This window comes from Gossypium hirsutum, chromosome D07 (genome assembly GCF_007990345.1).
Source record: "Gossypium hirsutum isolate 1008001.06 chromosome D07, Gossypium_hirsutum_v2.1, whole genome shotgun sequence".
NCBI classification, from domain to species: Eukaryota; Viridiplantae; Streptophyta; class Magnoliopsida; order Malvales; family Malvaceae; genus Gossypium; species Gossypium hirsutum.
The window spans coordinates 20,704,358-20,774,254 of record NC_053443.1 but is presented as its reverse complement, the minus strand read 5'-3'; the positions used below and the strand labels follow the sequence as shown (position 1 = coordinate 20,774,254).

Here is a 69,897-nt window from a genome sequence, read left to right as displayed (position 1 = left end):
GCACGGGCCACAAAGAAATATTACTACAAGAGAAAAATACTTGTATTTGAATTTTGAACCTAATATAACATGATTTTCAACATCTCAATTTTATCATTTTAATTAAAGTCTCATTTATTTTTAATATTAGTATTTTATAAATATATTTGTCACATCTTTTCTTTTACCAATGTTGTGAGTGTGTCATAATCTAATACTATATTGAAGTGTTTGATTCAGTTGATGTCACGAATTAATTTAACAAAGTAATAAGTATCACAACGTTTTTTTTTATATGAAAGCAACGAAAAAAGGTCAATTTAACCCATAATTAAAAAGAAAAAGAAAAACACGTTTAATGGGATTTAAATAAGTTTATATCTTACCATTTTAACTAAAGCGATCTTTTATAAATATTAATATTTAAAATCACGTGTTAAATATTATATTACTTATTGAATTTTTAATTCATATAATAAATGAAAATTAACATATTGCAAAATAATAAATACATTTAAAACATATAAATTATTTAATAATTTAAATATTGAAATAAAAAAATTCAAATCATAAGTACAATATTAAAAAAATTTAATGTACTCTTCTTCACTCTTTGCTTTTTATTTTTTTTCATAATACTTAATAATTAATGTAAATCTTAAGAATGGTTGTATATATATGATATATCATATAGGATTTTTATTTTAAAAAGTTTATAATATTTTTTTCCTTTTTTATTTAAGGGTGATTATTTTGTTTACTATCAATATGATATCAAGGTCCTTTCTAATCATTTAATTATTATTTTATTACACCAAAACATCCTAAGCTGATTTGTGGAATTCTTTTTACTCCACTAATTGTATATAGGATTATAATCATATAAATAACTTAAAATTATAGTCTTTTAACAAAATTTAGATTTCTTATTTACAAGTGTGATAAACTTTATTATCACAATAAATTTATTTTACCAAAATCTTACAATACAATAAAAATATTTAAAATCAAAGAAAATAGTAATATAAACCATCAATATATCTAATTTACTTAGTTCAAAACTTTCTCCTGAATTCAATATTTATACTTTCCATTTTTTTTCTTATTTTCATAAGAATTCATAAATAATATTCTAAAAAAATTCATAAATAATATAAAATTACTATATTTTAAGAATTTCTGTATGTCTTCCAAAAAATTATTGTTAGGATTATATAAGATATTTATTTTTAAAAAAAGTTTACATATTAAATATTTTCTTTTTATTTAATACTTAAAACTTAAAAGCCATTCAGTGGAAGTTTTAAACAAAATTAGATTTCTTATTTATAAATTTATTTAACCAAAATCTTTTAATGAAATACAAATATTTAAAATGGAAAAATTAGTAATGTAAAAAATGATATCAGATAATTTAGTTAATTCAAAAGTTTATTTCAGGCTTATGGTTTTATATATACTAGTTTTTAGAGCCACGTTTGTGATATGTATTTAAATTTTATAATTTATTAAACTCTACATTTATATTTTATTTAATTAAAGCAAGGTAAGCATAATTTGTTTTATCAAAACTAATAAGCATAATTAAAATGTATCAATTAGGGGCGTCTTCAAATTTTTTAAAAGAATATATAAATTTTTATAACTTTTGAATTTTTTATATTATAAGGTTTTAAATTTTAAATTTTTAAAAATAATATTAAATTGACGAATGTTAAAATATTGAGGGTGAAATTTATTTATATTTATTATATTAGGTCACGTCAGTATACACATTTTCACGGTAGAGTAATTAAAATGTGAAATTGAATTAACGAAAATGATTAAACTAATAAAAAATTGATGAGTAAAATAAGAACATGCTAAAATTTGGGTGAGTAGCTTAATTTTTTTTAATTGATTACATAACCGTTAAAATCCAAGGAGGCAATAGGCGAATGACACATTAACCAGACAACAGACGATAAGGTAAAATGTGGGGCCACATCCACGTAGTTGACTGTCTAATCCAAAGCCACCAACCACCAATACATCCCACAATTTTGGTCAATACAACAAGGTGGCTGCATTTGTGGTGCAATACGTACATCATATAATTAACCAATCACCATCTTACAAATACATAAACAATAAATAAATATTATTGAAAAAACAAATATACATGATGTGTAGTAACTATTTTACTAGTAAAAATATTTAAAAATTAATTAAGTATTTAATCGAAACAACAAATTTTTTGAATTATGAATTGTCGTCGATGAAATCTTTAAAATTATTTTTCTCTCTTGATAAGCCGTTAAATATTGATGAGGCAATTGACGTGAAAAAATCAAGACATAGAAAATGATTATGTGGAGGGTTTAATTGATTTTTTAATTATTTTGTTAGGGATTCTTTCAATATTTAAACATATATTTTAAAATTATTGTTTTTTTATAAAATTATAAATTATTAAATAGGGTAAACAACCAAAATAGTCACTTTTGTTTATCTCGGGTTACATTTTAGTCACTTATGTTTGAAATGTTACATTTTAGTCACTTACATTATCATGTTGTAACATTTTAGTCATTGAGCCATTAATTGCCATTAACGGTGTAATGGTAAGTTGACGTGGCACGTTAAATCATTATTTCAAACAAAAAATTTAGGTTAATTTATCGGTCCCTATATTTTTTCGTTTTGAGCAATTTAATTTTTTTTATGTTTTTTCTAACTTTCCTTTTTACTTTTTTATTTTCCATTATCTTCTGCTTCTCCCTCTATTTTCCTCCCTTATCCATTTCTTTTAACATAGTTTTTCTATATTTTCCATTTATTAAAACTAGTCCCTATACTTTTTTTTGAACAATTTAATTTTTTCGAGTGAGGTGAGTTTGTGGACTAGTATTAACAAATAGAAAGCATAGAAAAACTATGTTAAAAGAAATGAAGAAGGAAGGGAAACAAAGGGAGAAGCTGAAGAGAACGGAAAATAAATGAAAAAGAAAAAAGAAAGTTAAAAGAACATAAAAGAAAAAAATAAATTGCTCAAAATGAAAAAATATAGGGACCAATTGTAGAATTTAACCTAAAATTTTCATTTGAAATAATGATTTAACATGCCACGTCAGCTTACCGTTACATCGTTAATGATAATTAACGGTTTAGTGACTAAAATGTTATAATACGACAATTTAAGTGACTAAAACGTAACCTTTCAAACATAAGTGACTAAAATGTAACCCGAGATAACAAAAGTGACTATTTTGATAGTTTACCCTATTAAATATTATGAAAGTTTTAGAAAAAAATAAAACAACATACTCAATTTTAGAATAATGATTAAAATAATTAAAAATATTATAAAAAAAATTATAAAATTACTCTTCTTATTTTTTCTAACACATTGTCTGTATCATATATTAGCTCATCCTTATCAAAGTTCACTCGCATCATTCTTTGTTAACTACTATTAATCACTTTAAGTCACTCAAACTCCTTACTTAGTTCCACACAAGTTCGATCACAATCACACTTCAATCTCTCCATTTTCTTTTTACCAAAACCAAATACTCCAGACCTACAAAATAACAAAAATATCTATAATTTTTATAATTTTATAACTTTTAAATATTTTTCATGATTTTTATTATTATCATTTTTTAATACCATTTTTATATAATTTTTGTAACTTCTTAATAATTTATTTTAATATTCTCATTATTTTATATATTTTACAATATTTCAATATTTTTTAAAAATTAGGCCTAAATGTTAAAATAACTCTTTACAAAATTATTAAAAATCAATTAAGCCCTCCATGTCATCCTTTTTTTTCAAGCCGGCTTGCCATGTTATCATTTCTTACATCAACTATCACGTCAAGTTGTTATTTTAACATTTAACGGTTTGTCAAAGATTTTGATCAAAAAATGAATTCAATGGGTTCAATTGAGAACATTTCATAATTCAAAAGACTCAACTAGTGTTGTTTCGATAAAAAAAAATAGTTATTTTTAAATTATTTTATGAGTACTTATTCAACATTTTAGCTTAATTTTTAAAAGTAAGAGGTTATAAGCCAATTAAATATTATTTCAGTTGACATGGTTGCTAATCTGGCAATTTTGAGGTTCAAAAACACTTAACCACGGTTTCAAAGGATGATGAGTACGTAATTTATAAATTGCATAAAAAATAAAAACATGTAAACAAATTTAATCTTATTCTATAATTGACATTTAAAAAAAGAAATTATCAACCAAGATATTTAGTGTGTATATATATATATTTGTACATTTTAAAGAAATTTAGCCAATAGTTTACAATTATAATAAAAGAATCTATTTACAATTCAAGCAAAGTTAAATAGATAGGATTTTAGGTGAATATGTATAGATGGAGTAATTATGAATTTTGAATATACACTGTAAAATAGATAAATTCAATCGTGTGTAAAAATTACAATGCTATTGTAATATCCTAATTTTATAAATTTTAAAAATCTCTCTGTGATGAGTTAATAATAGATAAAATATAACCCGACTTGTAATTTATTAGTCAAGTGTTCAACTTTCTTAAGAATAGTTTGAGTTTAGATCATAGTTGTACAAGTATTTTAAAAACGTAATAATTTAAGACAAGTATAGTTTAATTAGAAATTATAATAACATTTTTACTCTTAATTTTTTAAATATATAATATAAAATTATAATGATGTTGTTGTCTTTATTTATTTTTTATAATTTTAAACTTTTATCAATTAAATTAGTGTCACTTAACTCGTAGCACAAAATTCGGTTAGGTGGATTATAACAAATAAATCGCTGTAGTCGACATTAGTAGTACCAACCAGTATGTGCCCTTTCAATTTTAAATCAATACCAAGTGGTTTAAACATTCTCATGGTTAAAGTTTCATTGTGTTTTTGACGTTTTGATCAATATTAATGATGAGTTAGTGCAGAATTTTGATTTTAAACTAATTTTTTATCTAAGTTATTTTTTATTTTTATAATTATATTTAAAAATATAATATAATAATTTAATTAAGTTATCGAACTTAATTAATATTTTTTTAAAAATAGATAATTAAAGTATATTTACATATATATAATATAAATAATACACTAATATGCATCCATACCAATATATATTAATACCAAAACAAAAATATTAGTTACAATTATATTAATACTAAATTAAAAATATTAAATTCACATACCAATATATATATATAGACCAACAAGCGTTGAATGTAATGATAAAGCATATTGCTCTCAAAGTTAAGATAAGAGGGATAGATCACTATTTTTAGAATCAAATTAGACCCGTTGGGGTATTGGTCCGAAATAAGAGATTGAATTGACTAACGCACGAACCAATTGGATCGGTTGAATTGGAAACTAGTGATTTGATTGGTTTGATCACTAGTTTGATTCTAAAAATTTTAGAGTAGACATAAATTTCAAAAAGATTAGTTTTCATCAACCATAAAATGAGCATGGAAGAGAATTAACAAAAAGACCCCTCCAATCTCTCTCAGTTTTGATACTGAACAAATTGGTCCCTCTCAAGAAATCGAATCAATTTAATTATTGTCAATTTTGAAAGTAAGCAACTAAGAATAATTAGTTACAACGTTAATGGTTTTCATCAATTTTACATAATTTTGATTGGATAATAACAAATTTAGCTCTCATAATTTACCCATTTTATCAATTTGGTCATAAGTTAACAAATTTAGCTCACAATATATTTGTAAATGTGTAAATGTTAAGGCTAAATTTGTTTTTTTTTTAATCAAGACCAATTTAACAAAATATGTAAATATCAAGGGATAAATTTATTATTATACCAATCAAAATTATTCACAAACATTAAACTCAAATTGCTTCAATTTTGAGAGGGACTAATTTGCTCAATTTGGAAACTGAGAGGGAGTGGAGAGATTTTTTTACCAAGAAAATTTATCCATTAGAAAAACAAGTATATTTAAAAGGGGGAAAATAGAAGGAAATTGGAAATTGGAATGATAAATTTGACGGAACAACTTTCTTTATAATTTTGTTACAATAAAAGGTGAAGTGCGAATTTGATTCGTAAGTCGGCTAATGAATGTGGACCGAAGCGAGCTTGTAAACCAAGCAACAACAACTCAGACACTTGCTCCCTTAACGAAATTTCCTGCTCAACGACCATGCTTCGACTCAGCCTGCTAACCTTGTTGGTACTATTGGGATCCGGGCTAACCCGACGAGTCACCTCGCACGAGGAATCTGGAGAGTGGAGTTGCGAGTCAAACTCGGAGATCCAAGTCCTGGCGGACTTCGCCCCTGGAGTCATCACCCTCGATGGTCACGCCGATGACTGGAAAGACATTGATGGGTTCGACTTCTCTCTCCTCCCTGCTCTTGACCCACACGAGGATCATGAGTACAAAGATGGGAAAATGACGGTCAAGGTATTGCTATTGCTTGGATTTCAAAACAAATGAACAACATTTGACCATGAGTTTTGATGCAAACGCTTTTGTGGGGATTGTCTTAGGCTGTACACGATGGAAATGATGTCTTCTTCTTGTTGCAAGTCGATGGGGACTATGCATACACCAAAGGGTAAGCTTCTTTATTATTAGAACTAGATTTAGTTTCTTTTTGGACGGGTTAGCCATTATGATTCGAACCCCTGAATATGTTGGTCTTTTAATACTGTTTAAGATGTCCAATAAAGTTGGATATCTGGTGCCTCACGCGAATAATTAGAAAAGGAAGCTTATTAAATTATCATCTTTGCTTTATGCATCAAGATATGTGGTATTAGTTTTAATTTTATTTCCTCTCTGTTGTGTCAATTGAATAGCGAGCATTTTTAGCTGAATCTGTAGCCACGCGCTGACTTTTCTATGTTAAATCCTTATGGCTAACCAGTTTTTCACTCTTCAATGCAGGGATAACGCGAAATGTCCATCTGTAGCTCTCATGTTTCAAATCGGTGACGATGCTACGTATCATGATGTAAGTTTTTAAATCTTGTGCTATTTTTATCTTTATTATTCTTTGTTAGTTTCTCCTTTGTTGCAAGGATGAAAGTTGAGAAAGTTTACTGTGGTTCAAGATGGGTGGCTGTAAAGAACCAAGGGACTCTTGTACTAACAAGACTTGCAAAGGTCATGAAGTTGACATTATGCACTTTTCTATTGGAAATGCTATACCTGGAAGGCTTTACGGTGGCAACCCCATAGATAACAGAGATGGAAATGGAGGTGACAGGTAATGTAGTACAACATAGTTTGGAGTAGTACAATGAATCCTTAGCCGTCACAATAGTAAAGTGAAACAATGTACATTTCTGGCAAAATGTTCTGGAACTTAGTATTTGATGATAACACTTTTAATTGCCGACAGGTTTGGTCATTTGGTTGATGTGTATGCTTGGAACCCGCACTGTAGATACCTTGATGGAATGGGACCTTCTGGTAAATTATAAGATCCTCTAATCTTATTGGCCAGCTTTTGAGTATTATATTTGATTTTTTGAGATGAAAATGATGGGACTTCCTTTGAGCACGGCAAAATAAAGTGGGATGAGGCACTAAAGAAAGTGACTACAAGGGTCATCAAGTTGTCATAGAATGAGAACAACTCCCAAAAGTCAAAAAATTATCTTTTATGAGACATTAGATTGCTTTCTTAATGGATATGGCACTCACTAGAAGGAACTTTTTGAAGATCTTGAAGCATTAATAACTTATTTAATGACATTAAATCATCAAGAAGGCAATTAATAACTTATTTAATGACATTAAATCATCAAGACGGCAATCAACAATTATTTTTAATCTGATTGACTATGCTTGTCTGTCATCTTAATGCATTCTGATAGCAATCATCTTGCCCTTATACTGCTTTAAGTGTTGAAATACCTTTTTATCGCTCTCTGTACTTTTCTTTGTTGCCTTCAACTTCTCCTTTAAGTGCCTTCAACTAGGATCAAGTTACTCATTCCAATTGTTGCTTGTTTTTCCTATCTTGTGTTATTTTGAGAAGGAAAAGAATTATGGGGATAGGATAATCTAGTTGTTTTATCATTGTTTTAAGTTTCTTCCAATTTCCAACTCATAACTTCGTAGGACAAATTATGCCCCTTTTTATCTTACCTAAGATATTATTTTAATCTTATTTCGTATCACCGTCTCCACGCATTTCTGGCTTATCAGATTCTCAATTCAATGACTTTTGGTAGTAGACTGAAAATTCCTACTGTTAGATTATATTTCTTTTTCGAACCATTGCATACGAATATAAGAGTTCTTTTCTCTTCTTTATACATGAATCTCATGATCCACTCTAGCTAGAAGGAGATGGTTTGTCTTGACTTTGAAACTTGTGAATCCCTTACGCAAACTATGCTGGTTTACGAGTCTAAATGCTGCATTTCTAAGCCTGCAATAGTTCCCTGCTTCCTGCCGAACTCTATATTAGTTTTCTATTCTAGGGGTATGCTTTACAAGAAAGCTAGTGGATTCTTATTGGTGCTTTTAATTATTGATTGACTTTGAGATAGGTACTAGATAAAATGAAAAATTAGTAACTTTTATTTCTCTTGTGGCTTTATTTAGTATCTTTAACTGATGATGGCTTCCTTCTCTGTTTGTCCTTTCTTCACCCCTGCCCCCTTTAAAAGCTATTGGTTTTTAATATAGTTTTTATTTCCTCATTTTTTTAAATTAATAAGATTTATCCTTCTTCACTGTTAGGAAATGATTCTAGTGCACAAAATGACTGGAAAGGGGCATGGTGGCACAGTAGCTTCACAGTTCATTCAGGTAACTTAAGTATTGTGATTATATACTAATGGAGTTGAAGATCTTGGTTTTACATCTCTGATATCATAAGTTCAAAACTCAGTTCAGATGCATTGCTTACTTTTGCTGGGTGATATTTATTAGAAAGTTAGCATATCCGGTACAAAAATGGAATGGTTAGGTAGGCTGATATGCATTTCTACAAGCCAGTGGTCCATATGCATGTTTCAATGTCCTCAAACCTTCTGGGTTGTGATTGCTCCTTTTGCATGTTTTTAGGCATTAGATAGGAAAATTTCCATGCATCAAGGTGAGCATTATATTCTGCAACAAAATAACAAATGAACTTGGTTTATTGTATTTTCTAAATGTAGAGGATGATTTTATTCTCAACTGTGTTTTTGTTAGCATAGTCACTATTGGTCAATTAGTTTCCTTTTTTTTGGTTCTGTGTATGCTTAATCAATATTGTGCTCTAGTGTCTTAGGGAGTCGGTGTGAATACATTTTTCTAATTCTCAATGGTAAACTTACTTTTAACAGGTTTTGTGGAGGATGACAGCCCTTTTTCCACGGGAGGTCAGAAGGGAACGTATTATTTCGAATTTTCTAGGCCTTTAAGAACCATGGATCGTCTTCAACAGGTTTGACAATAATCTTCTGCCTTTAGGCTTTTAACTACTTGCATTAAATGTTAACAAATGTAAGCCCCATTTTTTGTGTTTATGGCTAAATTATTTTAATCATGTACATTATGATGTATTTGTGTTGTTTCTGTTGCTTGTCAAACAAACTTGATCATGGATTCAAAATTGTTTGTCCGTACTATAGGTTGATTTAACATGAATTATTGGAGCCCCTTCTCCCATTGACCTTGCCAGAGAATCTAAGATCCACTTTTATTGAAAAATGTTTCCATATTTTCTAATTTTCTTTTTGGGCATATACTGGAATGGACCTTGGGCTGCTTAAGGGTTAGCTTTCTCCCATCTCATAATCCACCTCTCTCCCCCCCCCCCCAAACTAAATGGCTTATTGATAAGTTTTTATGGTTTAGGATTTAAGATCTTCTTCTAAGTAGAATTCACTCAGATCATATTAGTGTAATTGCTTCTAGTTAATTTTTTATATGTGAATTTAAGACTATTTTTTGCTTCATTTAAGAGGTAAAGCAAATAAACATGTAAACCCACTGCAAGGAAACCTCGGCTCTCTCATTTAATCACATAATACTGTAAGCTCCTTGTATAAGATGACCTCATGACCCCCCATGTACCCAACGTGGACTTTTGCTTTCAGTTGAGTTTATTGTTTTATCTCAAAAAAGAAAGCAGCATGCTCACTTTACTCCTATTCTATGCTACCTTCCTTAGCAGAAGGCCGGTGTTTAAAATGAAAATAAAATATATTAGAATTCTGATGTCAAAACATAAATGGTAATGCTTCGGTTCATTTCTGTTAAAGCTATTTACCTTATCATAACAGCCAGACATGAGTAACTTCTATATTGCATTGCAGGATGTTCAGTTCACAATAGGTGGATCAAGCAAGATGTCGGTTGCACTCTGGTATCCGGTTGACGGGAATCCATGGAGTGGATCTGGACACTATACTATTAACTGCGATTGGGTGTCATTTGATATTGCTTCAGGTGGTTCTAAACTAACCAAGTCTGCGAAATCAAGCAGCTCCTGGGATGCTGCCTCTGCCTTTTCTCTTTTATTCTCAGTAGCAGCTCTTTGTGTGGCTATATTTGTGGCGTATCAGGTTTCAAGACCAAAGAATATCCCATTCACACCAATGGAAAATCTTTAGATTACAGATGTTCAAGTCTGCCATTGTACAATTAATCGAGTTCGAGTTTAAGCTTGAGCTTCTCATACATGTTAGAGATTGTACTATTATTGCCTGTGTTTGTACTGCCTTAGCTTGAGTTTGTACTTTGAATGAATTCCTTCCCACTTTATTACTATTCTTTTAATTAAAAAATTTTTAGTTTTAGTTTATGTTTCTGCTTTTGATGAAGCTTGTCTCTTAGTTGATGAGTGGTCTCCTCCATGTCCTAGAGCACATCACATGTTTGACGGCTTTCTGTAAATATTATAAGGAGTAGCAGAGCATTAACTACCAATATTCTTATGGAAAGTCCTAACTTTTAACTTTCTTAGGTAAAATCCCCTAAATTTAATGGTCCTTGAAAATTACATTGTTGCTAATAACTGATTGAAGAAGGAAGTTTTAATATAATGTGTTGTAAAAACATTATTAACGTTTCAATGGAGTTCAGGCTGCAACATTAATATGCATAAGAAAGTATTAGTTAAAATTCGAGAAAGTATTTTTATACATTTGTTTGGGTAAACGCTTTACTAAAATTATGGTATATCCTGAAAACAATTATGTTAACATTCAAATTAAATATGTAATAACTAAGTTGAGAGTGAATATTATAAAGTCTTCTGTTCAAATCCACTCATATAGATATATTTTTCTAGATTTTATATGAAAAAAATAAAAATATGTTCGAATGATCTTTTAGTAATTTAACGACCGAATGAAGGCTTGATTGAATGGTGACAACAATTCAATCAAACTCTTTATAAATAATATAAATAAACACTTCATTAAAAACGCGGTAGTACGTTCCAAAATTTTTCCCATCGAATAAAACACAAATTTAAAAATAATATATTTATTCTCAAAATTAATCTCGAATAAATTTTTTAAAAAATTAAACATTTAATATACATTTTAATTCTAATATAAATTAAAATTAATTCAATAGTATTTAAAATAAATTCAAAATTATATATTTTTAATTACTTCATGTGTCCAAAAAGAACTTAGTATAGAATTAAAAAATTCCAGTTCTTTAGAAAAAAATTTACTTAATTGAAAATTTAATTTTAGCCTTTTAAAGTTCATATAATTTTAAGTTGGTAAGTAGTAAAATTATACTTTTGACTCTAAATTTGATTTAATCTTTTTAAAATTTGAAAAGATATAAACTATTAAAATGATGAAATAACATTTTAGCTTTTACAAAAATATGCAACTTAATTTCGACTCCCAGATAAATTTTATGCTTTCACCCCTAAATTAATGCGTCAATGACAAAAAAAAAATCAATTAGGTCCATCTGTTATCAGAAATTGTCATTGACCAGTTTAACTGTTAACAGACATTGATAAACTAACAAAAGCATTGAGAAGCTGACACATGACATGCCATGTAGACAAGTGTGTTGACCTAGCATGCCACACTAGCATGTATTTTAAAAAGTAAAAAAAAAAATCCTAAAAAAATAATAAAAAGTTACTATAAATGCATGTCTAGAATGAACCTAAATAAATGGATATCCAAAATCATCTAATTGTGAACATTAATTTGTTCAAGTTCATTTCAAATGTAGTTCAAAATATTATAAATTTATTAGTAATTATTAAAATTTTATAAAAAAATTTTAAAAAAATCTTATAAAAATTCTAAAAAAATTCAAATTAATCTATTACATCAAAATATCACACGGTATTGAAAATAAAACAAAATTTGACACAAATACATGTTTCTTTATATATATATATATTCAAATTTGTGTTGAAATTTTGTGCCACAGTTTTTCTTAAAAACACCTATTATATTTTTGATATACATATATGTCATATATTCAAAAACCCAAAATATTAACACTAATATGAGTACATAAATCTACACTATTAATATAAAAGGTAGGTCATAAGTACTTCTTTCTTTGACACTTGGCTTGCGTTTTATTATTATTATTATTATTATTATTATTATTATTATTACCATAATATTTCATTTTCAAATTTAGTTCTTCTATAAATGAAACTATATAATTCAGAAAAGAAAAAAAACAAATACTCATCCTAGATGGTGAAGGACAAGCTCCACCAACACAATAAAGACTTTAGCCTCAATATCAATAGAACATTATGACATGTTGACAATTGGTTTTGTCACAACTCAAGCACGACATATCTGGAGCGATTGCAAACACTTAATACAATAAGAAAATTAACCTCGGATGGCCCAAAGCAGCGAGTAAAAATTGACAAAAGAATCGAGTATTCACCAAACTGGAGAGGATAATAACAAAATCATCCCTAAAATTACTCGTAAAACTAAGATTACATGCATAAGCAAGACTAAAAAACATGCTACAAGAGCAGACAAAAACTTCTAACACTGAAGACTTATTAAACAATGAAAAAAAAATAACTTAAGACAACACGGATCTAAATTGACATGTGAAATAATTTATTATTCTGAAATACTCTCGAAACAAAAACAAATTAAGAAGTTGACAAAAAGCCATCCATTTTCCAAGAAAAACTACTGGTGACCAGTGGAGTTTTAGCGGAAGACAGACATCGTCATTTATCCATCACAACTTGTGAAACAACATAGATATTACAAAATAGATCTGCAAACTGAAAAGAGAGGAAGCATGTGTAATGAATGAGAAGAATAAAGAAATAAAATGTTGATGAGAGAGGAAAAAGGCGGGCAATAGCTATCTCGGAGACTGGCACCGCCGCTAAGTAAAACAAAAGATAAGAAGTAAACAGTTTGGAGAAAAAAAGAGAAAAGTTTTCAGGGTTTTTCTCAACACATCACAATGCTTTAACTAGTTCTTCAACTTTTTAATTATATAAAAATAATTAAAATTTAATTTCAGTCTCTATATTTTATTAAAATTTGAGATTTAATCTTTACACTTGAATTTTTTATACAATTGAATACATTCAACATTTATAATATCATTATTTATTATCAACAAATAAAATTGATTAGAAATTAAAGGGTGTTTGGTGGGAGCAAACACCGTAAACATACAAAGCATCAAAACACCTAAAGAAGCAGTCCATAACCAGATAGACAGTAACACTAAACACCCACCATTACAATAATACAAAATGCCAAACCACTCCCTAAGCTTGTCGCCTTCTCAATATGCCATTCCTATTTAGCATTCAAACTAATAGACTCCTTTATTTTAATTAAAATGCTGAAAGAAATTTAAATTTAAATAATTATTAGAATATCACACCAATAAATTTAACAGAAGAATTTTAATAGTCTAAATTTTTATTTTTAAAAATAAAAAATAAGAGATTAAATTCTAAATATATTGAGAATAAAGAAACTTGGAGTATATTGTAACATTTAAACTTTAACTATTTAGCCCAAAATAATTAACCCAACGGGAAGCGTGGGTCTAAAACCATGCTACTAGGTATATTTTTTAAAAAAATAGTATGTATTTTAAAAGTAAGAGATGCTTTTGAGAAAAATGGTGGCATGAAGTATCAATACTAATACTAATGTGTTGTTTGATAAATTCACAAGTGTTAAAAAAAATAAATGTTATAAAATTAAGTACTAAAATTTTAATTATTGAATGTAAGTAATAAAACTTGGTTGATATATTACTTAAATTTTAAGTACTAAAAATTTAATTATTGAAGATAAGTTATAATATACCTTTTAAATTATGAAAAATGTTATTCTATATTTTATCTTTAATTATTAACTATTCCATCTTATTCTAAATAAAATAAAATTTTAAATATAAATTCTTTATAGAATAATATAATGTTAAAATAAATAAAATAGAATAGAATTAATTGAAATTATTCTCTATAAAGATTTTACATTAAAATTTTGATTTAATTTTTAAAAATATTTTGTAACTTTCCAAACCTGGCTTAAAAGCTACGGCCGAATTCGGAAGATTACATTAGCCACCGAAATGGTCTAGTAAACGATCAGAGTTTTATTTAAACAATTTTTTTAAAATATTTGCTTACTTTAGTAGAAAAACTTAGTGTGTTTCCAAAAGGTACAATTTAATTTCAAAACCCAGTTGATCCTAATGATTGTTTTGCAAAAGTTGAATTCCAGTTTTATATAAATTTATTTTTCAAAATTCATTCACATAATCATGCAACGAAAAAGTGATGTTTTAACATAGTTTTAATGAAAACCAGATTCCATGCAAAATTAAATCAAGTTTTATGTTTCAATAACCTAAAATCAAATTAAATGTCATGCATACTAAATGTCGAAACCATTTTTTTGAAAACAAAAATTTAGTTGTCGACTTTAAAAAAACAAAAATTAGAGTCGCCACCGATCCATGATTTAGGTGTAATCGGCCCACCTTAAAGACAAATTTGGTCTACGAAATTTGAGAAAACGGGTTCGGGAGTCAGTTACGCACGAGGAAGGGTTAGCACTCTCGTAACGCCCAAAAATCGGTACCAAATTGATTGTTTAATGTCTTAATGTCGAAAGTTAAAAAGATTTTTGTTAAACTCTAATGTTGAAATCTGAAACAGATAATCAAATGTTCAAGTTAGATAAAGAAATCGAAACCCAATACGTTAGGGTACAATTTCTCAAAATTCCCGAACTTTGAATATCGTTTTAAAATCTTAAAGAAAATCTTCATTTCGAGAAAGCTATATGTCATGCCCAATGCGTTAGGACATAACATATTGAATTCCCGAAAATAATTTTTTATTTATGCGTTTTAAAAAAGAAAATTCTCGATTATTTAGGATTAATAAAGAAAATCGGAACCCAATACATTAGGGCTCGATTTCCTCGAAAATCCCGAATATCGAATATCACTTTTATTTTAAAAGCCTTTGAATCAAAAGAAAATTATTTTAAAGTTTTGACGAAATCAAAAATATATATTTTCTAAAAGATATGTTAAAAATGTTGATGTAATATGAAATAAATATTTTAATTTAAATTATATATATACGTATGTACAAAATATGTATATATATAAGTATAATATATAAATAAATTTTAAAAAATATATATGCATATATTAAAACATGTATATAAGGATACGTATATAAAATGATAACAAATAATGAATGAACTATATGAAACAAAACAAAAACTTATTATAATTTCTAAGAAAATATGTATGTATATATATGTATGTGAAATTTATGAAAATAAGATAAAAATATAAAAGTATGTATATGTATTATAAAATGTAAATGTATATATATATATATAAACTAAGAAAATAAGATAATAATAAAATATGCATATATATTTAAAAACGTTCAAAATATATATATTAACACCTATGCGTGTATATATGTATAAGTTATAAAATATGAAAAATATTAAATATTATAAAATATAAATATATATATAAAAGCTATGAAATAAAAGATAATAAAATATACATAATATATATATATATATGAATATAACAACATTTAAAATATATACATATATATTATAAAGTGCATATGCATGTGTAAATATAATAATGATAATACTAATTATAATGATAATAATAAAACAAACTATTATTAAACTTAATTAGCAAAACAAATACTAAAATTTAAATTGTAATCAAAACAAAATTGAAGAGAGGGAAAAAAACAAAGATAAACAGAGAGCAAATTTGTAAAATGCGCATAACATAGAGGACCAATTCGGAAATATTCCAAGCCTTCCAAAACAACAGCGAGCCTGGACCAAATTAAAAATAAACAATGGAAAATGCGGCAACATTTAAGAAAACATGAAAGAATCAATTTAAGCAAGTTGTAAAAGCGGAGGATCGATCGCGCAAATTGTCCATTTGAAAGAAATGCGCGGATCCTACATGCGCGGGTCAGGTCAACGGGTTAAAGGCTTAAACGGCGCCGTTCTGATTGTATATTAAAACCAAAATTTTCCTTAAAAATTTTCATTTTCTGTTTTAAAACAAAAGAAGATGAAAAAAGGGGGGTGCTCTGCTAGGGTTTCGACCCTAGCCCCCCCCCACGTCGCCGCCGTCAAAGATCTACCGCCACTAGGCCGTCCCTTGGCCTCCGACGACGCTCCGGCGACACCAGGTAAGCCTCCTTTCTCTCCCTCTTCGTTTATTTGTTTTAAAAAACAAAAAAGAACCTCCAAAAAAACAGTAAAAGTAAAAAGAAAAACAAAATAATCACCTTCCAAAAACTTTCTTTTCTATTTCTTTTCTCTTTTGTATTTTCTCTTTAATTTCGGTACAAAAATTTTCTAACCTCCAGTACAAAGATCGATTGGCCTTTATATAGCCGAATCGTTTTTTACAAGTTTCTTGTGTATATCTTGCTAGTACCGTTCGTGGCTTATTGCAGGTGTGTAAAGATGTGCGCGCAAGCTATTGATCGTGGGCGAAGCCACTGCAACGTGGGGAAAATGGAACGATTGCTGCGACGCCGAAGAAACTGCTACTAGGGTTAAGTTTTTTTTGTTGAAACTGTTCAATAGCTTGGGCTGTAATTTGGGCTAACAGCTGGGCTGGTAACTTAGGCCACGTTTTATTAAATTTGTAATTGTATTTAGTTTTAGTTTCTGTTTTGGGCTTCGGGCAATAATTATGTATCACACTAAATGAACCCAAAGTCTAAGTCTCATGCCACAGTTCAAATAAAACAATACAGTTCCAAATAACAAGAATTATAATATTAAGTTTAAAATACTTTTAATGAAAAAAATATTAATTTGAGTCGAGACCTTCCAGATGCCATGTTCGTGCATTAACCTTGTGGGTTATCTGTAAATATGGAAATTAAGGGGGGTGAGCTTTACGAGCTCAGGGTGTCCAATCACGAGAAAATCAGTACAATATAGTAGATAAAGCGTACAAAATAACAATTCTCAAAACAATCACAGTCATATAGCAAAGTAGAATTCCAGAGTTCATTTGGGCATGCTTATGAATGTCAATGCAATAAAATAATAATATGAAAGATCCTGCCTATACTCCGCTACACACCATAGTAAGAGTTTCCCATAACTCATCCATTCAATAACATTCCATTTTGAGGATGAACCACCAGTAATTTGTAGATAAACTACCAGTAAAAATTTGGGGATGAACCACTATTATTTTTAAATAAAAAGATTGTAGATAATTGTCGATAAGTTGTGGATGAACCACCAGTGTTTGCAGATTATTAAACTGTCAGTACTTCCTCCTTTCAATTGTCCCACCCCATGCAATGCAATATGGCATGCTAGTAACAATATAATACAGAAATAATAGACATGCTTAACATGTATTTAATTTAATAGTAGCCGTAGACATGCTTAACATGTATTTTGTTTAATAGTAGTAGTACACATGCTTAACATGCACTCAGTAGGGCAGAAGCAGTAATAACAATATCAATTAATCAAATTTACAATGACAGTAGACATGCAACATTCACATATCATATATTATAACATTAGCTATTTAGTCATTAAATCACGAATTCCAACATATTCAATATGTCAAGACTCAATTGAGTCTAAAAATAATTCAGGGCTTATGTAGGGACTAAACTAAATAATTCATAAAATTTTGGGCAAAACCATAAAATAAGGGTCACATTGTCGTGTGGCCAACCGTGTGAGAGAATTAAGGCCTTGTGGAAGGGTTACATGGCCATGTAGAACATTGAGGCCTGTGAAAAATGCTAAAGTTACCCTACAGGAGTGATACGTGTAACACCCTTACTTGAGACCGTTGCCGGAGTCGAGCATGAGGCGTTACTTGACTTAACTTAAAAGTTCGGGGCATAAAAATTTACTTTTAAAATTTATTTTACTGTTCATAATAAGACTATCCACCTGCACAGTAGTCACTAAATTAATTATAAATCAAGCTACAAAACTAGAAATTTAGATCCGTAATTTTTTCCTGAAACTAGACTCATATATATTTTTACCATAAATTTTTCAGAATTTTTGGTTCAGTCAATTAGTACATTTTATTAGTTAAAGTCTCCCCTATTTCACTAATCGACTATCCTGACCACTCTTCACTAAAATTCAATTATCTCATTGTACAGACTTCATATAGTGCTTCCAATTATTTATACTTAAAATAGACTCATTAAGTAATCTAGAAATATAAATTATAACTCATAATTCCTTCTGTACAATTTTTAATGAATTTCTAAAGTCAGAACAGGGGACTTCAAAAACCATTCTTACCCTGTCTCACTAAAATTCAAATATCTAAAAATATATAACTCTTTTGCTTACTCTATTTCTTTCATATCTCACTTAGCTTCTAATTCAATTTACACTATTTTTGGTGATTTTTCAAAGTTACATCAATGCTGCTGTCCAAAAACTGTTCCATTGCAATTTTATTTTTTATTTTTTTAAAAAAATTCAATATAACCCCTTTATAATTATCTAACCTTCCCTGCAAATTTCAATTCACAACCAATTTCAGTATTTCAACTACTTCATTTAAATACTAATAAAGTTAAACCAATCAACCATTTCAAGCTAAAAACATGTATATTTCAATGTCTAACACAACCATCACATTCAGATTTACCTTGCCTACTTAGTCATTCATTCTATTACTTTTTACTTCAATTCCCTATACATGCCATATAAATCAAAAAGTTGTTTAACAAAATCTACCGAAGTAAACCTGGATAGTGTGATCGTTGATGTATATTCGATCCTCTGAACATATATATATCAATCTACAAGAAATAATAAACACACACAAGTAAGCTTGCAGAAAGCTTAGTAAGTTCATAGGCTCATAATAAAATCTTACCAAAATTTCACTAACAACATTAATAAACAAATAAAAATTCAACATTTCCTGCCAACCACAATCTCAAACAATGAATCTATCCAATCGAGTTCAATATCAGATGTCAACTTCAATTCTGACATTTAGCTTCAATTGCACTTACAAATACCTGTCAAATTAAGGATCGTCTTACGGATTTGAGTACATCGTTTGCCCGGTGCCACGACTTGCTTGAATATTTCACATTGCTATAAATCAGTATGGTTTTCTTCACGGAAATACCATACCTATTTTTCACAATTCAGTATGGTTTTATTCACTGAAACACCATACCTACTTTTCACAACTCAATATGGTTTTCTTCACTGAAACACCATACCTACTTTTCACAACTCAGTATGGTTTTCTTCACTGAAATACCATACCTACGTTTCACACTTTTCCATGGATCCACCATGGACTTATCCGTCAATTCATCACTGGTTACCGAACGTATGTACTCAATCATGCGTATCCCTTAATTTGAACTAACAATCTCATCTTATTCTCATTTTTACCATAATCATAATTTAACAAAAATATACGAATTGATACATTATATCATTCCCACATTAACAATTAATCATAAAAGTTCAGCCATATGAACTTACCTGGGCCAATTCGTAGAAGTTGTAAAAGTTCAGAAACTAGTTCAATACTTTCTCTTTTCCGCGTTTATCTTAGAATTCCCGATCTATAATATTTATTTTTCTATTTATTAGCATATAATTCAATACTAATTTAATTCACAATTTATGCCTTTCAATTTTTTAAATTACACTTTTACCCCTAAAATTAACAATTTTTACAATTTGGTCCCTACTCAATTAACCCTTCAATTGATCTAATTTTTCTCAATTAACACCTTATCCAACCATTTTAGACTACATTGATATTCATAATTTCAGTACAAAACCCCAATTCCTAACTTTTTCACAATTAGGTCCTAAAAATCATTTTCTACTAAAATCACTTAATAAGATCATAATATAATGAAATTAAAACTTAAAATCTATAATAATTCATCATAAAATTTCATAACTTATTCATGATAACTTATAAAATCACCCATGGAATCAAAAACTAATGAATTCAATAGTTGGACCTATTTGTAAAAGTCACACAACACAAAAATTTCAAGGAAAAAGCAAGAATTGAACTCACATGGTATAAAAATATGAGAAACCAGCTTGTTTCAGACCTCCTATGGCTTTTTTGCTGATAAATTATGAAGATATCTCTAGATTTTTCACTTTTATCTTTGTTTTATATATTTAATTTGTAAAATTTCCAATTTTGCCCTTGTTTCTCCTTACTTTCTTGCTGATTTTTTCTTTCTCAACCGTCCAGCCCATATAATTTGGGCCTAATTGCCTTTTAAATCCCTCCTTATTAGCCACTTAAGCTATTTAATCACAATTTAACAAATTTTGCACTATTTTCAATTTAGTCCTTTTTAATTAATTGACTATCCAAACGTTAAAATTTTCTAACTAAACTTTTATACTAACTCAATGACACTCCATAAATATTGATAAAAATATTTATGGCTTGGTTTATGAACTCGAGGTCTCGATACCTCATTTTAGACCCAATTTACCTATTAATTTTTTTTTAAATCACAAAATTCAATAAATCACAAAATTCACTAATTCAAAAATTCTTATAAATTCACACTTGACCCATAATTATTAGTTTATTAAATTTTAACTCATTGGTCGGATTTAGTGATCTCGAATCACTGTTTCCGACACCACTGAAAATTAGGCTGTTACAATACAGCCGTGTGGATGGGTTGTGGCCGTGTGGTTTATGAACTAGCCTAGGATTTACAAGGCACACATTCGTGTGGTCCACATGCCCATGTGAGAGACCGTGTAGCTCTAAACTTCACATTATTTTCCACCGAGCAATCTACCAAAGATGTCGTGACACTAGGGATGTTGTGTCACGACACCAAGCTTAAGGCCGCGACTCCAAGCCTTTGAGGTCTCAATACCATTGTTTGATGGTTGAGGTGAAGGATCCAAGGCTACTACTAAGGGTCTTGCGACTCCAGCTAGTCTGTTTGGCGACATCGAGAACCCCCAAGCCAAGGTTGTACCTACTGCCGAAGATGTCACGATACCAAAGCTTGGTTGTCGTGACACCGAAGCTTGACGGGTGAAAAATTACAGAGGCAATTTTGAGTCCAAATAAGCTTAAGTCACTTTTCATTTAAGGGCATGTAACATCCTAGTTCTGATGAGTACAAGGTTTAGCGTGTAGTCCTAAAATAGTTTGATTGACGAGGTAGTATTCGCCCAAGTACATCTTTTGGCGTATAAAGTGGGCGTCTTCTATTATGCGCGTAATTTAATAGTGGTTTGACATCAAATTTTCGTGTTTGTTGAAGTATGATGTCAGACAAGTGAAAAGGTATTGTGGAATGAGTTAATGCTTGAAGGGTAGTGCACCTTTTATCTATAGCACTGTGCAAGTTAAGTTGTAAGGTAAGCTGGTTAGGAGCCAACTGGATGCAAATTAGGGTAACTAAAATAAGGGGGTACTCACTTAGGTTTCTCGAAAGTTGCAAACCTTTGGAAAAGACAATTCAGTAAGGATGTGACGCATGTCAGGTTCCACTATGAGAACATGGATCATAAATATATATTATGATATGGACTTGAGAAAAATGAGAGTTTCTTTTCTTTATTCCATTTAAAAATATTGTTGTGATTTCCTTGGAGATAAGTATAATTCTCTCTTGTTAAGTTGAAACTAAGGATCCGAGTTCGTTCAGAAAGTTGTTTCATATCTTGGGTAAGTATTATAGTCTTGCATGTTAACTTCTAAAAGAGTAAGCCTGTTTTATGTGATTGGATAGTAAAATGAAGAAATAAAGCTTTGTATGGGGGGTCATTAGTGCTTGAGGTGATGATATATAGTATTTGAATGAGTTTTAATGGTGTTCCTATGTTTTTAAGTAGTGGTGGCTGCAGTTAATTATTGGAGGTTGAATTTGGAATTCAAGCTTTTGTCCGTGATGGTCAGGTGAGTTTTATATTGATTCATGCATGTGTACTGTTTATATTGTGAGTCATCTATAGAAAATTGATTGAACTATGGATCCGAAGTCATGAAGAGTATAGTATGTGAAGAATGGTGTACGAGTATTGAATTATTAAAGTATGGTTGAGTATGTATATGTCTAAAATGTATGCTATAAGATATGTGTTCTATTTGGGTGAATGTTAGTGAACTAAAGGGTTGAATTTAGATTGTGTCAATGCATGAAGAGTTTGTGTCTGTTCTCCGCGGAGTTGTCTAAAAGGGGTCCGTTGAGACTTTAATATCGAACTCTGAAAAAAAAGTTCATGACCATGGCACCCTCGGGAAGGAACTAAAGGATTATGATTACCCAATGAGGTTCTCTATGTATCCTAAGAAAATAATGGACAAACCTCACGTATTGTGAGTTTAGGCAAATCCATGTCGTAAACATGTCAGGAAATAATATGCCTTTGTGGCAAACTATGAAAAAAGAAGCCTTTATGGCAAACTATGAAAGATTAACATTTGTGGCGGGCTTCGTGTGAAGCGATATGGCGTATCCTACATGTCTTTTAATCATGATCAGAAATACTAGAATAAGCTAAAGTGTTTGATGATTTCAAGGTAAGGACCTAGTAAATTTAAGAAATGATTGAAGATGATAGTTTGAAGAAATAACGAGATGAATAAGCTTTCATTGAAAGAAAAAATCTGAATAAAGGCTGCCTTTGATAATTCGAATAAGGGCATATGTTTGTATACAATAATAGAAAAGAGTAGTAGAAGTTAAGATTAGGTATGAAAAGCAAATTTTGAACAATAGTTTGCAAAGAATACGAGTAATGATCCATGATCAAGATCAGTTGAAAGAGATTACTAAGAGAATGAAGTTATTGACATATGATGATAATGGATTCAGACAATGATATAGTAGATAAATGGAATGAAAATGTTTTGCAATTTGTGTGACACCCATTGTGTATAGTGGATGATGAAAGAAGAGAAGCTGATGGTGATGAACTACTTGGCACTTTACGAAAACGACGACTAAGGTATAAGAGATTATTTTTCATTGAGCTCTTATGAACTTACATGAGTTACACTTTATGTTTCAGGTTAGTTGTGAGTATGCGCCAAGAGGGACGATGCCAGGACTACACCGAACAAAGTGACGTATCAGGTTATTATGCATACAGAGCAAGTTTGGTGGCGTGTTCAAAGTATGAAATGTTACTTAGAAAACCATATTTTGGGGTAATTGTAATATATTAAGGCTTCAATTTAGATATCCTTGTAATTAGATTATCATGTGCCATAGTTGTATCTACCCATTGTATATATATTTATGTAATTTAGTTTGAATTTGTATGAAGCTAATGTGTAAACAAAATTTTAATTTGTATAAGTAGATTAAGCCTTGTTTGTATTCGTGTGGTAATACCTGAGATCCGGATCCGAAAAATTGGATCAGGTTGAGAGTGTTACATATTAGGTTAAAATTTTAAAAATTTTGAAGGACCTAAATGGAAAGTTTTCCATTTTAGGGGGGGCCCTGCCAGCCCTTCTAGTTTCACCCCTGTGTCATTGGTTCCACATTTAAATGAGCATTTCTTACTCTTACCTTTATGTTGTGTATATCAATTGTTCGATGAAATGTCTATTTGGGTAGTAAGCTTTATTATGTGCTAATATTGCTTATTGGTTAATTGATGAATTAATTAGTGGATTAAGTTCATGTCTATACTTGATTGTTTGGTTGTTCTTTTATATCAAAATACTTCATTAGCTAGAATTGACGCCTCTAGTGGAAAATTTAGATAAACGAGATTGAAAGCAGAGTTTATCATTAAATAGTTCGATATAATTGTGCCGAATAGTGAGACCGAGAGGAGAGCTTAGGTTGTATCTTTTAGTCAAGGATAAGGCTGAGAGGAGATTCCTAGCTAAGAGAGTGGCGAACAATATAATTGGTATAGGTTCATTAGTTTAAATTGCAATCGACTAATCGACCATTTAGTAAGTAATATAAGCCATCTTTTCGTATTACAATTCAACTACGTAATATCGTTTAGTATTAGTTAAATGTTAAATAACAAATGAGCCAATATTTGCTTCCATTTTACTTTGCGTGCAAAAATTGTTGATGACAATATACAAGAAATATTGATGTAATCAATGAATATTTTATTAAATTATTTGTTCAAAAAACAAAAGTGTATAAAGGCGAATATACTACACTTAAAAAACTAAATCGAACAGTTTCCCACTTACATTAATAAAGTAGATAAGTCAAACTTCGCATCATATTTCTTACTTCATGTTTTTCCTTTATATTGTTATTTGTATACCATCTTGTTATTTTTTTTATCCATGTCTTTTTGGTGTTGTTTCTTTTCTTTTATAGTTATTTTTTGTTTTGGGAGAAGAAAATGGGGTGTTGAAACTGCCCACAGAAAGTTATATTTTGGTGGTAATGGTTGGATTTTGATATTTCTACAAGTAATTTTCCAATTTATCTGGTACTGAAATTCAATTTGGAATCTGGGATTTACTCTAACTTGTAACCTTTTTTTTTTTGTATAATATAGTCCAGTGGAGTTGATTTTAGGGTAATTTTTCTTTCCATGGAAGCCTTCTTATTTGGCTTGTTGAAGGAATTGTCTGTAATTTTGGTTTGGTGTTAGTGTGATTTGCATTAACCATAATACTTCAATTTGACAAAATATTATATATATATTTTATAATTTTTATATATAATTAAGGTCAAAGTGAGAAAGTATAAAAGTATGGGCTAAATTTGTGAAATATTTAAAATTGATTAGAAATTTAAGGTCAAAGTCACTTAAACAGATGACCAAAAAAAGACAATTTAAAAAAGGCTTAATTAAAAAATACCCCTAAACTATACATGTGTTCTCAAAATGGTATTTAAAAATTTTTTTTATCGGTACTCAAACTTCACGTTTGTTATTCATTTTACTCCAAAAGTTAACACCGTCAGGAAAAAATTAACCAATCAGGTGCTGCCACATCAACCTTATTGGACTTTACCCCTTCTTTTCTAGAATTTGAAAAAAGAAAAAGTAGAAAATATTAAATGTAATAAAAAAAACAGAGAAAAAGAAAATTACCTAACTCAAGAAACAACATTTGTATCTGACTTCTGACTAAACTGAAATAAAAATTTTAAAAATATATAAAAAGTTTATAAATAAATATATAATTAAAAATATTATGTTAATATTAATTAAAAATAATTATACAAATATTTAAGAAAAACAATTTCCTTTCTCCCACCGTCTCTTCTCCCTCCCATCATCATCATCCATCAAAGAAAAAAAGAAAAGATCGGTAGAATGAATGTTTGTTACATAGTGTCATGTTTTTGGGTTTTTTACCGTGTTCTTGGTTTTTTTTTGTTTTCATGGGCCTGTTTTCAGATTTCCAGAGGGAGACGGTGGGGGAGAGGGAGAGGGAGAAGGCCGGTGGGAGGAAAGATTTTTTTTATATATTAATTTTAATTTAATATTTTTAATTATATATTGATTATTTGTTTATAATATTTTTAAGTTTTAGTTATAATTTTTTCTATTTTTTTGAATTATTTGATATAAATAATTATGTAAAATTACTTACTTGGCATGCCAGTGATTGGATCACGTCGTTTTTCTTTCTTTTTTTTTTAATGAGAGTAATAATACAGTTAAATGAGTAGGTAAAGAAAATTTCATCTTTTACTTTTTTTTATTACATTTAGTTTTTTTTTTACTTCTTCCCTTTCAAATTCCAGAAAAAAGGATAAAGTCAAATACCATTGATGTGGCAACCCCTGATTGGTTAAATTTTTTTTCGGAAAGTTACGTTTGTGTATGACAAAAAAAAGGTTTAAGTACCGTTTTGAGAACACGGGTATGGTTTAGGGGGTATTTTTTGAATTAAGCCTTTTGAAAAAGCTAGTGATAAAATTATAACTTTTTTATTCAAGTGACTAAAACGAAAATTTATGCATAGTTGGATGACTATTGTTGTAGTTTTACGAAAAAAACTAAAACCCCAATAACATACTCAGTAACTCGAAAATTAGTACCAAAAAGATGGAGTGAAAAAAGGCCACAACTGCTTTCAGTTTTCACCAACAGTCAAAGCTACTTCTCTGTTTCATTTTATTTCTCTCATTTTCAAACTCGAGGGGTTTTATTTCTTTCTTTCTCTCTTTTAGCTGAAGTTCTTCGACTCGGAAACTCAGTAATGGCTATTCTGACTCTGAGTCATTTCGTACGAGTTCCGATTCTTGTGATGTTGTCTCCACGGTTGAATCCTCCCTTGTTGCCTGTTGCAATTAAGTTGTTCTCCTAGTGTTGCTTTTATGTCTTTGGAGGTGTTAATGCTCATTTGAAACTGTGATCTCGGCGTTGGTTTGTTGGAAGTTCCCCAGATCTGAGTTGTCCCCGGTTAAAATCAACGGATTTGGTGATGTCGGTTCTTGCTCTCTTAAATCCCAGGGGTAATTTACTGAATATAACTTGCCATTTTTGTTTTGAAATTTAACTATTCATGGTTTCCAATTTGGTTTGCTTGAACAAAAATCGAGGACTAAGACTAAAGTTATATCTTCATTTTCCTTCTCATCGTCGATTAAAGATAACCTAGACAAAGAGATGGATTCAGCTCTGTCAACAAGTTCCTGTATTCTTTTATTTTCAATTTTGCTTGTTGCACTTAGAGATATAAGAAAGGAAAGCTTTCATTGATTCATGCAGTTATTTTGGTTTAGCTGGAAACTTAGTTTTGGGACTGTCAATTGCCTACTAGTTTTTTTTATGCTATAATGGTCACTATGTTTTGGGCAAAGAATGAGGAGAAGAAGAAGAAGAATCCTTACGAGTGAGAGAAGAGAGAAAGAGTTCTAAAGGTAAAAAGGATTTTTTTCAGTAGATAGATTATTTTCACAAAATAGTTGTCGACATTAGCTATATAGGTCCTTGAAAGAAAGAAGGTCGATTATTTTGCAAATAAAGAAGTATACTTGCATTTCAGTGCATTAGGTTTACATTTTTTTTGTGGCCAGTCACGTTTGTGATTCACATTTAATTTTTGGAGTTATTATGCATTGTCGCGTAGACACTGGATTTTTTTATCTGTTATGTGTTTGTATGTATTTATGTACGGTTCCTTGCTTGATTGAGTGTATTCTTTGTATAACATAACAGGAGCGTTGGGAAATGTCTGTTCATTTTTGCTGAAACTTGTTGTTCTGTGTTGTGCAATTTCCATCACCAATGCTGATTTTTCCGGAAATCTTCAAGTGCCAGCACAATCTCCCACCACAGCAGCTGAGGGTGCACCAGCTGTTTCTGATCTTCCCTCACCTTCCAATCGGCCATTGGTTCATAGACCAAGTCGAAGACATTTTGCCCCTTGCAGTGCACCAACACTTGTAGCACCAGCCCAATCTCCTCTTCATGGTCCATTGATAACTGCTGGTCACCCTCCTATCAGTTCACGCCTGTCAAAACCATTGATGAAGAGGAGTGCGTTGGTGCATCCTGGTATGGGCTTGCCAAATATTGCCCCTACACAGATCAGTGCTGGTCCAATTCCAGCTGGTTTAGCTCAACCACCATTGTCTCCTGAAGTGTCCAGTAAGATATTTTCTAAATCATTTTATTACCAACTCTATTATAGTTTCTTCTTTAGGCATTCATTATATATTGCAACTCTTACATATTTTACAGCTCTTCTATGCAAGATGTAGTTAGAAGGCAGCATCTTGAGCATTTGTTATTTATATTTATATTCTGTATAAGATGCTTACATGAGAATTTTCTCACTTGGCCAGATTGTTGCAAACCAGACTCAATTTTGAAACCTGGGACTCATGGTTGTCATTGTGTGTATCCCATAAAGCTTGACCTTCTCCTTTTAAATGTTTCCCAAAACCCTGATCGTAATGCTTTTCTAGTGGAGTTAACTTCTCAGCTTGATTTGCTGCCTAACCAAATCGAGATTATCAATTTTTATGTGCTCAGTTTATCAAGATTAAATATCTCTATGGATATTATTCCGCACACAGGGATCAGTTTCTCTGCCAGTGATGCATCTAAGATAAACTCTTCACTTGTGATGCATAGGGTTCATTTTGACCCAAATGTAGTTCGGGATTACCAAATCCTTAATTTTACCTGGTTTGAGCCTCCAGCGCCTTCCCCAGGTAACTTATGATGCAACCTAAATTCTTCTAGGATCAAATAACTTCAATGTTTTTCTTGATTGGATAATGGATATAGTTCTTATATGCTATAGTTTTCCTGGCATCTCATAGCTTACTGTAATTTTATATAGGGAATTACCTTATCTTATTTTATTTGTCCTAACAAAGAAGCATCTTGTTCACAGCTCCCGTCGTGGTTTCTAGACCTAGAGCTGCACCGGCACATCTATCCTCCAATTCTACATTACTTGGCTCTTCAAACAAGGGGAACCATTCAAATTTGATTCTTATTTTTGGTATTTCTGCTGGCATACTGGTTTTTGCTATAATATCAGTGCTTATAATTTGTTCGTGCACATTCCATAAGGGAAAGACAGAAGCATTTCCCAAGGAATCTGGTATGTTTATAAGCAAAAAAATTATGTCTGTTGGCCTAAGGTTTAAATGTTTTGATTATTTTAATAACATTTGGAACTGGCACTGATCTTGTCCCTAGTTATACGTTGATGAAATATGGAATAAGAAAACTCGTTTTTCCCTATCCTTTTCAAGTAGGATGACTGTAATTGCTAACCGAATCTCATGATTGAGCTGAAAGAAGAGAGGAAGAAAAAGGTTTCAGAAAACATTAGTGTGCCTGATTTTGCACATCTAGTCACACCTTATGAAAGAGATTGCAGATTGATTTTGTGGTATTGTTTTATGTTCAGATTCTTGCTGACACTATAAATGGTCTAATCCCCTTGCATTGTTTTTTCAGTAAAGTCAAGGACAACAGATGTAGTTGAGCGAGCAGGATCTTTTCCCCACCCAAGCAGTACAAGGTTTCTACAGTATGAAGAACTCAAAGAAGCTACAAACAACTTTGCTCCTGCGAGCATACTGGGGGAAGGGGGGTTCGGCAGGGTTTTCAAGGGTGTTTTAAGTGATGGTACTTCTGTAGCAATTAAAAGGCTTACCAATGGAGGACCACAAGGAGATAAAGAGTTTTTGGTTGAAGTTGAAATGCTTAGCAGGTTGCATCATCGTAATCTTGTGAAACTTGTAGGTTACTATAGTAGTCGCGACTCTTCACAAAACCTACTTTGTTATGAGCTTGTTCCAAATGGAAGCTTAGAATCATGGCTCCATGGTATTTTGCCCCTCTAAATTCGACCCCGTGTGCAGCTCATTTGTTGATGTTTTCCTTTTAGCTGCGGTCAATTGTGATACTTTATGCTGACTTTACTCTGTTTTGCCTCAGGCCCCTTGGGAGTAAATTGTCCTTTGGACTGGGACACCAGAATGAAGATTGCACTTGATGCGGCAAGAGGACTTGCATACCTGCATGAGGACTCACAACCATGTGTTATCCACAGAGATTTCAAAGCATCCAATATATTACTTGAGAATAACTTTCATGCTAAAGTAGCTGATTTTGGACTTGCAAAACAAGCACCTGAAGGCAGAACAAATTACCTGTCTACTCGTGTAATGGGCACATTTGGGTTGGTTTTCATACACTACACTTGTAAATCTTGCTTTCTCTTGTTTAAATTGACACTAAGGTAGAGTGGGATTGGTTTTTAGGTATGTAGCTCCTGAATATGCAATGACTGGACATCTACTTGTAAAAAGTGATGTTTACAGCTATGGAGTTGTACTGCTTGAGTTACTCACAGGAAGGAAACCTGTAGATATGTCACAACCATCAGGACAGGAAAACCTTGTCACTTGGGTGAGTAGTAACGGAGAGTTAGCCTCACTGTTGCTTGCTTCTATATACGGATTTTATGCGATTAGGAATCGGTGGACGTGAACCTTTATTAATCACTTGATCTGCTAGATAACTCAAGTTGGCTGTTCTGGTTTCAGGCGAGGCCAATCCTAAGAGACAAGGATCGGCTGGAAGAGCTTTCTGATCCAGGGCTCGGAGGGAAGTACCCGAAAGAAGATTTCATACGAGTTTGCACAATTGCTGCTGCTTGTGTTGCTCCTGAGGCGAGTCAAAGGCCCACAATGGGTGAAGTAGTACAGTCGTTAAAAATGGTGCAGCATATTGCAGAATATCAGGATTCCATGTTGACTGTTTCCAATAACCGGCCCAACCAGAGGCAATCTTCAACTACCTTTGAGTCTGATGAGATGTCTTCAATGTTCTCTTCTGGTCCTTGCTCTGGTCTAAGTGCTTTTGACAATGACATTTCACGGACAGCGGTTTCCTCAGAAGATCTGCATGAAGGACGATAAACGATTCTCAAGGTTGAGCAAGCGAAGCGGAATCAATCCTTCATGCCAAAGCTTGGAACTGAATACAACAATGTGAAATTTACTTAGTAGGAAATGATAAAATTGGAAATAGGATTTTTAGAAATATAATTTGCATGGGATGGAGAATGGGTAAATTCTTCCTAATTGTGCCACTTTTTAAGTTTTCCCCAAGCATGCAGTGCTCGATGAAATTTTGTACATATGTTTCTTAGCTTTCTTTCTTATTTTTATATTGAACTTTTTGTTTAAACTTCAAAATAGTCACTTTTGTTTACTTTGGGTTACATTTTAGTTATTTATATTTGAATTGTTATGTTTTAATTACTTATGTTATCGTTTTGTTATGAAATGACTACTGAGTTGTTAATGATTGTTAATGGTATAACAGCAATCTAATATGTCTGTTATTTCATCATATCAAACTAAAATTTTAGATCAAATCACGCAATTAATCCCTACTTTTATTTTTTAAAACAATTTAATTTTTTTTCTTTTTATTTCTCTCTTCTTATACTCTTCACTACTTAATATTGTGTCTAAAGGTTAAAATTAAAATTTTAATTAAATGTCAATTCATCAATTTTTATTCAATCCAAAGTAAGAAAATTTAATAAAGCTCTTTGATTTTTCTTCTTTTTTTCGTCCTCTTCCGTCTTTATTGCTTTATCCTTTTTCTTTAAATGTTTCAATTCATGTTTGTCTCACCTCATAATCCCTCATTTTTCTTTTTAGTGTCTTAGAAATTTCTATAGGGTTTTCCTTAGCTGGGCATGTAAAGATATTACTTACAATTTCTTCTTCTCCTTCTTTTTTTTTTTTTGTAAATTTTTATTCTTTTTCTTGTTTGAATATTGTGTTATTTCATCTTTATTCATCGAATTAGCATTCAGGTTTCTCATATTTTGTTACGTAAGACCTTAATTTGATCTTACCAGACCTTTTAGTTTGTTGCCTAACTTTCTTAGCGTAGATTTTAATGGTTTTTTTAGTCTTAGCATTCTGTCTAGATTCATGTTATTGCCTGTTTACTTATTTCTCTTATTTCAACTTTCAGTTTTTTATTACCATTCAAGATTAAGTTTTGATTTAACTTAAGAATTTTTGTTGTGTGTAGTTATTAATTTTACTCTAAATTTTCTTTAGCTGCAAAACATGGGGAGCTAATACACCAATTGAAATTAAAAGTTGTTAAATTTTAACATGTTTAATTTAACTGCAGAAAAAAAGAAGAAGATAGGTACATATTTCAGCACCCCCAAAATTGAAAAATTCTCTAAAGATGGGGGAGAATGATAGGGTTAAAATCTTAATTTTAATCTTTAACATTTAGGCACAATATTCTGCAGTATATTAGAAGAGAGAAAAATCAAGGAGAAAAAGAAGACAAGGAGAATAAAGAAATAAAAAGAAAAAATTAAATTGTTCAAAAAAATAAAAGTATATGGACTAATTGTGTAATTTGTCTACAATTTTAGTCCGATATGATGAAATAATGGGCCCCGTAAGATTGCCGTTATACCATTAACAGCCATTGACAACTCAGTGACCATTTCGTAACAAAATGATAACTTAAGTGGCTAAAATATAATATTTCAAACATAAGTGACTAAAATGTAACCTAAAGCAAACAAAAGTGACTATTTTGTTAGTTTACCCAACTTTTTTTTATTCAGTTCCATTATGTTTTTTAATTATTATCGGGATAATATAAATTTTGACCCTTGAACTTAGTAACTAAGTTCATTTTGATACCTGTATTTTTTTATTCACTTGGGTACTTGAACTTGATAATTAGATTCATTTTTATCCCTGAACTCGAAAAATAATATAAATATGATGATGTGACACTCTCTTTTTGAGATTGTGCTACATCGCTTGAAAATTAAAAAAATTATATAAATTTTCAAGTGATGACAATGGTACAATTTTAGGGTGTCACATATAGTGTTTTAATAACTGAACCAATGTTAAACTGATTAAACCATTAGTCCTCAATTCAATCGGTTTGATTGGTTCAATTGCTAAACCAAAAAAAGTATTTTTTTTTGCTAAATCTATTTAACTATTGGTTTTTATCCTAGTTTTCGAGCATTTTCCAATCCAATTGGTTTGACCTCTTTATTTGGACCAATATACCAGTCAGTTCCTGATCCAATTAATTTAACTAACCAATCTAGTAGGGTTTCAAGAAACACTAGCTATATTATCAAATCTAGACGAAATCTAAGTTCGGTGACCAAAATGGATCTAATTACCAAATTTAGGTACCAAAGTGAAAAAAATACAGGTACAAAAGTGGAACTAATTGCGAAGTTCATGGGCCAAAAATTATATTATCACATTATTGTTTATTTTCTCCTTGGCCAAATTCTACCATTAACTCTTGTATTATGTGTACAAATTGAATTATTGTATTATAATTCGATCATTTTTAGTCTTTTTATTTTTCAACTTTTAAAATTTAAATCTCGACAAATCAATAGCTACCAAATTTGTTGAAGTTAGAATTTTGTATCTTCATAATCTTATATAATAAACATATTGTTAAATGTGTAATATTATATTAGTTTGCTATTTTCATATAATACTTAAAAAAATCACATTATTTTAATTAATAGATTTAACCGTTATTATTTCAAGATTTGAAAAGTACGGGGATTAAAAATGATAAATTGGCAACAAAAAAAAAACTAAATCTTCAATTTAGGAGACCAATGGTAAATTTTGATCTCACCAATTTAACTATTATCATTTAGTTTATGATTGAAATCTCAAATTTAAAAAAAAAATAAAAATGTTAAAATTAACCAAATTAAATTATAATAACTCAATTCACAACTTACACGATTTATAATAAAATATGATATTATTAATGAAAATTTTTAAATAACTTAATTACGTAAAATAAATATAAAAATAAGATCATAATACTTAAGCACATATATTCCCAAATCGCAACCCTATTAGTGAAGTAGATATCGACACCGTACAAGAATATAACCATTGAACACTTCATTCATAAATTTCACAATACGGGAGGAGAGGATCCCACCCAAACGGGGGAGAAGTAGACCAAATAACTTAGAGACACGTAGCACAAAGTACGGCTAAAAATAAAAGAAGGGACTCCTACTATCATACGCCCCCCTGTGCGCAGGGCTTTAACCTACGCACGCTCTTGCAGCGTAAACCGTGTAAAAAAAAAAATTTAAATCGTTAAGACTAAGAAACGAAGAAGGACGAACGGAATGAAAGAAAAAAGAAAAGCGCGAGAAAGAGAGGGGGAGGGGGCTCAGTCGGTTCGGCGAGTCGAGTGACCGAGTCAAATATCCAAAAAAATCAATCTCAAAACCCACCCTTCCAAGTTCCAGCCCACACCCAAACGATAAAAAGGAAAACACAGGGGTGGTGTGGCAATAGCAAAATAATGGTGAACCAGCGGATAATTGTTACTATAACAACATCTGCCTATCCTTCTCTAACCCTAAAACCTCTTTTTCTTTTTAACCCTTCCATTCCCATCTCTTCCCTTTCTTTCTTTTCCCCTTCTCTACGAAAATCCTTTTATTCTTTTTCACATTCCCACCTAATCTATTTTACCTTCCGCCTTCTCCTTCTCTCTTTCCTCTTCTTCTCTCTTCTTTTCTCTTCCCTGATTTCCTCGGTTTCTTCTGTACGGTTAGCTCAAGAAGGTACATGGTCGAGTATTCGTGCCTATTTGCTAATTTGATCTATGGGTTTGAATGGGGGTTGAATTCTGATTACTTTTCGATTATTGATTTTTTCAGGGGTGTTTGATGGGTTGGTTCTTGTGATTTTGGGTGTTTTTAATCTCGGCTTTGCTTTGGTTTGACCCATTTTGAATTGTGGGTTAATTTTATAGAATTATTGGAATTTATCTTTTGGGTTTGGAGTAATCTTTGATATTTTGTTCAACTGCTTATGAAATTTGAAGTCATTGATTGTTTGGCCTCTCTGTTGTTTACATTGGTGAAACTCCTTTAGCTTGATGGTCATGCTTCTACCGGTTTTCAGGGGATGTGTTTAATTTTGATCCCATTATGTGTTTTATAGGAATTTAAGGATGTTATATGAGATTCTTGAGCCTTTTTTTTTTCTTTCCATTATCTTGTTTGATCTGATTTTACCCGTGATGAATTGTAGTTGCTTTTGTTATGCTCTGGGATCTATGCGTTTTAAATCTCATGTATTCATTTTCCTTCTTTTAGGATTAGCGGTCTTGCTAGATTATCCTTCTGGTAAAGTTATTTACCACCATGGAAGAGTCGGGTAGTCGGTTTAACGGTGCAAATAATGCTGTGAGGAAGAAGAGGAGTTCTCGTCGGCCTCGTCCTGATTCGCTGTCTTATACTGAAAGCCAGAATCACTCACCATTGTCATCGACACCACCTTCGGATGATGTGAGCAAAGTCTCCAGTGATGAGAATGCCGGTGTCGATGCTAATTCAAAGCGGAAAGAATTTAATCTTAATCAACATGTTTCTAGGATTTCTCCTGACATTGGTTTTGAAGGTGACAAATCCCATAAAAGAAAGAAACAAGATGGAGGGTTCAATGCATTTTACGACAATGAGCCCGGGCGAAGCGGGTCAAATAGTAAGCGTTCTAGCAAGGGTGTACTTGCCCCTGCTAATTGGAAAAGCAGTACCAAGGAGAAAGAGTGGTCGGAATTGGAGTCAAGAGATGCGGAGATTCAGAGTTCAACACAAGAAGCTGTTATTGATAATAATGAAAGCAAGGTTAAAAAGGTCAAGCTTAAGGTTGGTGGAGTTACTCGCACAATTCATGCAAACTCGACAGTTAATGGATTGCCGGGGACTGGGTCCTCTGCAAGGAAGAACAGTCTCCAGGTAGTGAGCATTTGGTTCAATAATAGCAAATTTATATTGAAATAAGTCTTCTCTTTTGTTATTTGATGTGGGGTTCTTATAGATTAGCATTATCTGGAAGATTCTGTGAGATAAATGATCGGTTTCAAAGTCTTAATACTCGTATGGAAGATTATGTATTAATGTGCTTTGTCTTATTATTAATTATGTTGTTAATGCAGGGAAGTAGCAATGATGGGCACTCACCTCCAGGTAGGAGTGGTTTGCAAGGTGTACCCTGGAAAGATTTCTCCCAAGGTGGTTTTAGACTTGGGAAGGAGGGTTCTTTGATGGGAAAGACATCTGGAAAGAATGCCTCTGGTAAACAAGGAGACCATGCCGGCACGGTTCGTAAAAACAAGCGGGCCCCTAAGAGACGTCTACTTGATGGGGAATTCAGTGAAGATGACAATGATGATGAGATCCGTTACTTGGAAAAACTTAAAACTTCGAAGATTAGTCCAGCATATAAGGAAGATGATGATGAACCAGGCAAGAAACAGAAAAAACTCTCCAGGGTTTCCATCATAGAAAACTTTGGCACTTCAAGTTCTGCCAAAGATGAGAAAAGGAAGCATAGATCGGATAGGGTTTCTGAGGATACCGATTATGAGGAGGAAGATGAACCAGTAACTGATAGTGAGCTTGAAGGTAAGAAGAAAAGGAAACAAAGGAAAGAATCTGTTGAGCCATCAATGGAGAGTAAGAGGGAAATAACTCTCACAACACGTCAACGGGCTCTTCAGTCTAGCAAAGATGCCTCTTCTGCGCCTGGCTCAAGCTTAATTGAGTTTCCAAATGGTCTACCACCTGCCCCATCAAGAAGTGAGCATTTATTTCTGTCATAACCTTTTATGCAATTTATTGGTTGCTTTCCTCCCTTTTTTACAGTGATTGTTGTTTTGATTGTAGAGCAAAAGGAGAAACTCTCGGAAGTGGAGCAGCAGCTAAAGAAGGCAGAGGCTGCTCAGAGACGAAGGATGCAAGTTGAGAAGGCCAATAGGGAATCTGAGGTTTGTTTCTGTTGCTTCGGGGTTACCATGTCTTTGCATATGATTTTAGAACTATAATGCAAAAATTGAGTGTGTTTGAATTAATTGATGTAGGCTGAGGCTATTAGAAAAATACTTGGCCAAGACTCTAGCAGGAAGAAGCGGGAAGAAAAAATCAAAAAGCGTCAGGAAGAAATGGCACAGGTATTTCGAAGTTGGAATGAAAACAAAAGTTCGCCAAAATATAATTCTGCTTTTGGCAAGTCGTATATATTAATACCATTTTGTTCTAATCTTTTCATACATGTATGTATGTATAGGAGAAGGCTGTTAAAGCGGAGATGCTTGCATCAAATACCATCAGATTGGTCATGGGTCCTGCAGGAACAACAGTAACATTTCCCAGGGATTTGGGTTTCCCTAGTATATTTAACTCCAAACCCTCTAGGTATTTTCCCCATTCCAATGCTTTAAGTTGATTCAATTTAGCAAATGTTAGTTTTCTGATATTGGAAATGTCTTTGGTATGAATATCCAGTTACCCTGCTCCTCGAGAGAACTGTGCGGGTCCATCGTGTGGTAACCCATACAAATATCGAGATTCGAAGTCGAAGCTACCTCTTTGTAGTCTGCAGTGCTACAAGGCAATTCAAAAACAGCAGATGGCTGAAACTACCTGCTAGTGTTGCTGAAAATCCAGCACTTCCCTCTTGTGCATGTGGTAAATTCTGCACATTTATGTTCCATTTCAACCCAGGGACGGATTAAAAAATAGAGCCAAATGCAAATTTCTTTTTGGAGTAATATTAATGTAATTATTACAGGTACAAGAAAATCTTAGTTGTGCTTATTTTAGTATAATCCATAAATAAAAGATTTCCTCTCCATTCCAATCCAGAGAGGCTACAAATTCTTTCTTTCTTGGCTTAATAATTTTAAGCTATAAAGCAATATTCAGTCCCACCCTTTGAATTTTTTTCTCCACTTGGCTCTTAGCTGCTTCTTTTTTAATTTAATCTTTAAATAGTATTCATCACCTGAAAATTTTCTAGATTTGCACTTTATCAGTATGTCATGTTGATGGAATCAAGTTTAGGGATAAAATTAAAAAGAAGTATTAATTTTTAAAACTTAAGAAGTAAGTTAAAAAATGTTATCAAAGGTTAAATGTTGCTTTATTCCATAAATCTCATATATCAAGAGTTACACTCGGTTGAGGTCAAATTTCAATTTAATTGTAAAATTGTTAAAAGATCATTCTTTTCACAAGTATTATTTTAATGTTTTTTTGTCCTTTTATAATTAGATAATACAGTTATAAGATTTGAATGCGATATATCTTAATTTTCTCTGTTTCAACTTTTTCAGTTTAATTAAAGTTATATTTGATTTTTATATTATTTCAAGAATTTTCACTATTTCAATTTTATCATTTCAGATTAAATTACATAATATGTAAATGTTGAGGATTATATTTTTTAGAATCAAGACTAAATTGATATCATGTATAAATATTGAGGGTTAAAGTTGCTATTATGTCAATGTTAGAAGTTGCTACAACTAGCTAACTAATGACCAAAAAAGACAAAATTAAATAATTAATAACCAATTAATAATTCTTTATAGTTAAATGACTAAAAATAAAATTTATTAATTATTCAGTGACCACTTTATAATATTTCATAATTGGGAGATTACTAATTTATCGCGAGTAGTGAAATGATACAGTATTTTTGTTAAAAAAAATGAAAAGTATTCGGTTGGCTTACGGGTCGTAACCCGTCAGTAATCCAAATTCGGGTCAAACAAGAAGATTAATCTTGGGTTTGGGAAAAGATATTCGAAGGAAGTCGCTGTTTAAGTTTGTTGTTCCACTTCACCGCTACTCCTCTACAGGCATCCACACTACCCTTATCGGCCTCCCAACCCCACCGCGCCTGACAAACCCTCCTCCCATTCCTCACGCCTCTAAAGTCAACTGCTACTTCAGTTTTGGTTTCATAGATAAAGAATGGCAAGCGCGTGCTTTTCGACATCGCCCTCGTCTCTTCGATTCAGTTCTCTCCTCTTCTCTCCAAACTCAAGCACCAATGTCGATTCTAATAAGTTGTCTCTTCCTTTCCATCCCCTTCGTCCCAGGTATTTTCTTTTTTGTTCCATCTTTCTTTTACCCAAACTAGGAAATTGATGTAAACAACTTTAAGTTCAAAGTCTGTTTAATTCGACATTCTGGAACCTTGGAGGTAGTCTTTCCGTTCTTCCAGTTTCCAATCTTGAATAGAACCCGTGTTCTTTTTGTCTTAACGTTAGAGGGTCCAACATGGGTTTTCTTTTAGGGGGTCCAATTTTGAAAGTAAAATCTTTATTTTTATTCTCAGGAAATTGAAGAAGTTTCTCAGTAATCAAAAGAATGCGGTGAATTATCAGCCAAAAGCTGTTTACGCAGGTGAGTTTTGGGCTCCTCCGACAACTTCTCGACAGGGAATTTGGTCAATAAGGTAAAAGTCTCGTATGGAACTACAACCCTTTTTTTTCTTAATGGACAAATATGTGATAAAAGATCAAAAAATTTACGTTGTCACTATGCAGGGATGATTTGCAAGTCCCGGCATCACCTTACTTACCTGCCTATGCACAAGGGCAGGGGCCACCTCCCATGGTGCAAGAGAGATTTCAAAGTGTTGTCAGCCAACTTTTTCAACATGTGAGGATTCGGCCTGGATGCGAATTTTGGCTTGAACAAATTTAGTTTTTTCTCCTTTCGTTTCAGCTTCTTATTTTGGTTGTTTGTTTCCATTCGTTAGAGAATAGTTCGCTGTGGTGGAGCCGTTGATGATGATATGGCAAACATTATTGTAGCTCAGCTTCTCTATCTTGATGCCGTTGATCCTCAGAAGGTCTCTTTTGTTCTATGCTTATTGCTTACTCATTCTCACCCTTTTTCCCCTAAAAGAATTAGGAACCTTGAATGGCACCATGTATGTTATTTACTACTTGTGCATTTTAATCTTGTCAACAGGACATTGTCATGTATGTCAATTCCCCTGGAGGGTCAGTTACAGCTGGTAATGTATCTATCTAATAAGAATGATGTATTTATAATTGCTCTAGTTTGTTTTGAATAGCAAGCTAGGGATTGACTTGTCTAACTTGCGTGGTTTTGAATTTTTTATATTAGGTATGGCTATATTTGACACCATGAGGCATATCCGGCCCAATGTCTCAACTGTGTGTGTTGGACTTGCAGCTAGGTATAAGTTTTTTGATGTAACTGTTTCTGCTTACAGTGCTGTCATTATATTCTCAAATCTCAAATATGGAACATCAATAACAATAGTTTTGCAAGCTATGCCTGCTTTCTTTTTTAATCTCAGGGTCGAAACTCAAGTTATGATATTTGACTCATTCTGAAAGCTATTGTATCCTTGATGAGTATATTCTTAATATGTGTAATACATGTTTTCTTTTGGCTAAATGGGCTGTAATACTTCAATTTATTGGAGATAGAGGAGGTGTAGTGATAAGACTTGTTTTACTTCTTATGTTCCTCTCCTCAATGCCTGACCTTTGTATTTCAAAGCCACAGTTAGTTTAATCTTTGCTTGTGTTAATTATATGAAAAATAAAGTTTCTTGGACAAGTAACATGATATTGATTTATGGAAATCGTAGACTTTTTGTCTTTGACTTGCAATTCTAAAATAAGATGTTTATTGATGCTTCAGAGGTTAAATTTTTCTGTTTTCATGTGGATGCAATTATTTTTTTTAGTAATGGATATATTTTTATTTTTCCATGAACAGCATGGGAGCCTTTCTGCTAAGTGGCGGAACCAAAGGTATACAATGCTTTTGATTTGTACCATTCATAGCTCTGATGTTTGTTGTTGTTTCCTCTGGTCTACTAAATGCTTGCACCCCTTTGTTTTCTTCAAAACTCTAGGAAAACGATACAGTTTGCCCAATTCAAGGATAATGATACATCAACCCCTTGGTGGAGCTCAAGGTGGTCAAACTGATATTGATATTCAGGTATGGGTTTTTCTTGGTAAACCTCATATGTTTTTTAAATTTTATGTTTTTGCTTTCCATGGTTCATAGCCCGTGTGATATATCGAATACATTCAATTGCATCTCCCATCTTGATGTTTATGATACAAGACAACCAAGCGTTAGCAAACATGTCTTTTTACTAAGCTTGCTTAGCATGTAGTTTCATTTTTAGTTCAGTTGTTAAACCATAATGATTGGACCTGAATGATAATCTCAGGCAAATGAAATGCTGCATCATAAGGCAAACTTAAACGGGTATCTTGCTTACCATACCGGCCAAAGTTTGGAGAAGATTAACCAGGATACCGACCGTGATTTCTTCATGAGCGCAAAAGAAGCAAAAGAATATGGACTTATCGATGGTGTCATTATGAATCCTCTCAAAGCTCTTCAGCCACTAGCTGCTACTGCTGATAGTGATGAATAGGCCTCCTGGTGTTTACTGTTTGTTCCTTAGCTAACTCTGCCATTAATGACATGGCTGTCTACATTTACTATTTTGAGATAATTGGAAATATGATTTTGCCTGCTTTGTGTCTCTTTGGGTGCCAATACTGAATGATGATATGAATTTTAATGTTAGTTAGATAACAATATTAAACCTTGAAAAGTAGGTGAAGTCTTTAGCGAATATGTATTTTGCTTTGATCAATTTGTGTGCTAAATTTCCGAAATCTTATGCTGCTATCATATTATATGCTTTTTATTCTCATATAATATTCACAAAAATGTCACATTATTTTAGTTAAATGGAGTTATGAATGAAATTTTAGAATTTAAAAAGTATAGAAAATAAAAATGATCAAATTAAATACTATTATTTAATTAAAAATTTAAGGGATATGGTCCTTGAGCTTGGCAACTTCTTAGTCTTTGAATGTTTTTATTGGTCCGCTTTAGTCTTTGAACTTGATAAATTTTCACAAATTTGGTTACGATGACATGACTTTTTAAGTTAACTTGACATTATTTTTAAATATTTTTATTTTATTTTGTTGATATTTTTCATTTATGTTTTACGGTCATGTCATTTTCCAAGAAGGTTGTCTTTAAAATTTGCTTGAAAATGCAATGTATTTTACCATTACATTCAATTGGTAAATATTTTGATTTTTCATTTATTTTAAAATGCAGTAAAAAATCCACGTATGAAATAATATTTTTAGTATTTTTTAACCAATAATAATAATTGGCTATATTTAGAGAAAGAAACGGAGATGTTGGATATATGGCCCATCCTAAACTGAGCCCACTATTTGACAAGCGTAAAATAGAGAATTTCCAAATAATGTTGTAGAAGATTATAGGTCGTTAAGCTCCCAATCCTCTTCAATTTCGAATCCCCATCCAATTGGATCCTTTAGTCTTCATCGCAGCCTCGTTCAGGTAAACCCTAATTTCTCTCTTCCGTTGTTCCTTTCGTTTTCCTCTTGACGACTTTCCTCCACTTGTAACCCTCTCCATCTTATCCCTATACTGGGAAATGATTTTTTTTATTTGTTATTGAAGATCTTGAGATCCGTTTGAGGGATCTAACAGCTTCGAACTTTATTAAATTAATATCTGTTTTTCGTTTTACGATTATTTCATTTATGCTTTGAAATTATGGGTGAATTATTTTTTCGAACACCCAACTGAGATTCGAAATCGCATTAGAAAGGGGATTGGCTGTGGTTGTTTGGAAAACTAAGAGAGGAGAATCTCGGGCTACACGTCTTTGATTTGAGTGCTTAGACCCAAGAGATATTATGTGATTTACACAGCATAAAACTGCTGTTGAATTTAAGTAACAAGTAAAACGTAGTAATTGAAGGCGTTGAATTGTACTATCGTTAAATAGGAAGACACTATAGTCAGGTTTCAATGCCTTGGTTGTCATCAAGCAATAATCTGAGTTGGTCTAGTCCTAGATTTTAGCTTGTAATTGCTATGGAACTAACATGGAAGTTATTTAACGAAATATGTAAGTGCAAACTATGTTGGTCCCAAAGCAAATAGATGAAATAAGCAATGTGTATAAGATTATAGATACCATCTTGGGTGAAAAGGAACAATATTTGAGAACAAATCTGCATATGCCATTCATCTTCCCTCCACTTGGTTGGAGCAATATAGTTTGAAACCATTGCTTGTAAAGCCATATGTTCTGTTATAAATTAAAATTGGATAGGTCCCTCTATGTGTTGATTTAGTGTTTGGTTAATTGCCAGTTATGTTACCTAAATTTTTGTTAATTGCATTATGTTATCACTATTGGGTTTATGAACATTTGTTACCTCTGCTGGTTGCATTTCTGGTTTTTCATATAAAATTGAGTTGTTCGTTCCCATACTTTGTACTGTTGGAAACTGAAAATGTTTGTTCTTGCTTCTTGGTTTACTAGATACAACTAGAGAAGTGAAATGGCCGGATCTAGGATTGCTCATGCCACCTTGAAAGGACCGAGTGTCGTTAAGGAGATAGTTATCGGGATAACACTCGGTCTTTGCGCTGGTGGGCTTTGGAAGATGCATCACTGGAATGAGCAGAGGAAAGTGAGAGCATTCTATGACATGCTTGAGAAAGGTGAAATCAGTGTTGTGGCAGAAGAATAAATGTTTTTATGTTTTGTGAATTTGTGGGCAGCTCTGGCTGTATTTTGATCTTTGCGATCCCTGCTTTTGGCTCTTGTATGCAAGATGAGCAAACTCGGTTTTGGTAAATTTTTTTTTCCTTTAGGAATAAAATTGTTGTATTGAGGTCTTGGTGATCACATATTTGCTTAACAAATCCAATCAGTTTCTTGATGTTGTGACCCCTGGGCCGCCATATTTTTGGTTTCTGTTTATGTATTTCTTTTAATAATAATATAAAATGTAATTAAAGTTATAATTTAGGGATAAATTTTAAAACTATTTGTCAATTTTTATTTGAGGGAAGCTAATTTTGATTTTAATTTAATTTTCATAAATCATTAACATTTTTACTATCATTTTAAGTTTACTTTTTATATTTAGTAATATTTTATAATTTTGTTTACTTATAATCAAGGTTTTTAGAATCAGATAGATGGTTGAATTGGTTTGATCATTGATTCGATTAGTTTGGATTGTTCAATTAAATAAATCATTAAAAATTTATAAAACTAAAAATATCAGTTCAATTGTCGGTTCATTCGATTTTTAGCTATGTTCAATCGGCCCGTACCAATTTGTTCGTGGTCTGATTGGCTAGTCTGGTTCAGTTTAGATAACCATGCTTATAATTGCATATTTATTTTTTGGTTTTTTGATTGAATTGGTGCATATTTATTTTATTAAAAGTATTTGATTGAATTGTTATCACGGGTTAATTATTCTACTAAAATTTTATGCTTATAAACTTTTTTTTTACACGTTAGCCCTTAAACTTGACAATTATTTTTAGATTGGAGAATGATTTTTTTTTGTCTAAGTTAATTCTTAATATTTTCTTGAAAACCTTAAAGTTTAGGTCTGAGCGTGAGAACAATTCTTGAGTTTAGATCTCAATATAGGAACATTATCAAGTTTAGAGACTAAGTTTAGATCTCAATATAGGAACATTATCAAGTTTAGAGACTAACTTGAATAAAAAAAATTTAAATCTTAATATGAAAATAACCGCCTAATTCATGCAGAACTATTACTAAATTTAGAGACTAGCTTAGACAAAAAAAAAAATCTAGGCTTCAATATGAGAATTATTATCGAGTTGTAGCCCAAATAATGATTTCTCATTTTTAATTTGTTTTAAATTAAATAATTTACTCTTACAACGTTAAAGTAAAACACAAAATGGGTGAGGAACAAAGTTGTGAGATTAAATTTCTTTCTGGGTAATGGATAATTATTTGAGATTTGATTAACAATTGTAATTAAATATCTCCAATTTCAAGCAAGGTGTAAATACGTTATTGGTTCCAAGGTGATAAGAAATTTGTGGACCATTGCAGTTCCCAATTAAAGATCTTCTTCCTGTTATCGTTTTATTTCCGAAAAGCATTGCATTGCACACCCTTTCACTCTTCACATCACAGACGAAACAAGAACAACTACAATGGCGACCCTGTTCACTCTTAACTTCGTTACCCCAAGAGCCACCGCCAGCCTACGAGACTCCACCAAGGGTAGCCCCATCAAGGTCCCATACCTTAACCAGCCATGGAAAAGGGTATTGTCCCCGTTGGAATCCAGGCGGATGCAGGTGAGAGCTGCACCTGATAGCTTGTCGGAGAAGGTGGAGCAGAGCATCAAGGAAGCACAAGAGGCGTGCTCGGATGACCCAGCTAGCGGAGAGTGTGTGGCGGCTTGGGACGAGGTGGAAGAACTGAGTGCAGCAGCCAGCCACGCCAGGGATAGGCTGAAAGATAACGATCCTCTCGAGAATTACTGCAAAGACAACCCCGAGACTGATGAATGCAAAACTTATGATAATTGAAACTATGGGGTTTTTTTTTTTAGTTTATGAAGATCCTTCTGTTTTAGATGATGAATATGGGTGTAAGACTACTCTTATGTGAAACTGAAGATAATTTGAAAGTGTATTCTTTTTATTGGATTACATGAACTTTTGTGGTGTTTGCAGATGCAATCTTAACATAGCTATATTTAAATATTTGTAGTTAAGGTGATTAAATATGTAACAGTATGCAAGATGAGAAAAAGGAAGGGTTATTTGCTAAGATCGCATCTCAAGCATCACCAAAACGATGCCAATTCATGAAACAGTTCTTTTTCCTGTTACAAAACTTGATCCAGGGATCGTGATATCCCCAAACAAAACAATAGCATCAAGACCTTCAGCGGCAGCCAGCAGGTGCTGCAGCAAGCTTCGGTTTCGACATTGGCAGCCAACGGCGTTATCACTAAATTATTACACACTTTGCATTTGCGTCCCTCAAATTTAAAAAGTTACAAAATGATCACTAGACTACTAAAAAAGTTTCATTTAAGTCACTAGATTGTTAAAATATTTGTTGTAGAACCTTCTTTATTCGCACTCGCATTCTCCTTCTCTTCTACAATTTAAAATTTTTTTTATGAAACAACTTCGAATGTCAAAAATTTACGAATTAAAATTTAAACAATTTTCTTTTTTAATGTTTGACATTGATCATCAAATCGACTTGAATCTAAAGTATGTTTTACTTGTCAATAAGTATTGATCCATTGTATTGATAGTTGAATTATTGCTTAGAGCTCAGTCGTTAGAATTTAAAAAAAAATAAATAGCCAAGTGACTTAAATAAAGACTTTTAAATAGTTTAGTGACCGTTTTGTAACTTTTTAAAATTGAAAGATTAAAACGTAAACTTACTAATAGTTTATATCTCTACTATATCAATTAAAAATATAATCATTATTGATATATAAACTTTTTTATATCAAATAAAATTGTTAGATATATTTTTAGAAAAGTCAAGAAAAAAAACAATTTGTTAGAATTTTCGTTTTTTGCCAAATACTATATGTTGATAAAAGGTACAATAAGGGGGTAGGACAAGGAACAAGTGCCACAGGATGCGGATCAAAGCCCGAGATGCATGCGCACAAAGCTTCTTATGAAGATTAATAGATTAATGGGGTGCACTTAATCGACTTGAATTGTCCAATTTGTGGAACATATGGAGAAACTCATTTACTTGAAGCCTTAATGGCCTAGTAAAATATTCCAGTAAAACTAGAGTTACTAGGGTAATTATTGTAAATTTTAAAAGATAATAATGTGTAGAGTTTAAATCTCTTAAGACTCTCATCTTGTAGATAGACACTAATATTAATTGTTGATATAATTCAATCTGTACCGTTGGATTTGAAGAGTTCAACTAAACTCAATTGTAGATGGACTTGGTGTGCATTGCTTTGTTGTGGATTTTCAGTTCTTTCGAGCTCATTTGTCTTTTAAGTTTGCTTCCACTATATTTCAATACCTTAGAGAGTTTTATTGAGAACTCTCATCTTTCGAGACCTAAGCTGACTTAGACAGATTTGATGCTAAGAAATCGCATAAAGCCACAAGGTTTGATAGACTTAAGTTTTAGCCTCGTGACACAATGAAGAGATTAAGGTAGTGTAACAGAAGTCAATTCACCTAAAGAGGTAGAGAGTCAGAGCAAGGACAAGAGAATAGGTCGATCAAGAAAACAATTGCTCGTAATAACTTCATAGTGTTAAAAATTAATGTTGAACGTATATCACGAGACTTTATCACTATCAAGTTATCTAAATGTACTGTTTATTATAATACATTTTCCTTTGTTCTGAATGCATTTCTGATAAGCTTTTTATATATTTAATAAAGTTGAATTTCTCATTTTAAAGTCAGAGAAAGAAAGAAAGCACATAAAGATTCTTAGCCAAATCATTTTCTTATCGTATGGGATTAATATTATATTTATTCCAACTTCAACGCGGCGCGTGGACGACAGGCAACAGTGTCATCCAAATTAAGATGCATGATGATGAAAAGAAGGTTCTACAGCAAACCGTAAAATCTATCTATTTATCGGGTAATAAATATATAAAAGTTAATTGATTATTTAATTATATTAATAGATTTTTTTTATTGTAAATGGAATATAAATTTTTATTAATTTATTATATAAAAAAATAAAATATTTTTTATAAAAATACTAGAAATTTTATTGTATGTTTGGGACGTAAAAGTATGTTTAAATAATAAAAAATGATTTGGAACTAATTAATAGTAATACATTAAATATGTACAATATTAAAATGAAAAAAATAGATTAAAATTTGAATAAAATAAAATAAAATTTAAATACAGATATATCATATTAAGAATACTAAATGAATACAATTATTTATTATAGTTTTATCATCAAACCTAAATTGATGTCGAGTTCATTTGTGACGCTAACTCAATCAACAACATTATTAACATACACAGATATACTCATTGAAGTTTCGTATAAAAATAAAAAATTGTTTCGATTTAAATAGTAAATGAAAAAGCTTTACATATATGGTGTCCTTGGTTCTAACCTCATTGTGGACAAAGTTTTATTGATTTATAAAAATATAAAAAGGTAAAGACATCCACATAATCATATAATATATAAGTTGGCCCCTCAAATTTACCATTTGCTCCCTAAACTTGTATTCGGTCAATCAGGTTTGTTTCTCCATACTAACCCCATTAGTTTGTGCAGATATAAAATTTCTAGTCAATCTGGTGATGCCAAATGTATCAGGATGCTACATGGCAAGCATAATTTATATATTCATATTTGTCATGTGACAATCACCATCGAATTAACTAGCAATGTCACATTAGCACAATTAACAGTGTTAGTGTAAAGATATCAATAATGGATAAGTTTAGGGGTAAGAGTATATAGTAAGATAATTTTTTAATAATTTCTTAACTGATGTGAATTAAGACTCAATCTGATTCAATAAAAGAGTGTTGTTATAGATACAGAGGTTATATCAGTATTAATTAAGGTTTGCCTTACGTTGTTTTTGCCTACGCAACAGCTATTATTATGTTTACCTAACGTGTTTATGTCGAAATTGAGAAAATCGTATAAATAATAGAGGGTGGATCAATCAAACGTGATTAATATGCCAATTCCTCCTCCAAACCTGGGTCACCCATTTTTGATTGAATCAGTCAACAAAATACAAAAGCCTTCTAGAAGTCGGTAGGAAACAGCAGTGGATCCATCATCTCTATCAACAAAACAATATTTCCAGCATTCACACAATTGAAGGAAGAAACTCATATCGTTTCAAATTTATCTACATTTAATATATTTAAAATATTTAAAAATATAAAATGATTTTAAATATAAAAATATTAATTAATTATATATAATAATCATCAATTTAAACAACTAAATTATTCAATCTACAATAATATCAAGTTCATGAAACTTTTAAAAATTATTTTTTAATTAATTTTTTTTCTATATAAATTCTTTAATCATTAATTATTTATTAATTTATCTACTTTAAATTTTAAAATTTACTTTCCCTTAATTAGACTTCAAATTTTAAAGGTAATATAATAAGAAAAATTGAAGTTAGTAACAAAAATAAATTTATATATTTTTAATATTATTCATGCACCGATGCATAATGTTACAGTCAATACAATCGAACAAACCAATACAACTGATAGAAATCGGAATTTTCATTTACCCAGTAAAGAGAGATGACTGTTTCAATTTATTATCGAAACGGTGCGTACGGGACGATGCAACCAAAACCTGCTACATTCGACAATTGAATATTCAATAACCCTTATCGACACTGAAGAATCATAGCAGCTTTTCAGCTAAACACAATGTTTATGATTCCAAAATCGACACATAAATCACAAAGAAATTGACAATAAAAGTGCAAGCATTGAAATCCAAAACTAACATTCCATAGTAGAAATCCACGAGTACAGAAAACGGAAACACACCAAAGGGTTTCTACAAAACCAAAAATCACAATTCAGCAGACTCCACATAACATTACGACACCCTTACATAAATCTAATTAACAGCACAAACTGACTCCAACAGAAGGACGGACTCACATTAGCTCCAACAAGGAAGACAGCTTTAATTATTCCATCAACACTCAAACATATCGGCCAAAGCCATAATTGGTTGTACTGGACAAGGGATCTGCCACGGTTTCATCAGAGGATCTGGAATCTCCGGTATATCAACGGCATACCCACTGACTTCTTCAACAATGTGCAACACCGAGTTCAGGGACCGCAATCGCTCGGTCAATTCCATTGCCTGAGCTCTCAACACGTTGTTGGCACATTCCATCTCAGCGTAGCGCTGAGTTGCGACGTTGATCTTTTCGGAGAGCTGGCTGTTATCTTTCTGCAATGCGCTCACTTCATTAACCAAATCCTCGAGCTGCTTCTGTTTCCTAATACGCGACCGCCTCGCGGATTCACGGTTCGACAGCATTCTCTTCCTTTTCCTCTCGTCGGAATCAGAAGAACTCGCTGGCCTTTGCACAGCAGCCATAGGAGAAAAGTTTTTTTTTTATCCGGGAAGAGTATTTAAATTGGAATTAACAAATTGAATGACAATTAGAGATTTGAAGTTTTCAATAGTCAGGTTAGATCAAAATAAGAAGATTGATGAACAAAGAGGTGCTAATTCATGAGAAAACGTAGAACCAGTAAAGGAAGACAACCGAGAACGAGTGAAGAATACGGATTCGACGCATGAGGATAGAGTTCATAGAAAATCTAAAATCATTGAAACGGTTTTACGAACTGCAGATCGGACATGCACATAAACAGCCGAGCAGTAACAAAGAACCAAAAGAAACCCTAGATCTAAACCAGATCTAAACGAATAATTTTTTAATAAAAAAACGGAGACAAGCAAGCAAGCAAGGAAGGAAGAAGAAAACTGAGAATACTTAGCTGGATGGAAAAGGGGACGCGAAGAGAGAGCGAGAGTAGAAGACACGCACGCGACCAAAAGCGAAACGAAAGAAGGTCTAAAAAGGAGGTGGGAAAGGGTTTTTATAGGCAAAGGAGTGGAGTGACGGGTTGGTTGCTTTGGTTAGTTTTTCTTTCTGGTTACCATTGCTTTGGTTAGGTTAGTTGAAAAATAATTTTAAAAAATAGTACGGTATTGGAGATGGAAGGGTATTTTAGTCTTTTGACTAGTTAGCTTTTGAAACAAGGAGTGCGTTCGGTGTCACCGCCAGCTATGCATTCAACACGTTCTTGCAGTCCTCTTTACTCAAAATTTTAAAAAGGGTATTTTACACGTTGGATCCAATGTGGTGAAAAAAAATTTCAAGTTAATTGAATTGATGAGTTCTATTTTATCATATTATCTCGATTTGAAATTTTTTAAATTGAACCGAATGAAATGAAATTCAAATCGAATCAAATTGAGTTAAACTAAAAAATTAAACATGTTCAATTAAAATTTTATTACGGTATAACTAATTTTATATTAAAACACATAAATTTAAAACTATATATATTTGAAAATTTTTCCAAAGCAAAATAAGGAAAAGAATAATATATTTTTAGTATGATAAACTTGAATCATTAATTAACTTATTTAGATCTCAAAATTATTATTTTATAAAATTTTAAAAATTTTGCTCTCTTTATATTTTTTATAATTTTTTAAAAAATTTATATATTTTAAAAATGTAAATTTTGAAAATTTTAAAAATATTATAAATTTTAAAAATTATTTTTATAATTTTTTTTGAAAAAGAGAACAATTCGCTTATTTTCAAAATTGATAGGGGCCAAAGGGGTATTTACACCAATTTATTATTCAAATTATAAAATTCAACTTGACTCGAACTCAAAACTTGAATTACTTATTCGAGTTAACTCGAAACACTTATTTGAGATAACTCAAAAAAAGTAAACAACTCAATTTGATTAACTTGAAATTCAATTTTTTCGAATCAAATCGAGTTTTACTCACCCTAGTGCTAAGAATCTAACCTCAACACATGTTGGAACAAAGGCGAAAGACTAGGATACGAAAAGCATTATCTTTCTATTAAAAATCTAACAACGATGACTAAAATATTTAATTTTAAAAATTTAGTGATTAAATTGAAAACGTTAGGGTAAACTATTTAATTGATCACTCAATTTTTAAGACGCTTTTATTTTGGTCATACAAAAAAATTATTGCAAATTCATCACCTAACTTTTAGGAAGTTTTCAATTTAGTCACCCAAGTATTAAATCCTTAACAACAACTTATTGTAGAGGTGAAGTTAAGGGGCTAGTAGGGATCTTGGCCCCCTTAAAAATGAAAAATTATAGTTTAGTCCCTTTTAAATAGTAAAATTATAATTTATTTTGTGATAAAATTACACTTTACCCCCTAAATATGAAAATTTCTATTTAGTCCCTTCAAAAATAATGGCATTATAAGTTAGTACATGGTAAAATTATATTTTGATCTCTTAAAATTTTATAATTCAATTCTAGCCTCCTAAAAAAAATTTGGCTTCATCCCTAGCTGATTGTACATACCAAATCATGTCCACATCATGTTTACACTTTCGTTTTGGTCACCCAACTTCTAGGTTGGTTTCATTTTGGTCATCGAAATTTTTTTAAGTCTTAATTCGGGTAAAAAATAATAAGGATTAAAGTGAAAATGTGGTAGAAATCAAAATAGTGCATTAAAATTTTGTCAAATTGTATTTGTTTATCCTTTTGCGGAAAATTCTAAAAAGAAAGTTCAATATTGAAATTTAAAATTTTAAAACATCAAAACCAATTAAATAAATTTTTGAATATTTTATCCTTTGATAATGTCAATCGCTTTGTTACTATAATATTGAAATTAATTAAATTGATCTCCTTCTAAATTTTAAAATTTTATTTTATGTTTCCAAATCATCTTTAACGAAATCAATGCCAAATAACTCATATTTTTCAATTGTCTATGAAACATATATTTCTTTTGATTAATAATCTTGAATCTTCCATACTCAACTAAAAGTAAAGAAAAAAAAAACACTTACAATTAATTAAATTAATTTTTGTTTGGGTAAAGAAGCAATGAAAATAATTTTGTGTTTTGTTTGGCATGAAAGATAAAATTAATTAATTAAATTAATTGTAAGGAATTTTCTTTGCTATAATTAAAAGAAATTTGAGTTTAATAGACAATTATTAAATATGAGTTATTTGATTTGATTTTAAATTGGAAATATAAAATTTTAATTATAATTTTAAAAAGAGATTAAATTAATTAAATTGATTAATTTTAATATTATAATAACAAATCGACTAACACTATCAAAGGATAAAATAATTAAAAAAATTAATTAAGCCATTCACGTTGTTAATATTTTTCAAAGAGAACTATTTGTCCCCACACAAAGTTGCTAGAGGGTTAAGACAAATGTCCTTTCGGAATACAACGAAGCTTTTGAATTCCCTTTGATTTACAAAACCGATAAATTCTCTAACTCTTACTTTAATTTTTGAAAAATAGGATTAATTGTAATTGTGATTTGTGAGCATCATAGAACCTCTATTTATATACACTCAATAGACACTATTTTGAAGAGTAACAATTCTTTATGTTTAATTTCCATTGCACATTAGAAAAACATGTCAATTAACAGTTAAAAAGTCAGCCCATAATCTTTGATTTATGAGTTAAAAAATTACAGTTATTTAATTCAACCAAATCCTATTTTTAATTAGTTTTCATTCTAAAATAAATATTTTATTTTTAAATTAGTGAAAAATTTTAAATATTATAGAATAAAGATATATTTTAAAAAAATTAAGAAAACTGATAAATAAACGGTTTTAATCAATTTGGTTATAGACAATATTCAATTGGATAAGACTACATATACGTACATATGTATGTATGTTTTTTAAAGATCAATATAAGCTATTCATAGTTGTTGTTAGATTACGGCACAACTATACTGGGAGTGGAAAAAAATGGTATAATAAGTTTATAAAAAAATTAAACATGTTTTTGGTGGAAATAGTAAAATTAAGATATTAAAATTTATGATATTTTTTATTCAACTCCCATAAATCTTGTTATATGTATATATTTTTTTAGATTTATCAAAATATAAAGAGGCACAAGTAACCTCAATTATATATATAAATGTATATGTATGTATGTATATTACTTTGTAAAAGAAATAAGCTTTTACTAATTTTACAATTGACTTGAGACCTAATTAATAGGAGACACCAACTCCATTAAATACATTGTGATAGTAAGATGATTTGTTGATGCCATGCTAGATTTTGGTCATAAAAGAGAAAGGTGGTTCTGGGAGCGATACCAATAGCTTTTTAAGGAGAAGAAAATTTTGATAAAGTTTTCAATATGGAAATATTTTAAGGTAGGAGATATCTGTGTCAAATTATTTATAACTTTTCAGGGAGTCCCTCGTAGTATGAATGGGAATCTAAACTACCAATATCGTCAAAAAGGGCGTTTAATGTGTGTTTTTTGAAGTGGTTAAAAAATGTGTTGTCTTACTCTCACGTGAATTTCAATGTGATTGATGAGAATCCACGTGTTGTACATGCAATGCTTTGTTGTTTAAAGAGATTAATCCTCGAGATTCTATGATCAGACATTTGTTTAATAAATGGATAGTGGAATCGAATTTGTAGATAATTGCTTAGTGAATCCATCCATTTAAGTTTGATGCTAATATCATTCTTACACATAATCCTTAGTGGGAAATGGTTAAACCAAAATTTTAATTAATCAAAATGGTGGTGAATGAAACCTTGATATTCTTTTGGGCGAAGCTAAATGCTAACCCATCATCCAAAAAGTAACAGTTTTTAAGCTTTGGTGAAAATTTTCTCTGTTTTATTTTTTATTTTTCTAACGCTAGAAGAAAATGGGATTTTGTGCTTACAAACAACGCCAATTCATTCGTAATTGTGACGAAACAATGTAAGTTGATTTTGTTTGGCTCTTCAAATTTATTTTACCTTTCTTTTCTTGGATTTGGTAACAAATTACAAATCATTTAAAGTTGGAATTGTGATTATTTTAATTGGAATTAAATTTTATTTTTAATTAGTTTTATACTGATATAAATATTTTATTTTTCAAATTAGTGAAAAATTTTAAAATATTATAAAATAATATTTAAAAAAACTTGATAAAACAGAAAAAAAAGATTTAGTTACATACACTGTTCGACTTGAATCTTATTTTAAATATTAAAAAATTATATATGTATTTTTTAAACTCAAATTGAACAATTATTAATTGTTGATGTACGGGTGAATAAAGTTATGTAGCAAGTTTATAAATAAATTTGATATAAAAATAAAATATAGTTTTGGTTAAAATAGTAAAAATTATGGTATTTTGGATTCAAATCTCTTAATTTCTATTATATTTTTTATTTTGTAAAAGGAATAATCTTTTGGTAATTTTACAACTTAAGATATTACCAACTCAATCCAACACATTATAATAATATAGATAATTTGTTGATGCCATACTAAATTTGGGTTATAAAAGAGGAAGGTAGTTCTCGTGATTCCGAGAGCGATTTTAGGAGGTGAGTCAAATTATTTACACCTTTTTGCAACTCAGTCATAGTATGAATAGGAAACTAGATTACCAACTGTGTCATGGAGGGCGTTTAATCTGTGTTTTTTAAGTGACTGAAGGATGTGTTGTCTTACTCCCACGTGGATTTCAATGTGATTGATGAGAATCCATGTGTTGTGCATGCACATTTTTGTTGTTTGACAGGGATTAGTCCTTAAGGTTCTATAATTAAACTTCTGCTTAGTAGATTAAAAGTCGAATCGTATTTGTTGATAGTCATTTGGAAAAACGATCCTTTTAGAACATTCGTAATGGGAATTTGAGGTGCTAAGATTATTTTTTTGGTTAAACAAAGTATTGTAATTTACAAATGATTTTGGTGTTAAGCCCTACACTTTTCCTCCAATCAAAGAGAAAATCACAGTGAAAATTTTCTGTTTTAAACCTTAGAAAATGGAATTAAATGCTTAGCAAACAGCACCAATTCATTTGTAATTCTTATGGAACAATGTAAGTTGATTTTATCTGGATGTTAAAATAGAAGTTAATTGATAAATATGGTACGTCTTCTCTTATACATTTCTAACACTTATGATTAATCATAATATTATAATTTTATTATTCATTTTATAAAAATTAAAAAAAATATCCAATTGTTAGTAAATATACGAACTTAAATATTTGATTATAACGTATTTATTGCATAAAAAATATTAAATGGTTAATTTTTACTAATTATTTGCATACAGATCATTGAACTCATCAATTTTCACAATGTATGAAGACCAAATAAAGAGATTATAATTTTCCAGCTTCCGTAAAAAAATAAATATTTATCACGATTAAGGTATATATATATTTTTAATTGTTTAAGTTGAAACAATTTATTAATTAGGTTTTAATTTTGTTGGTAACAATGTGAATTACTCGTATTTAAATCATATAAAGAAATGAGTCGGAAATACTATATGCTACTAAATATCCAAAAATAAATATCAACAAATCAATTTCTGATTTTTCAAAAGGCAATTTTCATTTTCCTTTTTTCCTATATGAAAAGTCTGTATAACCCTATCTCCTTAGAAAAGCCATTTCAGCGTGGCCGTCTTCAACACGGGGGCTGTTTTGTCTCTTGACATCAGAAAAAACTCGAAGCACCCCAAATAGCATCTAATTTCCCCTGTTCTATTACTTTACTAGTATTTATTATTTTCTTTATCTTACTAATTAATACAGCTTCAAGCTTTGTCCTAAAATTTTCTTTTTGTCAAACAATGTTTTTTGGTTTAATTTACATTTTTAATATCCCTCCATTTCCTTTCATTTAATTCTCTGAGAGGGTTCCTTTTAACTTTCCCAGGAGACAAACAGCAGCAGCAGTAATTAAAACCCAGATTTTCATAATGCAACTCTTTGGCTACTTCTCGATTCTCGTTGTCTTGCCTCTCAACTCTTCACTTCTCCTTCGTGTTTCAATCTCAAAATCAGTGCTGCCAAAGTAAAGGAAAGCTCTCCTTCGATGTTTGCTATCTGAACGGACTTTAATTAAGGTAATAAGATGTTTCTATTTTCAATTAGATAATGAATTCGATATTAGGTTTAGATTCTCCCTTGCTGCTTTTTGTTGCACGTGGCTTTTAGATTGGATCTTGAACCCTTAAATTTTATTTTTGATGTCCTTTCTTGTGTTAATACCTTCCATTTTGCTGCTTATTTCCTTTCTGAGGCTAGCTTTGTTTTTGCTGTTTCTTTTTTTTTTTCCGACTCTTCCGTTTGTTGAATTATTTGCTCATGCAAATGGCTAAGGAAGTCTGGGCCTTTAATTTTACCAGAAGAAAGCTTTTATTTTATTTTATTTTATTTTATTTTATTTTATAATTATAACCTTTTAGACCTCCTAGGATTTTACTTGTCTTAGGTTTTTCTTTTTGGTTGCATATCCTTGAAAAGTTATGTATTAGTTTTATACGTTATTAGATTCCTGCTGTGACAAAATTTACAAGAATAAATTTGGTGAGAATTAGGCTGTAATTGTCCATGAATTGAAGTACTAGCTGCCCTGTCTCTTACGTGGAACATCCTCGATATGTGAGTCTTTTAGGTTTTCCTTTTCTGGCAATGATTTCTGATGCTATTCAACTAATATACTATCATTATGATTTCATTTTTGCATGATTTTTTTGGATGCCTCAGGTTGGGTTGCACTGAAACATGGACTGGAAGTGTTCATCTTCTGCTGCTGCGTCTTCTCTTTGCAAGGCGCCTTTAAATGTCTCGACTGCAATGCCGGAGAAGGCTCTGGTTGAGACTAATGTTGATATTGATCTTCGAGAAATTTACTTCTTGATAATGCAATTCCTGTCTGCTGGTCCTTGCCAGAGAACTTTTGCACAGTTCTCAAAGGAACTTTTGGAACACCAGCTTCTACCAAGAAGATATCATGCTTGGTTTTCAAGAAGTGGGGAACATAGTGGGAACGATGATGATGATGGCATCTCATTCCCATTAAGTTATAACAACTTAGTTGAGAGGTATACCTGCCTATTATATTATTCGGTGTTAATCATCAATATTAAACAAGAGTTTTGGACTTCGGGGTTCTGTTATACCATATGTTTGAAATCATGATAGCTTTATACTGTATTCCCTAATGCACCTATCTCCATGTTTTCTCCTTCAAATCTGTACTTCCTTGCTGGTTAGTTGTTTCTTCTCTTTTTGATGAACAGTACAGGTCTTGAATAGCCTTTCCCTAAGGAAAACCTGAAAGATATTAGACATGGTTGATTTCCTTTTAATTGATTATTTAATAAGTTATCTAAAGTGAAACTAAGATTAACAAGTTGATAGAGGGAATTTCTATATTTAACTCCACAGCTTATTTAAATCTGCCATGATAGATTAGATTTCCTAGAAGCAAGATTTTCTTTATATATTCTCATTAATTGTTTGATCTTGGTTTAATGTCCATGCTACTGATTCTGCCTTGTATAACTTGCAGGTATCCTCATATTGAGCAGGATCACTTGGTAAAGCTTCTGAAGCAACTAATCTGTACTCTGTGCAGTAAATCTGTAGGAGATGCCCATCCTCCAAATGCTGCTGATGTCCCTACGCTGTTGGGATCTGGTTCCTTTTCACTTTTGAATTGTATGTGGTACTTCCATAGTAATTTGCTTTATGCTTTGTCTGTAGTTGATATTTGTTGGTCAAAAATAGAAGGTAGTTGATATTTATATGCTGTTTATGGAAATATGTTAAGAACATTAATGGGATGGTTATTTTTGGATGAAACATGATCAAAGTAGTGCTCTATCCATTTGTTTCACTTCCTTGATTTATGCCCTTGGATGCTTGAATAATCTGTCTTCTAATTTCGTAATGTTACCTTTCTGTTACGTAGCTGACAAGAGTATGAGGAATAGGCAAGGTAAGCCTATGCCTGCCTATCTTCGTTGGCCTCATATGCAAGCTGATCAAGTTCGAGGGTTAAGTATAAGAGAAATTGGGGGAGGTTTCCGGAAGCACCACCGAGCTCCCTCTATTCGGTCTGCATGCTATGCTATTGCTAAACCATCTACGATGGTGCAAAAGATGCAGAACATAAAGAAGTTGAGAGGGCACCGGAATGCTGTCTATTGTGGTACGATCAACTGAACTTATAGTTAGGGTCTGCTTTTAGAGAATTTTATTCTGTAGATTTTCCTCTTATGGTAGTATTGTTAGAATCTAAAGAAACCCTTGAAATTTGACAACATTAGTAAAAATTGGTGTAGTCAATTTCCTGGCATGTCTGATACTGCATGAGGGTTCTTCTTTAAAAGACGATGATATATGTCTGTCTCTTTTACTCTTTTTTTTTTTTTTTTGCTTCAAATTGTCTGTCCATGTCACAATTTGGAATTATCCTTTATGTTTGTAGCAGCCATTCATTCCTTTCAAATATTAATGAGTTTATTTGTGACCTTTTTTTACTAAGTTACGCTATTTCATATATTAATTAATTTTGCTTTTTCTTTAAGAATAGGATTTTGGAGATTATATTTGTTATTTTATTTTTGGAGTATAGCGTGTAATATTATATGTGGTATTTTTTTGTTTTTAGCATTTGGCACTTCAAATACCTAGGGGAAAGACTTTGGCTTCATATGTTGTTGAATAGTTTTCATTTTTGTGTGAACTAGTCATTCCCTGAAATTTGTGAAGAATTATTTTTCTTATTTGATGTTCTGTTCATTGCCACTTCCCCTAATTTATAATGCTATTTTGGCACCTATAAAATTCCTTTAAGATCTTATTTAATGAAAACTCTTTCTAAACCATGTTTTTTCCTCCATGTTCTTTTACACCCCGAGTTCACCATTTGGAAGATCTATAGTGGTAAACTAAATGCAATATAATCAAAAAAAAATTTACAACTAACTTTTCTTCTCACCGGAGGAGAACTAATGTTACTCTATTTCTTATCCTTTTCTCCTTATGAAACTCTATGTTAAGCCAAGATTATGTGTAATTTGTACAATTGCTCAAGCTTCAATAAATAATGGATTAAATTGTTTTTGTTCTACAGCCATATTTGATCGCTCTGGGAGATATGTCATTACTGGTTCCGATGATCGCCTTGTCAAAATTTGGTCTATGGAAACTGCATTTTGCTTGGCCAGCTGCCGTGGACATGAGGTGGGTTCATATTGTTTATTTGACATATGATGTTCTTAATCTATCAGTTTAGCCTGTAATATTATATTTCTTTCTCTACATAGCTGAATTAATTTTCTTGTTACATGCAATTTAGGGTGACATAACTGACCTGGCTGTTAATTCAAACAATGTTTTGGTTGCATCCGCTTCAAATGATTTTGTGATTCGAGTTGTAAGAATGCTTAACCGTGCTTTACAAGATGCTCCTTTCTACTCTTGGATAACTAAATTGTTCTTATGATCTACAGTGGCGCTTGCCAGATGGGTTACCTGTTTCAGTTCTACGAGGGCATACGGCAGCTGTTACTGCCATTGCATTTAATCCCAGGCCTGCCTTTGCTTTCCAGCTTTTATCGTGAGTCTTATTTCAACATTTGCAGTTTCCTGTTGTAGCTTCTCTCAGTTGATCTGCCACAGTCTTTTATTTAGGTTTAATTTATGTTTGTTTCATGTGGAAGCATTTATGTTTAGGTGTTTCTTCTAATTTTAAGAAGCTTTTTCTGAAAGTTCTTGATAGTGTCTTTATTGTTGACACTTTATTCGATCATACTTGGCTAGGAACATCGAATCACAAATGTATGGCTCTTCAGTTGATCTTCAATTTTATTGTAGTCTGTGCTAACATTTGTAGGTCATCTGATGATGGGACTTGCCGAATCTGGGAGGCCAGATATTCACATTGTAGCCCACGCATATACCTGCCGAAGCCTTCTGAAGCTGCCACTGGTTGGAGAATTGCTTCTTGATTGTTTTGTTAATGTATATGCTATGAACTTACTCTGCAACTGATAAGTTCTCTGCAGGGAGTGGCAATTTTCCATTTAATAATGGACCTTCCTCAAGTAATGTTCCACAAACCCATCAAATATTATGTTGTGCATTTAACGTCAATGGGACAGTTTTTGTCACTGGTAGCTCTGACACTTTTGCCAGGGTGCGTCTAAAACAACGTGAATTTGTCAAGTGCATGTTTTGGTTCACTTAAATTTATTTAACTTCGATAAATCTATATGATTTAGATTTCTTTAGTAAGAGCTAGATACTTGCAGGTGTGGAGTGCCTGTAAGCCTAGTACAGATGATACACAACAACCAGTTCATGAGCTGGATGTTTTGGCTGGCCATGAAAATGATGTTAATTACGTTCAATTTAGGTTGGTCAGTTAGAATTGTTGGCTATGTTGTTTCTACTTTATTTTTTCTTTGTTTTCAACAAAATATCATTGGAGCTTTCTGTTTTTGTTTGCAGTGGATGTGCTGTATCTTCTAGATCCTCAATGTCTGATATCATAAAGGAGGACAATCTTCCAAAATTTAAAAATTCCTGGTCCGTGATATCTTCTTCTTAAGTTATGTTATATATCGTATCTTAAAGTTTCTTCAGTTGTTTTTTGTCTTCAGCCATTTATCATTTAGTGTTCAATATTGTGGTTTAGCTTCTTAGATTCAGTTCCTTCAATTTTGATGTTTTTAGGTTCTGTCAGGACAACATTGTTACCTGTTCTCGTGATGGTAGTGCAATAATCTGGATTCCCAGATCACGTAGATTTCATGTAAGTTGTTTTGATAAACCACAATCAAGTTCCAGGGAATGCCTTTAACTGAGATATATCCTTTTGGAGTTATGCTGAACTTAAATTCCATGAAGTTCATTGTGCCGTAATGAAGTTCAACAATACGAAATTAAATGAAGTTTGGTACCTTTTACAATCCTTCCACTTCCATAGGGAAAAGCAGGACGTTGGACAAAGGCATATCATCTGAAGGTTCCACCTCCCCCGCTACCTCCTCAACCTCCTCGAGGTGGTCCACGTCAGAGAGTTCTCCCTACTCCTCGTGGTGTCAATATGATTGTGTGGAGCCTGGATAATCGTTTTGTTCTAGCAGCTATAATGGGTAAAGGAGTGATTTGTAAACATTAAAGTTTATCTAAAAATTAGCTAACTTAGCATTAAGTTAAAATGTTTTTTCCATCAAAATGAATAATGTCTATAATGACTTTTCTTGTGTTGGTTTCTGTATGTCCTGTATATCACTGTAAATTATGTTCCTATCGGTGTCCTTTAGTGTTTGTCCTTTGCTCTTTATTGGTAATCAATGGCATCACAAAATTCTTTATTGGTAATGTCTATAAGGAATACGCTCTATATTATTTGTCTGTGTTGGCTTAATTATTTTGAAATTTACTGTGAATTGCATCTTAAGAGGGTCTCCTGAAGTGCACTTCTCTTTTTGTTAATACTTCTTTGAAAGGCATCTGTTAATCTTGTTCTGCTCTCATAAAGTCATGATTTATCATCTTAAAATTAACTTTGAAAATTTGTGAAGGAAAAAAGTACAAGGAAGATGGAAAACTTAGTTTGTGCAAAGCAATTTGCAGACTCTATGATTGAAATGGTGTTGTGCTATTGTCATTATAATTATTTCTTAAAGTTCTTATAGTTAAACTCTATTAACCTTTTTGCTGGGGTTCGTAATATGTGTGTAGACTCCTATTTTTGATATATTTACTTTTACTTGGAAGTTGTAAGAGGCAATGTACATATCTTGAGATGCATCCAAGTCCCTTAAACCATAAATAAAACCGTATCATGGGACCTATGTTCATATTAGAATCTTTCTGCAGTAAATTGTAGCATGCTGAATCTTCCTGCTATTCTACTTAAACCAAATGCTAATAGTTACTATTGTTAAAAAATATAAAACCTTCATCAGGTTTTTTCTGTTGAGATTATGTGCCTTTTTAGTTTACTGGGTACTAGCTGTGTTTTCTTTTTAATCGTTAGACTTTCTGTAATTTTAGGCAATTGTATAGTTGCTAAAGCTTTTATGCTTTCTCTCTTTCTCTTTTTCATTTAAAATATAAAAGGTTACTGTTTATGTTGTCGAGGTTGTGATGTAATGGTCTTTGCTTCTTTTTGAGCTGCTGGTTTAAAATTGCTAATTTGGAACTATTTGTTGTTATTTCAGATTGCAGAATATGCGTGTGGAATGCTGTTGATGGTAGTTTGGTACATTCTTTGACTGGTCACATTGCATCGGTAAGTTGTGTCTAGCATTTTCCTGCCCTTCTCAATAGATTCATTTGATCATCGTATTGATTTGTTTGTTCCTTTTTCTTTCTTTCTTGTTGTCAATGACAAAACAATTAGAGAGAGATGATTTCCTTCTGAGGTTACAACTGACCAGAACTCTTCCTCATTGTTGTTGTTCACCTCTTTCTAAATTCAGTTGATAGTATTTTTCCTTTTAATTCAGAGGATAACTTGAGTGAACTTCATTGGCTTAATCTGAACTGTTAAAAGTATTCTCAATTAACATGATGCACTTCCTTACCTAAAATTAGATTTTCTTCACTGATTTGAGATGAATGTCTTGCAATTAATATTGTTTGGCTCACACTTCAAATATATATATATTTTTGTTCCGATATTGCTTCACATGCTTGTTGGTGGTATTCTCAGACATCCATTTCCTTGTCAACTGGTTGACATCTTGTTGGAAAAAAATTACTATTTTAATTAGTTCCTAACTTTAGTGTTGAATTTTTTGCAGTCTTATGTTTTGGATGTTCATCCTTTCAATCCTCGAATTGCAATGAGTGCTGGATATGATGGAAAAACAATAGTTTGGGATGTGAGTTTCTTATTCTTGTTGATCTGTTGACTTATTGCCAAATTATTTATTTACTCATTACTTTCTTTGGGAACTATATTTCCAGATATGGGAGGGCATACCCATCCGGATATATGAAATTGGGCGTTTTAAGTTGGTTGATGGGAAGTTTTCTCCGTAAGTGAAAATGTTCACCCTTTAATTTCTTTTGTTGCTTTCTTTAGTTGGAGAGACGACATTAATATAGAATTCATATATCAAGACAAGGATTATTGCATTGATCCTTCGTAGCCATACATTTACTTCTTTATCCCTATATCATTTCATATTTTGGTTTGGTTCCATTCATTTTATGATTCTTGACTGCACTTATGCTCTTAGCTGATTGGTTATATTAGTGAATAAACTATTTATTGTTTTTGTTTCAATGTTTTGGCTATGTGGGCCTGTTGATATGGTACGCAAGTTCATGGTACGCTTGTATATGAATGCTTAGCTGAAGTATTATTGTCTTCACATCAGATGCTTAGTTCTCTAGTAGTTTATGCCTCATGAGGAACACAAAACGCTGGCTTAGGTTTTTCAGGAAGTTTCTCAGCACATAAATTTTTGCAGTAAGCAAAACTTGGATTAGATATGCTCTGCCTCTTTAATTGTACGATATTCAATTTTGTTAGCTTGATATTCCAGCTGTTCTAGTCTGTTTGTAATTGATCACCCATGATGTTCTATTGAAAAAGTTGTGGACAGTCAAAATGTTAAATCATGTATTTTATGATGTCTCCATAAGTTTTTGACTTTGACACTTTGCCCTTGTGAGGGAGGTGCACATGTGCTTAGAATTTTGAATGCAAGAAGCTAACCAAGAATACTTTATTTTGTTGGGTGGTTTATATTTGTAGCTTTCACCAGTGGTGGTTTTATTGAAAAATCTTTTTAGTTCTTGTTGTATGGATTTCAAATCTGAACTATTTTATTGAATCTCAAGAGCTTTTCTTGTGAAGATGCTGTAACATTTTTCCCTTTTGTGATAGGGATGGAACGTCAATTGTACTTGCAGATGAAGTTGGCCAGATACATTTGCTTAACACTGGCCAGGGTGAATCTCAAAAGGATGCCAAGTATGATCAGGTAGCTGAAAACTTTACTTGTAGAGCCTGAATCTCCCCTTTGCCTCTTTATTTATTTAGCTATTTATCCTTTTTTTTTCCTTCCTCTTCTCTCCTTGTAATACTAGTTGTGTCATGCAATTGCTTTATGAGGTTGTCTATGCTTTTCTGGCAGTTCTTTCTTGGAGACTATCGCCCCCTTATTTGGGATTCTGCTGGAAATGCTCTTGATCAGGTATATCGCAACTCCATGTTAAATTAACTGGTGGTAGGTTTCATGGTAGTCCAGAAAGTTCAGTATGTATTGCACCAAAATACATATACAACCAGGAGAGATTTGAAGCATTATTGTTTCTATGCAATGCTTGTTCATCATTTTGCAACTGATGTGCTATTCATATAACTTTGTTGCAGGAGACACAGTCTACTCCGCATCGTAGGAATATGCAAGATCTTATTTGTGATGCCAGTATGACTATAACTCCTGCTTCTGTTGATTGTTTAGTATGTTATCCTAATATAATTTAGCAAATGATTTTGATGGAAATTCCAGGCATGATTCCATACCCAGAACCTTATCAGAGTATGTACCAGAAACGGCGACTTGGTGCGCTGGGTATTGAGTGGCATCCATCCTCCACAAAGTTGGCTATTGGTCCAGATATCAGTTTAGGCCAGGATTTTGAAATGCCACTCTTAGAAGATCTGGAAAGAGTGATGGAACCACTACCTGATTTCATGGATGCCATGTATTGGGAACCTGAAAACGAAGTTATCAGTGATGACACTGATTCGGAGTACAATGTTGCTGAGGAATGTTCTACAGAAGGTGAACAGGGGGCATTGTGTTCCAGCTCTTCTAGAGGCACAGAGAGCAGTGAAGCAGACAGTGAGGTTGAATGCAGTCACAAAGATGGCCTTCGCAGATCACGAAGAAGAAAATGCAGCCCTGAAGTAAGTGGGATTAGCCTTCTACCAGTTTTCATTATTGTTTGGACTATGTTCTAAACTAAATATTGTCATTTTCAGTCTGAGTTGAAGACTTCATCAGGGAGGCGAGTCAAAAAGAGATATTTGGATGAGCGTGATGGAACTATACCCAAAACCAGTAGAACTAAAAAATCAAAAAGTGGCAGAAAAGCTTCAAAGAGGAAGTCTTCCAAGGGAAAGACATTGAGACCTCAGAGAACTGCTGCACGTAATGCTCGAAGCATGATGTCTAGAATCACTGGGACATCTACAGATGGAGATGATGAAGTGGACTCAGAAGGTGATTCATCAAATAGTGAGTCATTGTCTCAGGATTCAAGTACTTCAAACAGTGAAACTGAGAGACACTTGGAGAATGTAAAACTGAAGTCTATGAAGAAGGAACAAGAGTCTGAGGGCATAGTATGGTCTCATGAGCTCCTCAAATCTCAATCAGATACCGTGAACAGGAAGAGATTGGTCTTAAAGTTCTCGTTACGTGATTCTAGGAAGCCAGGTGCTTCAGAGGCCACCAGATTGAACACTGGCAATCAGATCAATATATCAGACCCTTCATCTGGACCTTCAGGAGCTTTTGATGAGAAGAAAAATGACCGCACCAAAGACCCTGGCTCAACCACTGCAGATGTGGAGCTCTCTGAGCATGACAGGATTGATCTGGAAGATACAAGGCAATCTTTAAATACTGAGGACCATTTAGAGAACTTTGTGGGGGAAAAGGATAACAAAATCAGATGGGGAGAGGTTAAAATTCGGACATCCAAGCGTTCAAGGTCAGGAGATTTGTTGCCAAGTGATGTCCCCAACGGAAACAGGATTACTGCTGTGAATAGGTATGTTAAATCTAGGATGAATTGGAACTTTTACTCTTAACATGAAATCCATGTTTATGGATATTTTTTGTCTTGCAGGGAAGAGGGAGAGTTAACTACTCCTACATTGCAAGATCTGGATGGAGGGATGATGGAAGAGTTTGCTCCTGATGAGGTGCACAAATCTTTACTGTCCCTAGGTGACCATCAACTGAATGGTAGTGCTTCAGCATCTTACTCTAATATCAGCCTCAACCAGGGAGATATGGATCAGTCTAGCTGTGATAAATATGGTAATCATGACTCCTTGCAAACAAATCAGGTTAAACAATCTCATGAATCAAACGAGATTACCCCACTCAAATTAGTGAAATTAAGAATAAGGACAAAAGCAATTTCAGGGGACCTTGGAAGTCCTTCCAAACAGAAGTCCCTCACTGTAGTTAATGGTCCAACATGCAACGAACGTGACGTGAGGCCCAGAAACACTTTGCCTGCAGAACAAAATCAAAGTTACAGCAGGCAAGAAATGGGTGAAGGTTCGGACAGATCAAGTTCTCTGCAGTTGTTGCACTCAGGTTTGAAGTTGAACATGTATGATGGGGAAAACCCATATAAGGACACAACTGATTCTGAAGGCTTAAATGTCATCAACGATCATGATTCAGAAATTATGTTTACCGAAGCAGCAGCTGATGCAGTTCACAGAAGACAGTCCATGAAGATGAAGGCAACTTCACTGGAGCAGAATGCTTGGAACCATAACTTGAGGGTAAGAGTAGATCATGCATTAGCAGGGACATCAGAAAATGAAGAAAAAACCTCTTTGAAAACATATAATGGTATTGCATCTGAACAATGGATGTCAAGTTCCAAACATAGAGACAGATCAAGATCCAGCAGAACCAAGCAGGGCAGTGGCCATGACAATGACTTAAAATTTTCAAGTGGAAGGAAGTCAAATCCTTCTGTTAGAAAATTATCATGGTTGATGGTGTCGGAACAGGAAGAGGGTTATCGTTATATACCTCAGCTGGGCGATGAAGTTGTATATTTCAGACAGGTATGACATGCTTGCTCTGTTGCTGTTTTTCCCTCTTGTTTTTTAGTAGAAACTTGACAATTAGTATTTCATAAGACTTGAATATCGGTTCTGTTATTTTGCAGGGGCATCAAGAGTGCATTGAAGAAGGTTTCATGAAGGGGACTGGTCCATGGAGCTCAAGGGGACACCTGAGTGCGGTGGAAATTTGCAGGGTTGTAGACCTTGCTTATTCCCACGTTCCAGGTTCTGGAGAGAGTTGCTGTAAAATCACACTTAGATTTACTGATAATTCATCATGTGCATTTGGCGAGGTATTTATATTGACCTTGCCTGAGTTGATAGGTCTTCCTGATTTTCTTGTTGAGAAGACAAGATATGATGCTGCAATGAGCAGAGAATGGACTCGTAGGGATAAATGCCTAGTATGGTGGAAGAACCACGATGAGGAGGGTGGAAGTTGGTGGGATGGTAGAATCATTACTTCACAGCCCAAATCTATGGATTTCCCTGATAGTCCTTGGGAAAAATATGAAGTTATTTACAAAGATGGCTGTAAGTATCGGCACAGTGCTTGGGAACTGCATGACCCTAACTTTACATGGGAGCACCCACATATTGGTTCTGAAATCAGGGATAGGCTCCTGTCTGCTTTTGGTAAATTAGAGCGTTCAGTAGTCAGAGATCAGGTTCTTTTTAACTACTTCCGTTCCTCAAATTCTAAAGGAGTTTGCTTGTGAAAATTTTGTTTAAATTGTTGAAGAAAATGGTATTTTTTACTTTATTTCTGCATTTCAAATGTTGCAGGATTTTTATGGATTCCAGAAACTGAACGAAGCTGCTCAGAAGTCAGAATTCCTTAACAGGTCCAAATTCCCATTTCAAAACTATCCGTCTTATTTCTTTTCGTTTACACTGTCTCTTCCTACCACTTGTTTTAGAAATATTACCAAATGGGGTTTGTGTGTTTATGCATGCTCATATATATATCTTCACTTAAAACCAAATGTCTTTTATCGGTTTATGGGCTATATTAAAAATCTCTTTAATTAGGAAAGCAGAAAAGAACTGTGATTTTCAGGTATTCAAACTATTTAAAACTTCACTAGACACTGGTTAATTCCATTTGTTTGCTTGAGTTTATCTTCGTATTTGGCATTTATTATTGCCTGAAACTAATCAATAGGAAGTGTAGTATTGGCATTTATTATTGCCTGCAACTAATCAATAGGAGAAGTGTAGTAGTGCCACGCTGCGACTGAGAGAGAAGATTGTACCCTTCTTTTGATAACTGGCGTGCATTATTACACACTTTATGTATAGGAACGGAGCAATTGCCATAATAGACATTAATTGATCTTCTGTATATTTTGTTTGGTCAGATTTTGCCATTAATCTTTGTATTATGCACTCTAATTTGATCAATTTTAATCTTTGTACTTTTTGAAATTTGAAATTTCAATCCATCAGGTCAGAGTTTGCTATTAGTCCCATACCATGCGTAAGCGGTGTATTTAGTCCTTATTTTCTAATTCTATCATTTTAGTCTCTATACTATTTCGAATTTTGAAAGTATTGACTCAAACAGTAGCTTTTAAATCCATAAACTAAAATGAGGTGGTGCTTTTATGCGTATTATGAGGAAATAGCAAGCTAACATTGCATTTATACATAGGATAATATATTTGCAGCATAAGATTTTGGAAATAAAAAAATTTTAACATAATAAATTTAGATCAAGATTGGAATTTCAAAATTCGAAACGTATAGAGACTAAATGATCAAATTAGAGTACATGCACTAAATCCGCACCTTACTGTTAGTATAGATGCTAATAGCTGAATTTGACCATTTTGTTTCGATATAGAATCTCTTCATTGAGCCTATAAAAACTGAAACTTAAAGGTAACATTTTGAAATGGAATTCTCACAGGTTTCCAGTTCCATTGTATCCCGATTTCATCCGGCTTAGGTTAGAGAACAACTATTATCGAACGTTGGAAGGAGTGAAGCATGACATAAAAATAATGCTTTCAAATGCGGAGAGTTATTTCGCTAGAAGTGCTCACCTATCTTCAAAGATGAGGCGTCTATCAGACTGGTTTACCAAGACATTGTCAAGGTTGTAGGAAGCTGTAAAGGTATTCTTTTTTTCTTCTATTTTTTAAATTTTAGTTCACATCTCTTACAACTCATGGGTCCAATTTTGTAAAACAAACCAATTTTAGGCATATTAGTGAACATTGATAAAAAGGAATGAATGGAGTTACAAAGGGGTAAAGGGGTGCTTGCAATTCTGTTCTAAATATTGGTTCATTGATAGGTCCTGCATATCCTTGGTGAGTTATAAGAGAGAGAAAAAATATCACATCTAATTTGAGAAAACATTGCCTATAGATATTTTTCTTTTTAAAATAAAAATAATGTTGCTTTCTAATTGCTAATTGATGTTGCTGCTGTGTTTTTATAATTTCTGTCCTTGTTTGGACTTCGGAGTGATATTAAGTTATTTAAATGTCCATGTATGAAACTTTTATTATAACTAGAATTCATATGTGAAAATAATTATATTTTTAAAAAATTATAAATTTTAAATGTATGAAATTAGTTTTTAAGTTTATTTTATTTTTTCATTGTGATCTTAGTTTAGGTTTTAAGTTCTTTTTTACCGAGTATGATATCAAATTCAGTCAAGTAAGATCATGATTTTTATAATTTGTATTTTTTTTAGTTTGCTTTAATTAGATTAATTGAATTAACTTTCAAATAGGTT

The 69,897-nt window shown here is 31.9% G+C and overlaps 8 protein-coding genes and 1 long non-coding RNA gene across 15 annotated transcripts; 8 read left to right on the top strand and 1 right to left on the bottom strand.

Moving 5' to 3' along the window:
• The first annotated feature begins 5,985 nt into the window (after positions 1-5,985).
• On the top strand, positions 5,986-10,771 carry LOC107954372 (uncharacterized). The gene is made up of 8 exons (XM_016889909.2): positions 5,986-6,423; positions 6,510-6,577; positions 6,910-6,976; positions 7,077-7,231; positions 7,367-7,437; positions 8,719-8,787; positions 9,309-9,409; positions 10,284-10,771. The coding sequence occupies exons 1-8, from the start codon at positions 6,160-6,162 to the stop codon at positions 10,578-10,580; spliced, it is 1,092 nt and encodes a 363-aa protein (XP_016745398.2). The 5' UTR covers positions 5,986-6,159; the 3' UTR covers positions 10,581-10,771.
• Positions 10,772-16,264: 5,493 nt separating this feature from the next.
• Positions 16,265-17,154, top strand: LOC107954371 (uncharacterized). The gene is made up of 2 exons (XR_001699525.2): positions 16,265-16,666; positions 16,937-17,154. It is a non-coding gene; the product is annotated as an uncharacterized lncRNA (long non-coding RNA).
• Positions 17,155-26,516: 9,362 nt separating this feature from the next.
• LOC107954369 (probable serine/threonine-protein kinase PIX13) lies at positions 26,517-31,154 on the top strand. 3 transcript variants are annotated; one of them, XM_041096655.1, is made up of 8 exons: positions 26,517-26,923; positions 27,630-28,061; positions 28,259-28,630; positions 28,816-28,926; positions 29,391-29,762; positions 29,874-30,117; positions 30,200-30,347; positions 30,485-31,154. In XM_041096655.1, exons 1-8 carry the CDS (start codon positions 26,893-26,895, stop codon positions 30,857-30,859), a joined length of 2,085 nt encoding a protein of 694 aa, XP_040952589.1. In that variant the 5' UTR covers positions 26,517-26,892; the 3' UTR covers positions 30,860-31,154. The 3 variants fall into 3 exon arrangements, with proteins under 3 accessions (XP_040952589.1, XP_016745396.2, XP_016745397.2); XM_016889907.2 differs by having other exon boundaries at positions 26,519-26,923; positions 28,816-29,028; XM_016889908.2 differs by lacking the exon at positions 26,517-26,923 and adding an exon at positions 27,021-27,331 and having other exon boundaries at positions 28,816-29,028.
• A 2,929-nt stretch (positions 31,155-34,083) lies between these two features.
• Positions 34,084-37,671, top strand: LOC107954368 (triadin). Of its 3 annotated transcripts, XM_041096654.1 has the most exons (8): positions 34,115-34,572; positions 34,669-34,746; positions 35,110-35,751; positions 35,952-36,594; positions 36,682-36,782; positions 36,876-36,965; positions 37,082-37,209; positions 37,300-37,671. In XM_041096654.1, exons 3-8 carry the CDS (start codon positions 35,158-35,160, stop codon positions 37,442-37,444), a joined length of 1,701 nt encoding a protein of 566 aa, XP_040952588.1. In that variant the 5' UTR covers positions 34,115-34,572; positions 34,669-34,746; positions 35,110-35,157; the 3' UTR covers positions 37,445-37,671. The 3 variants fall into 3 exon arrangements, with proteins under 3 accessions (XP_016745394.2, XP_016745395.2, XP_040952588.1); XM_016889905.2 differs by lacking the exon at positions 34,669-34,746 and having other exon boundaries at positions 34,084-34,572; XM_016889906.2 differs by lacking the exon at positions 34,669-34,746 and having other exon boundaries at positions 34,112-34,572; positions 35,110-35,661.
• Positions 37,672-38,492: 821 nt separating this feature from the next.
• On the top strand, positions 38,493-43,598 carry LOC107954366 (ATP-dependent Clp protease proteolytic subunit 5, chloroplastic). The gene is made up of 10 exons (XM_016889902.2): positions 38,493-38,900; positions 39,140-39,259; positions 39,351-39,465; positions 39,566-39,658; positions 39,781-39,826; positions 39,940-40,012; positions 40,564-40,598; positions 40,703-40,791; positions 41,030-42,198; positions 43,196-43,598. Exons 1-9 carry the CDS (start codon positions 38,773-38,775, stop codon positions 41,237-41,239), a joined length of 909 nt encoding a protein of 302 aa, XP_016745391.2. The 5' UTR covers positions 38,493-38,772; the 3' UTR covers positions 41,240-42,198; positions 43,196-43,598.
• On the top strand, positions 43,215-43,598 carry LOC107954367 (cytochrome c oxidase subunit 5C). The gene has a single exon (XM_016889903.2). The coding sequence runs from the start codon at positions 43,215-43,217 to the stop codon at positions 43,404-43,406; it is 192 nt and encodes a 63-aa protein (XP_016745392.1). The 3' UTR covers positions 43,407-43,598.
• Positions 43,599-44,868: 1,270 nt separating this feature from the next.
• LOC107954365 (calvin cycle protein CP12-1, chloroplastic) lies at positions 44,869-45,249 on the top strand. The gene has a single exon (XM_016889901.2). It carries the CDS (start codon positions 44,869-44,871, stop codon positions 45,247-45,249), a length of 381 nt encoding a protein of 126 aa, XP_016745390.1.
• A 3,927-nt stretch (positions 45,250-49,176) lies between these two features.
• Positions 49,177-50,303, bottom strand: LOC107954364 (bZIP transcription factor 53). The gene has a single exon (XM_016889900.2). The coding sequence runs from the start codon at positions 49,811-49,813 to the stop codon at positions 49,400-49,402; it is 414 nt and encodes a 137-aa protein (XP_016745389.1). The 5' UTR covers positions 49,814-50,303; the 3' UTR covers positions 49,177-49,399.
• A 5,635-nt stretch (positions 50,304-55,938) lies between these two features.
• On the top strand, positions 55,939-69,568 carry LOC107954363 (PH-interacting protein). 3 transcript variants are annotated; one of them, XM_041096651.1, is made up of 26 exons: positions 55,939-56,055; positions 56,217-56,406; positions 57,050-57,387; positions 57,858-58,006; positions 58,260-58,499; positions 59,427-59,536; positions 59,652-59,729; positions 59,806-59,912; positions 60,189-60,283; positions 60,361-60,491; positions 60,607-60,710; positions 60,806-60,883; positions 61,031-61,109; positions 61,284-61,452; positions 62,527-62,597; positions 63,112-63,192; positions 63,278-63,348; positions 64,206-64,302; positions 64,456-64,515; positions 64,695-64,749; positions 64,834-65,234; positions 65,310-66,103; positions 66,182-67,145; positions 67,250-67,813; positions 67,932-67,990; positions 69,058-69,568. In XM_041096651.1, the coding sequence occupies exons 3-26, from the start codon at positions 57,068-57,070 to the stop codon at positions 69,251-69,253; spliced, it is 5,073 nt and encodes a 1,690-aa protein (XP_040952585.1). In that variant the 5' UTR covers positions 55,939-56,055; positions 56,217-56,406; positions 57,050-57,067; the 3' UTR covers positions 69,254-69,568. The 3 variants fall into 3 exon arrangements, with proteins under 3 accessions (XP_040952585.1, XP_040952584.1, XP_040952586.1); XM_041096650.1 differs by lacking the exons at positions 55,939-56,055; positions 56,217-56,406 and adding an exon at positions 56,553-56,944; XM_041096652.1 differs by lacking the exons at positions 55,939-56,055; positions 56,217-56,406; positions 57,050-57,387; positions 57,858-58,006; positions 58,260-58,499 and having other exon boundaries at positions 59,453-59,536; positions 60,361-60,399.
• Positions 69,569-69,897: the final 329 nt, after the last annotated feature.

Coding starts and splice junctions, on each gene's coding strand:
- LOC107954372 (XM_016889909.2), top strand. CDS start 6,160: ATGCTTCGACTCAGCCTGCTAACCTTGTTGGTACTATTGGGATCCGGG. Junction 7,232..7,366: donor GATGGAAATGGAGGTGACAG/GTAATGTAGTAC, acceptor AATTGCCGACAG/GTTTGGTCATTTGGTTGATG. Junction 7,438..8,718: donor TGATGGAATGGGACCTTCTG/GTAAATTATAAG, acceptor CTTCACTGTTAG/GAAATGATTCTAGTGCACAA.
- LOC107954369 (XM_016889907.2), top strand. CDS start 26,893: ATGTCGGTTCTTGCTCTCTTAAATCCCAGGG. Junction 28,062..28,258: donor ATTGTCTCCTGAAGTGTCCA/GTAAGATATTTT, acceptor TCACTTGGCCAG/ATTGTTGCAAACCAGACTCA. Junction 30,348..30,484: donor AGGAAAACCTTGTCACTTGG/GTGAGTAGTAAC, acceptor TTCTGGTTTCAG/GCGAGGCCAATCCTAAGAGA.
- LOC107954368 (XM_016889905.2), top strand. CDS start 35,158: ATGGAAGAGTCGGGTAGTCGGTTTAACGGTGCAAATAATGCTGTGAGG. Junction 36,595..36,681: donor ACCACCTGCCCCATCAAGAA/GTGAGCATTTAT, acceptor TTTTGATTGTAG/AGCAAAAGGAGAAACTCTCG. Junction 36,783..36,875: donor AGGCCAATAGGGAATCTGAG/GTTTGTTTCTGT, acceptor TAATTGATGTAG/GCTGAGGCTATTAGAAAAAT.
- LOC107954366 (XM_016889902.2), top strand. CDS start 38,773: ATGGCAAGCGCGTGCTTTTCGACATCGCCCTCGTCTCTTCGATTCAGT. Junction 38,901..39,139: donor TTCCATCCCCTTCGTCCCAG/GTATTTTCTTTT, acceptor TTTTATTCTCAG/GAAATTGAAGAAGTTTCTCA. Junction 39,260..39,350: donor CAGGGAATTTGGTCAATAAG/GTAAAAGTCTCG, acceptor GTCACTATGCAG/GGATGATTTGCAAGTCCCGG.
- LOC107954367 (XM_016889903.2), top strand. CDS start 43,215: ATGGCCGGATCTAGGATTGCTCATGCCACCTTGAAAGGACCGAGTGTC.
- LOC107954365 (XM_016889901.2), top strand. CDS start 44,869: ATGGCGACCCTGTTCACTCTTAACTTCGTTACCCCAAGAGCCACCGCC.
- LOC107954364 (XM_016889900.2), bottom strand. CDS start 49,813: ATGGCTGCTGTGCAAAGGCCAGCGAGTTCTTCTGATTCCGACGAGAGG.
- LOC107954363 (XM_041096651.1), top strand. CDS start 57,068: ATGGACTGGAAGTGTTCATCTTCTGCTGCTGCGTCTTCTCTTTGCAAG. Junction 58,500..59,426: donor CCGGAATGCTGTCTATTGTG/GTACGATCAACT, acceptor TTTGTTCTACAG/CCATATTTGATCGCTCTGGG. Junction 59,913..60,188: donor TTTGCTTTCCAGCTTTTATC/GTGAGTCTTATT, acceptor TAACATTTGTAG/GTCATCTGATGATGGGACTT.